This window comes from Camelus dromedarius, chromosome 35 (assembly GCF_036321535.1).
Source record: "Camelus dromedarius isolate mCamDro1 chromosome 35, mCamDro1.pat, whole genome shotgun sequence".
NCBI classification, from domain to species: Eukaryota; Metazoa; Chordata; class Mammalia; order Artiodactyla; family Camelidae; genus Camelus; species Camelus dromedarius.
Genome location: NC_087470.1, coordinates 9076605 through 9148693, shown reverse-complemented (window position 1 = coordinate 9148693; position 72089 = coordinate 9076605). Strand labels below are relative to the sequence as shown.

Sequence of the window (72089 nt, the reverse complement as noted above, 5' to 3'; positions counted from 1 at the left end):
TGTTTCCTCATCTTGGATAAGTAATATTCAATAAAATCATTGACATCTGATGAACATTTATAGAGGGAAATTAGTCATAGGATATCAATCAATGCATAATACATGAAATTATGGGTCTAATGAATGACTAATATAACACTGGTCATAGTATATTATGAAATTTTAGTTATAAAATTAGGATGGGTACTGAATATACAGGCTCATAATATTTATGCAAATCTAGAGGTATACAAATAAACATTCTATAAATGAAAAAAGTAATTGGGAAAAATTTATCAAAATGTTACAGCAGTTTTGAATGTTTTCTTACCATTCTTTGAATTTTGTTATAGTCTAATTTTGTTTTTATGAATATATTTACTCATTTAATAGCATCACACATTAAAATATAAAATTTCCTTATGAAAAATGTATCTTTCCATCCCTGATGGCTTCAGTCATAGGATAATTATTTCTCTAGAAATAGTTTCTCTACTGCCCCAGACATAAATTTAGAGCATCACAAAGGAAGCCCAAACCATTGGGCTCTTCATTGTGTGGCTTCTAAGGGAAAAGAATACTAGCTTCTCAAAACCCAGCAGAACTGCAGGTAATCCTCAAACTTTTGTCCTTGGAATCCTGCCAAGCAGTCTTCCTTGAAAATTGGTCCACAGGGAAGACCAAATGTTGCATTATCATCAGTCCCCAATATATGAGGTACCCTGGCATCATCAGGGTGAGAGGCCAGCCATACTCTGCTCTGCTCACATGCACAGTGGATCGTTGATATTCTTTTGAGACATAACTTCCTGGCAAATTTTACATTTGATCAGGACCTGAACAAAATTTCTAGGTGGATTTCTTTTTTACCCCAGAATAAAACAAAATGAATGCACTAAAATTTAAAAAGAACTTATCCAAACAAATACTATATTACAGAAATTTTCAACTTAAATGGTTTTCACATTTTATTTGTGAGAAAAATTTGAGGTTGACATGTTTCTAGACAGATAATATTGGAAGACGATACTTTTTCACAAACATTGGCTCACAGTGAGTATTGTTCTCGAAATTAGAAGGTTTTAGTCAGGATAAAATAAAATGGGGACATAACCAGAAGAGCATGTGTACGTACAGAATATAGATCTTAGCCTGCAGTAACCCCAGGATTCATGGAATCAGAGATATAGAATTGATGGAATCATGGTTTACAAGTAATGTGCATATTTTCAGAAAAAAAATTGTTTTGAAGGGTCAAGCTTTGAAAATATTATATGTTTTGAAAATTAATACTAATATGGGATCCAAAATTTTAATGCACCTTACTAGAGTCTTCTAGGGTTGAAATTTGTCATCTTGTGTTAAATAAAATTGGAAACAAAAGGACAATACATGATGCATTAAAACTATTTTTCTATCTTTGTTTATTATGTACCTAGAATTTATCCATCAGGTTTTCTGAAATTAATTGTAAATAGGAACATAGTATTATGAGCATGCTCTCTGGAGTTAATCGATCTTGTTAGAATTCCAGAGTCAATATTGAATAACTGACTCGGAATAAGTTACCTATATTCTCTTTGCCTTTTTCTCACCTAAAAAATGTGGCTACATGTACTACCTATGATATAATAATTTTATGGAGATTAAATGCATTAATAACAGGAAGCATATAGAATAGTATCAGGGTTATTGTAATTAACCACTATATTAACTTTTATTATATTTTATCCAAATTTCAGTTTATACCTATTCCTATATTTCTCAATCAAATTAAGGATTTTCTCTCCATACTCTGTACACTATATTATTATCACTTTATATTAACACTGAACTAATACAAATGTCATGGCATTCATATAAACCCAAATCTTTTTGAAGTACTTACTGTTAAGTATTAGCTTTGATTTCTCAACAGTTTATAGCATTTGAACACTATGGGTCAAAGGAATAACACGCAAGTGTCCAGCTTCATCCTTCGGGGGCTGACAGATTCTGCAGGGATCCGGCTGGCCCTCTTCACGCTGTTTCTCCTGATATACCTGATCACCATGGTGGGGAATGCGGGGATGATACTGATAATCCGCCTGGATCTCCAGATTCACACCCCCATGTATTTTTTCCTCAGTCACCTCTCATTCCTTGACCTCAGTTACTCAACTGTCATCACCCCTAAAACCTTAGAGAACTTACTGACCTCCGCCAAGTCTATTTCACGGATGAACTGCTTCACCCAGTTGTACTTCTTTGTCTTCCTGGGTGCTGCTGAATGTTTCCTTCTCTCCTCAATGGCCTATGATCGCTATGTAGCCATCTGCAACCCTCTGCATTACCCCATAGTTATGTCCCTGAGACGCTGCTGCTTCCTAATCCTTGGGTCCTATTTGATTGGCTTTCTGGACTCCTTTGTCAATGTCCTTTGCATAAGCAGATTGCATTTCTGTGAATCCAATATAATCCAGCACTTCTTCTGTGACACATTCCCAATCTTAGCCCTGTCCTGCACTGACACACATGACATCAAAATCATGATATTCATTGTCGCTGGCACCACCCTAATGGTGTCTCTTATCACAATATCTGTGTCCTATGTGTTCATCCTGTCTACTGTCCTGAAAACTAATTCCACCTCCGGAAAGCAAAAAGCCTTTTCTACCTGTGGCTCACATCTCCTGGGAGTCACCATCTTTTATGGCACTATGATTTTCACTTATTTGAAACCAAGTAAATCTTACTCCTTGGGAAAGGATCAGGTGGCTTCTGTTTTTTATACCATTGTGATCCCCATGCTGAATCCATTCATTTATAGTCTTAGGAACAAAGAAGTAAAACATGCTTTATGTAGAGTCACTCAGAAGAGAGAGGGATCCAGGCAATTAAAATAACAGTGATGCTAAACTTTTAAATTCATCTATTTTTTCTTGCTTACAGTGTATTTCCTTGCTCTCTTTCCAGAGACAGTAGAATCCTTTTTTTTTTTTTTCTTTTTCCTTCTGTTGTGCTATCTTTCATTTGACCATTTATGATCTGGGAATTACCAGGAATATGCCTTTAGAAATTCACATAGTAATTGGAAACTATGAAATGTTAAATCTCTGGTTTAAATACTTGTTTTTAAGGGCAACTGACTTGCAAAATGAAACAAAATACAGTTGTCATCTTTTAACCTGTATCATACAAATTCCCATGCATACTCCAACTTCAGAGAATTTCACTTTGGAAATAAGCTCCATTGGAGGAACAATGATAACAGTTTTATAGATTATTTCATATTTTATGGAGAAGCAATATAGCAGAGTGATTATGAGCATTTGCTTTGGAAGCAAACACTCCAGAATTCAGACTCTATATCTGCTGTCCTTTTAGCTGCATAACTCTTTAATAAATCACTGAATCTTTTCAGTCTCAAGTGTCTTCAAACACATGACATAAGTAACAATTCCACATCCATATAGTTAATATAAATATTATATCAGATAATGGATATAACACATTTAAGGCGGTACTAATAAATGCTGGCCATCATAATCGGAACACTCACTTTCCTGAGTATTTTTAATGTACATGAGCTTTTTTGTAAAGAACACTTCTTTCTGTTTTATAAATTAGTTTCGATTGATTTGAAGAACAAAAATACAAAAGGCAAAGGAAAAACTGAGCGCTTCACAATTTTGAACTTAGAATGGTATATGTTACCATTGGAGAAAATTTGAAAAATATTGAAAAATTTAAAATACTGGAAATGTCCTAACAGTTATTAACAGCTTTGTATATGTTCTTCTAGATGGATAGTTACATATGTACATGTATATATTAAATACTTAAGCAATATTTCTGTTATTTCCTATGTAGTTTTTTGAAGCTTTCTGTGTACAGTTACGAGTTTAACCATTGATTATTCCTTTGTCATTGAGACCTAAGATGAATGTGTTCTTTGCACATGAGAAAAATTCAGACTGTTACTTTGCAATGCTTTGGACATGACATGTTTGAAATTCATCACGTTAAAAATCTGCATGCAGTGGTGGCTACCTGAAAGCATTTAAAAAGCTAACCTTTGTGTGATTCATCTGCAAGCTTCAGTAAACTGCTTCTTTGTTGAAAATCTGTGTATGATTTTTAAAAAAATCATTACCTTTCTCCTGATTTCTGTAGGTTTGTTATAATCATTAAAGTAAATATTGAATTAAATGTTTGACTCATTTCTTTTAAATCTTTTAACAAAGATAAATTGTAAAGCTATGAATTTACTATGAATTCAAGTTTTGTGGCAACTCAAAAACTTTAGTCAGATAATCTTCTAAAATTTCCATTATTTTTAAATTTTTCTTCTACATAATCTAGAATTGGAAATTTCATGTTTTTTGCTATTTAAAGGCTATTTAAGAACATATTTTTCTGTTTTCCAAGTATTAGATTTTTTGAGTGTGAATTTTGGTAACTATATAGATTGCTTTTACTAAAAAATGATTGTAACAATTTTATTTTTTGAAATTTATATTGTTTATAAAATTATAGTTGATAATTTTTCTTAAATATTTGTTAAATATTAAAAATAAGATGTAAAAGTGCAAATTTTTAGGAGTTAATTTTTAAAAAATTTTTACAAATTCAAAACTGTCAACTAATTTATTCAAGTCTTTTAAATATAAATTATTTTCCTTTACTTAATTTATTTTAAATATTTCTTCATCTAATATGAATGCCATTTAAAACTATTATGACTTATTTTTGCTCTGATATCCATGCTGTCTAGCCTCTATATTTACAGCTAACACTATTTGCTTTGTCTTGTAATTGTCTAAATTATGCTTCTTTGGCTCCTCTCTCAACTTCTGTAAGCATTATGTTGTTTCATACGTTTACAGACCCTTTTCATTTTCCTAGTCTTTTTTATAAACTATGCTTTTACTTTGCTTTCAATTATTTCTATGATTAGGAAATGTATCCCGTTGTTTTGTGTTGGCAAATATGGTCTACAGATTCTATGATTTTGTGGACTACACTTAAGTAGAGAAAATTACAATTAAATTCAACTAAATTCTAATTAAATTAAGACTACCCTATCCTCTTTACAATTCAGTTTAGAAACCATGGTTACTATACCATTACAAAGGTGTAATACAATCTATGGGCAATAAGAAAGATTTGGACTATTTGCATTTGCCCTGAACATTCCTTGTTACATTAGTGCATATCATAGTTTATGTAAAATGTAGCCTGAAGCAACGTACAACATAATACTCTTTTTCATGGTGCCATGCCAAAATGCTATTTAATAAAAATATGATCAAGAAAATAAGACAAGAATAGAGCATGTCAGAAACATAAATATCTGTATTTGCCTCAAAAAAAAAATGGATAGATATAATGGTGATAACATACTTTGCTAGGCTCTTCCTATGTGCCAGACAACGTTCAAAGGGCTTTAGAGATAAAATTAACATGGTTTATCTTCACAAGATAGCTTGCAGGTAGGTACCAGCAATATCTAAATGTTAGTCATATGTAAAGGGAAGCCACCTTTGTACTCATTTAGGCAAAGACACACAAATAATCCTGAAATTGTCTCACATATCTCACATCCAATCTATCAGTGTATAATGTTGATTCAAAATACAGAATATATTTGCACATAACATATCTCTAAAATAAGACTTTCCAGATAGTTTTTTTAAAGGTAAATATATTAAAAATTGTTTCAGAAAGTTAAAAATAAATGTATGGGCAAATGTGCATTTAGGTAATACAAATGAAAACAAAACATTGGTTGTCATTTTAATGTCAAAAATGCAGATTGCAGGAAAGATTAAAATAAATAGAAAAGGATACTTTGTATTGAAGGACTTCAATTCATAATGAAAACTTAGAGGTAAGTGTCATCTTTGCAAATAGTCATGTAGCAACAAATATTCTAAAACAGGAAACTTCTCACAGAGGAAATGAAAAGACAAAAATACATGGAATCATACCAATATTAGGAAAGCCTAATACACAGCAGTTAAAATTTTTTAATCAAGAAAACATTGAAGAGGACTTAAAAACTTAAAGCACTCATTAAATGTGATTATTTTATTGAAATTAATAGATAGATATTAAGCATTGACCATAAATAAGAGGGATTTCAGTTTCTTTTCCAGTGTACTTGCAGTATGTATAAAAACTGCCATAATTAGTGAAAACAATATTCTGAATTCAGAATATTTAAAAATTTTATTCTGTCTAGAAATGAATGACAAATAAAAACATTTTCAGTTACAAATAAGTATTTCAGTTAGGCATTAAAAGATAAGTTACTAAACCACTCCCAAATGAAAGACAAATAAGAAAAATACCAGATAGATTTATAGCAAAAATATGACATATTTAAAAAATGAGGGACGTCACTGACATAGTGTTCCTTGGAAACTCCATATCCAATACAGAAGACTAGAAAAGAAGAGCAAAATAGACTAATGAAAAGAAGAGGAAAATATTTTAAGGAAATAATAAACCAGAAAATCTAAACAATAACTAACATTGACACAAAAAATGCTGTCTCTATTTTACAAGTTTCCCTGAGTTGAATTAAGAAAAAAATGGTTTCACATTTTTTAACCTGTAATATTCATTCATTAAGGGAATATTTATGAGGAACAGTATGTATTAGACATTGTTCTAGACTCTGGAAAATAGATTAGACAACAAATCAAATAGAAATTAAACTGCATATTATGCAAAATAATTAAAAATGCAATGATGCATTTAATAAACAAGGAATGTGAGGAGATATAAAGCAGATAAACTGTCATATAAGATCTTCACTAAGAAGAGAGATTTAAAGGAAAGGATCATGTGAATAGCAGTGGGGAGAGCTTTCCAAATAGGAAAAAGAAATGCAGAAAAATTGGGGAGGATTTGTTTCATTAAGAAATGCTCTGTTTATACTGTCAAGTTGTTCTTAAACTTAGTAATCCCAGTTTAGGGAAATATATGTAAGTTGTATTCTATGTTCTAAGACTGGAATCAAAAGGATTTTCACAAAACACAAATAATAATAATGGAGAAATGAAAAAGAAAGAAACAAAAAAGAAAGAAAGGAAGGGAAGGAGGAAGAAATTAAGGAAAAAATGATCATTGAAGGGCACATATCCTTGCAATAAAAATGAGGCCTGCTGGCAGCAGAAGTAAAAGTGAGCGTAGTAGGGATGCTTTCTGTATGTTGGTCCTTAAGCCTGGGCGATGAGGAGTGGTGGCATCTGCAAAGACATCACAGAGGGGTAAGGGTGAAAGGGAAAGAGAGCAAAACTGAGTCTGGACCACACCTGTAGGGAAACCCAGAAAGATGTAGAGGAGCTTAGTTCAGAAAGAGCCAAATCCAAGGGCCAGATGTACCTTACCCTGTAAATTGTGCTTGGTTTGTCATTCTTGAGTTTAAGTATAATCTTGATAAATCCTAATGCCTAGCCTCTGTATTCTGTGAAAAATTATACAATGAGTTTAATGTACATGCTCTGGATGAACATATAAAAACAAGAGAAAGTTACCCTCACAAACATCGGGTAGTGAAACTAGGAACTGGAACACATATCCGTGATCCCTGACTCCCTGGCTGGGATTAGACTGATGTCCATGCGTGGATCTAAGGATGGAGAAAAGTGCTTTAAACTGGAGTCCAAATCAGTGATTCCACGGAAAGTGGTACAGGGGTATGCCAGCTGTAGGTTTGCTATCAATTGGGTGGTATTTGCTCAAGCTTGTCAGATATAATCATAAAGTTACTTGCAATTGCAACTTGGAATCCTATCCAACTTAACTTGCATTGAGATGAAAGTTAATACTATACATTTTAAAGAAAAGAGAACATTCTTATGTGACTGTGTGTGTGTAGATAAACAGAGGATATATGCCAGCATTCATGTGTTCAAATTCTAATCCTCGTACCACAGAATGTGACTGTGTTTGGAGATAAGTTCTTTGTGATGGTAATTAAGTGAAAATGAAACCTTTAGGGTGGACTCTAATGCAATAGACTCACAGAGAGAAAAGAATACGTGAAGACACAGGGCGAGGGAGACTGCAATTGATGATACAAAGGCCAAGACTGCAGAAGGCAAATCTGGCTTCACCCTGAACTCAGACTTGTGGACTCTAGACTAGTGAGAAATAAATTTCAGTTGTTTAAGCCACTAGCCTGCCATGCTTTGCTGTGTCAGCACTCATACTATTGTGCTGATGCAGTCAGTATCTACCTATCTGTACCCGTCTGTCTATGTGTCTGTGTATCTGAGTGAATCAAGTAAGAAGCAAATGGAAGACTCACTTTTCCTGCCTGTGTGGAAAGTGCACAGGTGGAGGTTTGACTATGATCTTTATTTAAAGATGTCTAAAAAGAATGGGGAGATTACTACACTAAAATAATTTTATCATAACTTCTTGATATGGAGACAAAGACCATCATTCTTCATTTGTTTCAATTTACTGGTTAATTTGAAAAATATGCTTTATTAATTATCCAATGTTTCCCAAACACTCTCTTCATGGCCTCTTTGACATCTTTGTTCCTTGAACTATAAATGATTGGATTCAGCATGGGAATCACGATGCTATAAAATACAGACACTATCAAGTCATGGTCCAAGGCATAGCTAGAACTCGGTCTCACGTACATGAAGAGGATGGTTCCATGGTAAATAGACACTGCAGTTAGGTGACAGCCGCACATAGAGAAGGCTTTCCTTCTCCCTTCGACAGAATGCATCCTCAGAATGGCCAGCAGAATGAAGCCATAGGAGATCAGGACAATCAGGATAGTGACTATCTCAATAGAGCCCACGAAGTAGAAGAGTAGAAGCTGGTTTGTGTGTGTCAGAGCAAGAAAGAGCGAGGAGGGATGTCACAAAAGACGTGTTTAATTTCATTGGACACACAGAAGGACAGGCTAACTGTGTCCGCTGTGTGCACAGAAGCATTCACAATGCCACCAACATAGGAAGCAGTGATGAGTGGCACATAGACTCTGGGCACCATGCTCATTGAATAAAGGAGGGGCTTGTAGATTGCTACGTAGTGATCATATGCCATTGCGGCCAAGAGGAAGCATTCTGTGGTCCCTAAAGTAACAATGAGAAACAACTGGGCTGCACATTCAAAGAATGTAATGGCTTTATTTTTTGACATAAAATCTACTAACATATTTGGGGTAATTACTGAGGAAAGGCTGGCATCCACATATGATAACAGACTCAGAAAATAGTACATGGGGTTGTGCAGCCAGGAAGCCTTGGTGATCAACACAACTAGTCCTAATTTTCCCATCAGATTAAACAGGTAGATCACTAAAACCGGGAAAATAGGAAGATCTGCAGGTCAGGCTTGTCTGTGAAGCCCTTCAGTACAGAGTCACTTCAGTGACATTCTGCATGGTGACCCCTCATGAAACAAACTTGAAGGTATTCATAAAATTATAATTCATAGTGCTATGACAAGAGTGAGCAATATTGTGACTTAAGAAATGTGAACCGTATTCTCATATTTATTTCTTGGAAATGCATAACTTCCCAGCAGCAGTTCTAGAGACAGTGATAAGACGGTGGGCCGAAGGTTGACACCATTCACTGTGGAATCAGATGGAAGACTTGGGATTTAACTAACTGGTTCAATTCCTGTCATTTCTAAAAACTATCAAGTCAAATGATTAATTTTCTACTGAATTCTATTAGCTTTTTTCCTATGAAGTCACACTGAAACACAAAGTTTACAGCTAAAGAAAGATTTCTTATATAATTATTACATTAATATTTATCTCAAAAGCAGAATACATATAAATGTGCAAAGTGTATTAATAAATTTAAATATTTAAAATGAGTTTACATGTAGAACGGGCTGAATAAGATTTGTTTGGTAGACTAATTGCCAACTGAATTGTAGTATTTTATGAGTTAATCTCTGTAAAAACATTTACAGCTCGATTAGATTTTTCTGAAAAGAACTAATTAATTTTTTTCTGAGAATTGAATTGATTGCTATGATTGAATAATTTGGTCTTTTGTTTTGGGGAATCTAAATTCTCAATAATAGATACTTTTTCTTCTCTCAAATTCTGTGGTGAAATAGGAGAATTATAATAAAAATAAGAAACATTTTTTTCTCTCATAGCATAACATTTGATTATATATCACTGATTTTTTTTATACAGGGAAATGACAGGTAGGTAACTATTATTTAAAAGTAACAGTTAAATAAACTTATAGATATTAGTCATTTAAAAATATAACTACAACAAAAACAATCTTTGCACCTAGACATAAAACTTAATATTTAAGAGTTTAAAAAAAACTTAGCAGGAAATGAAAGTTAGAAAAAGTCTTCCCTGTGTTGTCCCATGGTTGATCAAATGAGGACTCTCAGTGTTACCTGAACACGAATTCAGAGTTCTGTTATTCACCTGTAATTATAACACTAGTTGGAGGATAGATTTTATTTAAGTCATTTATTTCTTATAAATCTACCCTTCAAAAAATCTGAGTCAGCCTTCAGGGTACCTAGTGTACTGCAAATAATCTGCACATTATTTAAATTCATCCAGTTGCAATTCATTCAGATGCATCCCATTTTGAGAGAAAGAGCCATCTTGATTAGAAAAAGTGGTAGAAGGAGACGAATGTGCATACCAATAACCTTCTGGAAGACAAAGCCAAGATCACCCAGAAAGAATGTCAACATATGACTTTAATGCAAGGTGGAATAGTCCAAATGCCTTGGGCTCAGTATTGAAACACTAAGTTCAAAAAGGAGGAGAGAAATTATAACTGCTAGTTATTGAACTGTAGGAAAGGGGCTTTGCACACGTTGCTCTAGTTCACCTTTGCAGAAACACTGCCAGCTGAGAAGTGCCGGCCAAGGTTGAGTCCCGATCTCCCCCAGGGTATATGTGCTTTTCACCACTTCTTCCCACCTCTTACTACATCCTGGCTTCATTCTGGATCTGATCTTCCCCCTCTCATCCCCTCACCCCCACTGAAATAAAATAAAACATGATCTTTGATGCATTCGGATATTTTCAAACCCTTAAGACAAGAGAAGCACTATGACACAAGTAGTAGTGGCTTCCGCATTACGTAACTAACAAAACAAGCATAAAAAAATTACTGATTATTTTTCTCACGTCAAAACATAAGCCCCCAGATAGGTGAGTAGGTCAAATGTTTTCTTGGCTTCTGTTGATAAGTTTCCCATTTTACTTTGACTTGGACTGTCTTCTTCCAGAAGGAAAATAAAAACTTAAACTCACTACTTCTACAAACATGAAACAGTATTGTCCATTTTGCTTTTGTTTTGTTCCAAGAAGTATTGTTTTTCAATTTTTAGACCGACACTGCGTGAATTACATTGTGATGAATGCGTTCTATTCACCAGTAGAAACGGCAACAACAGAAAGCCTTGGTACTAGGGATTTTATAACGTAATTAATTTTGATAATTTAGATCCCAACTCCTGAAATATTCTGCAGATGATCTGAAAATTTCTCTTACCTGTGGAACAGAAAATGCAATCATCAGTACATTGTGAATATGGTTCCTTCAGATTCTTATATTCAGTTACTTAACTGTTGGTAAACCCACAGGAGATGCCCCAAGGGGAATATCCTTCAATTATCTTCTGGTTCAAAACAGCAACACGATGATTTACTCAATTATAAAAAAAGTAAGTGGTTCTAAAATAATGTACTACATGTTGATATGAATAAAATGAATAACGTTTTCAATGTCTGGTTTAAAATGATGCCTTCAAAAAATATATACATTGTCTAACCCTATATAGGAAACCTTAAGATGTGAGACATATTCTTATACCATAGCCCTGACACTGGGTTAGCACTAATTTCTCTGAGAACCAATGCTTTCATCCTGGCAATGTAAGCCATTTTACATTGCAACAAGTAAGTAAATATGGTAAACTATAGTAATGTAAAACCACAATACTTATTTTGCAGAATCTAGCAGATGGATTTATAGTCAATAAAATTCATTACACATTTACTCTGTTCAAATTACAAAGTGCTTGGTTAAAAACAGTAAAGTATAAATTTTGAGCTTATTATAAGTTTATTATTCAAGGTAATAAGAAAAGTAAAAAGAAAAAAAAGCCATGGAAATGTGGAGGAGACGTCAAAAGTTTAAAGCTCTGTAGGATTTTGTAAGCCACGTAATCCATGAATCTTAAATATTAACCTATTTGGAAACTATTACATAGATTATCTATAGATTGTTCAGATTAAATAAATCTATGCAGAATAAATTTTAAAGTATCTAATATACACATACAATAAAACACACACAATCATACATACCCACACAAACACGCACCTAGGACCAAAATAGAGAAAATTAACATTGGTTAACAAGGGAGATCCAGTAGAACTTATATTTTTCTTCAGTTTGCCACATGATCTCAACCATTCACAGTCACAAAGGGACTGTGAGAGACTGATACAGTTATTATTGTATTATTTAATTATATTTTTTGGTGGTAGTGGGGAGACAATTAGATTTATTTACTTTTAGAGGAGATACTGGGGATAGAACCCAGGACCTCATAAATGCTAGGCATGTGCTCCACCACTTGAGCTATACCCTCCCCCTGTTCCTGTTCATTGCTGAATAGTATTCCACTGTAAAGATGTACCATGTTTCACTTATCCATTCAATAGTTGATGGGCATTTGGGTTATTTCAAGGTTTAGAATATAGTGAATAGGGATGCTAGAAATATTGGCATACAGGTCTTGGTGTAGACACGTTTTCTTTTATCCTGGGTAAATCAGACTGAGTGAGATTGCTGGGTGAGCTGCACCATTTTGCTTTCCTCCTAGCAGTGGATGGATGAGAGCTCCAGATGTGCTCCATCACTGTGAGAACTTTGTATGCTTACCTACTATTATATTTTAAAAATTCTAGTCATTCTGATAGATACTAAGGGATCACATTGTGGTTTTAAAATCGTATTTCTCTAATCACAAATGTTGTTGAACATTATTTTTTATAGACTTAGTTGCTACCAGTGTCTAGTGAAGTGTATATTCAAATGTATGCCCATATTTTAATTGTTTATCTTTCCTTTTGTTTTCATATTATTGAATTTTTAAAGTACTTTGTATATTATGTACAATAAATTCATATTCTTATTCAATATTCATATTCTTTATTGAATAGCTATTCAGTCTGTGGTTTGTTAATTTTCTCAACAAGGTCTTTCACAAAACAAACTTTAAATGTAATAAAGTATAATTTATCACTTTTCTCCTAGGGTTCATGAATTTTGTGTTTTATACAAAAGTTTGTGACTAACCCACAATCACAAAAATGTTGTCCTAATTTTTTTCTTAAAAATGATATTGTATTAGGGTTTTACATTAAGGTCTAAGATTTATTTTGAGACAACTTTTATATATGATGCAAAGAATGAGTCATGTCTGTTTTTTTGTGACATAAGGCTATTCTATACATTCATATCATTAGAAAAATACTGTTCTTCCTCTGTATATTTTCCTTAGCAATTGCATCAAGAATCAATTGACTGCACAGTGTGAATCTATTGCTGAAGATTATTCCATTGATCTACATACTCCTTGATGTATTAGTTTTGTGGCAAATCTTGAAATTAGATTATATAAATCTTACTTTACTCTTCTTTTTAAAAATTCCCTTTGCTTTTTAAAATAAATTGTAGAATTACCTTGTCAATTTGTTTAAAAAAATAGCTTGTTTAATTTTAATTAGAGTTGCATTGAACATATGGATCATTTGGGAATGCATCTAATAAACAGATCTTTTTTTGATAATTGTATGTATATCAGTATCATCTTTCATATTTCCTTTATTTCCTTCTTTTCTTCTTTCCTTCTTTCTTTCTTTTAAAAATCAGATTCCATTCCCTATCTATTAATTTAGTATCTCTGAGTGTAAGGCTTAAGCATTTATGTATTTTTCACAATTTTTTGAAGAATTTCTTTAAGTACATAGCCTAGCACTAGTTTATAAATTAGTATAAAGGGTTCCCAAGATGACACAAGATGCTACACAACTCAAATTTGACCTTCATCTTTGTTAGATCTCTAAGATTCTAATGTTCTATTATGTAGAATTTTACAGTTATTCACACACTGTCCTATTTTTGTTGTCAATGTTTCATATTGCTTTATTTATATCTTACCCTCTCTATTAATTACCCAATGAGTTTTAGAATATCTTTCATACTACTTACAAGTGTACCATTCTCCTTTTCACCATTTGAAAAACCAAAATCCTTCTGCTCCTTTTTGGTCCCAGAAGGGAATTAGTGTGTTTTCACCTTGGGGCATCCCTGTAGACTTCAAGAAGAGCTTGAGAACCTGATATAAGAGTTCAGATGTTCAGAAGGCATAGTGTGGCTTCATGAAATGAGTAGCTCCATTTCTACAGGTAAGAAGAAAGCTTTTCCATAATTTACAAAATACACCAGAAATTATAATCTTGTATCTCAAACTACATGATATGCTTTAGTATTTAAATTTGAGATAGAAATGTTTAGTTAACTCAGAGTGGAATAAAAGTTGAGTGAAAGAAGGCCAGGGGACATAACTAGGAAAGACTCCTTACGTATTTAGGTCAATAGATTTGTAAGTTAGAAATTTTATTTAATTTCTTTGATGGAAGATAACTTAAGGTAAATAGAGGGAGTGAGAATAAGAGGCTTTATTTCAAAAGTAGGAAAATTAGTGAATGGAGAGAAAATTTTCTGTCAGTCAACCACTGGGTATATGACATTTGGGAATCATTTTTGTCTCTCATGGAGGGATATACAAATTTTTAATTTATTTTATTTATTTCACTGAGAGTAGCAAGAAGGAAGTCAGTTACAGAGAGAAACCATGGCATCACAGGAGGCAGGGAAGGATGGTGAAAAGTACATGCATTGTGAGGAAGACCTTGGGCTGAAACTTGATTCTGGGATGTTTTAGCTGTGACAATTGCTATAAAAGGGAAATGAAGGAATGTATGCAAAAGTCCATTCCTGTGGCCTGTGCTCAGCACATGGTTGTTATTACTTTTCCTCTTTTGCAAACTTAGTGTTTCAATGTTGATTCTAAGATATTTGGATTTTTCTGTCTTCCATTAAATTATATTTTTGAAGAAGCCTTATATTAATTTTAAAAGTTGATCATAGATTATTGAATTCTTCAAGAGTTATTGTCACTTCCTTTTCATAATTCTAAATCCTTTCAATATATTCTAATATTGACTTAGTTGTACCTAGTATAACTTTCATTTTTGCCTGTAGCAGAAATGCCTCTTTAAAGAGGAATTTAGCTGAAGTATTTAACTTGGTAGTCTTTCACTCTCTTTTTGAGCCAAGTCAATTTAAGCTCACTGTAATGTAGAAAATACAATTGTGGTGAGCTGTGTGTGTATTTTTTAGTATCAACAGAATACACAATCATAACACTTCTTTATTCTCTAAGGAATAATCCAGAGACATAAAGAGTGAATAGAGTAAAAAAAATATGATCAAAATGTGATTCATTGGATTTATCCTGAGAGAATAATGTTTTGGTGTGTATTAATAATCACAAATCACATATGTTACATGAAGGTAAAGAATGAAATATCTGATTTGAAAATGAATATATGTATGTTCCTATATGACTGAAGTATTATGGTATACACCAGAAACTGACACAACATTATAAATTGACTGTACTTCAATAAAAATATATTTTAAAAAAGAATGAAATATCTGGATTAAGGTTCTTGCCACTTCTATTCAATGATTAGTTATAACACTAATTTTGTGATCCAATATTTTCTAATGCTTTAAAAATGCATGCATTTAGTGACAAAGTTCAATTATAGGGCAGTCTTAAATTTATAACACAAAACTGACATATTCAAAGGAAATTGCTTTGTATCTTCATTGCTTTACACATTTAATTAGTCTGCCTGGATGCATCTGTTTTTTTCCCCTTGGTCATTTAAATATATTGGTACTTTAAAGTGGGTAAACTTTGGAGAGCAAGTCTAACACCACACGTGGCTTTTAATCATGAACCTGGCTTATGAACACGTCCTTTCAGATTCTAAATTCTGTTATTTACCTTGAACAAGGAATATCATTGAACTAATGTCAAGAATTGTATCAGGGCTAGCCTTCTTATGATTCCTCCTCACATTTAAAAAAGTAGTTATTTCAACATTGTGGCCTAAATATTAATGTTCTCATTCTATAGGTGACCAGATTATAGCAAATCATTTTTTACAATTACTGAAAGGTCTGGAATGCTGATATTCTGTTCTAATTATCTATACACTGATATACTATCTCATGAGTTTCAATGTCAGAAGGAAATTATTTTTTAGCAAATCACTTGGAGTTTTAATGGGCTTTAATATGAAGACAGCTAACAGAATGCAGTGGTCAATTAACCAGCTGACCTGATGGTTTAGAAATGGCATGAATTCAATCAGCAAGTGAACACTCATGTATTTCCATTTGATTCTGCAGTCAGGGGCACAAACACTTGACCCACCACCTTGTCACTTTCTCCTGACTTGCACCTGGGAAATTATACATCCCTGAAATTAATATGAGGACATGTCTCGTATTCCCCTGAGTCACCATACTGAGTCACAGTGTTGTTTATTCCTTTGTAGCAAAAGAATTGTGGGAAACACTGAATGTTGAAGTAATTATGGGTGATGAATGCATATATCCAACAATTAATAAACTTAAATCCAGATATTTGAGTGAGGGCAGTAAAAATAATTTAAAAATAAAGCAGGTGAATTGTACATAAAGAATGTTTCTTTTATAAGGAAATCAAAAATACCTTGAATACTTAACAAAGACCAGTGGCATCATTTCCTGTTCTCAGATGCTTTGGGAATAACCAAGGAATTGCATCAAGTTCCCAGAGGAGTATCTCAAAGGGGACAGACACATAAATTCTTCTGGCTGCAGTCAGACTAGTAATCACATTGGGGAACAAAGAGGCATTCCTTGTTTTAGGTGAGTAGATGGCACTGATTATCCTAATTACTAGATTAGCTCCAATGACAATTCTTGACCCCTGTCTTCAATTTTAAATTACAGGTATGGGTTTTAGTCACCAATGCCAGTCTCAGTACTCTGTACCATGAATATTAATACACTTTTTTCATAACTGTGTTTTCTAGATAAATGATATATTTTGACAATTATTGGTGTTCTTTGAAGGTAATAAGGGACCTCATTTCTATGTTATTATTTCTGTATTTATACTAGGATTCTAGATCATAGGCCTTCTGAAGAGGGAATTAGCATTTCCTGAAAGCTCTTGAACGTTGTCTAAGCAAAGATGCTGACTGAGGTTTTGATTCTAAGTGTCAATGCCTCGATATTATAGTTTCTGATCAGGCTTTCAGTTATTCAGTAACACAATGTTATCATTATCTCTTATTGTCATGTATCCATAGAGTTTCATTTGTGTTCTACATATTTATGGCCTTTTTTTTTTTTCTTTTAGCTAATACCCTATAATTGTCAGATTGCAAATTTCCCCAAAAGAAGATTCTGAGGCCAGGAGTTGGGTATATAAAGTTAACTTGGTAGATGATTCTAGGAAGCAAAAATGAGAGAAACAGGAAGTGTGAGACCGAGAAGGGAGAAAGCTAATAAAGTGTGCATTAAAGAATAGATTACTGCTATAAGCAACTAAGTTTCAATCACTTAAGATTTATTGCAGTGCCCTTCAGATTTCTTTTAGGAATTACTCAAAAGAAGGCTAGAAAGGCTTGGACAATTATCCACTGATTCCTGTCCCTTATTGGTTGGTTATTACTCCTGAACACATTAAATCTCAGGCACTTCCAAAGTGCCTAGCCTGTGGTCTGAGCAAGATGTCAAGATATTATGCCTTCAGGAAAAGAGGTCATGGGACATGGACTTCTACCAGCACACCAGAAAATATTCTAGCATGGCTGCAAGCCAAGTCATGGGTGACCCAAAATGACAAGGGATGAGAGACAGGTATGTCTGCTACAGTGATATTTGCAACTGTAAGTTGATGGCAAAGCCAAAATAATACAAAATAGATTTTTGACTTGGGCTAATATCTCCACCACACCACCATGAAAGGATGTCTTTGCCCTACTAGCTTTACATAAATTTATTTTTGTATGAATGGTGAGGCTAAAGGCTTGGGAGTATAGCCTATATATTGACAGTGGGGGCAAAACTGAGTCTAAAATCAATGGCATTAAGTGGTCAAGGAAGATCGGGCTTTGGAAGAATCATCAATCTAGTGCATGCATTGCACTCTTAGTACTGGTGAACTCGCCACTCCTTAGCCACTTCATAATCTAGCGCACGATACTGCCTTGCCTTGCTCATAACGTACTTACATGAATTAAGGCACATTTTCTTCCTGATCTCTTTTTTGTATTAAAAATTGTGCATATCACAAGTGAGTAGGAAAAAATATGTTTTGAAGGATGGAAAGAGGAGAGCAGGAGACCTTCCCATATCTCTCCAAAGGTCCGTTACTTGGCACAGATAAAACACCAACTGTTACTTAGCTCTTAGAATTTGACCCACGCATTTTAGAATTTAGCATTATTCTACATGATTATAATGAAGAAATATAGTTTTTAAAAAATCTTCAAGGATAATGATAAGCCACATAATAGCAGTTTAGGGGATGACACTGAGTATAATACTGAACATCTTAAGTTACAAAAATTTGGTGTTTTCTAACTAGGACTTGCTAAGCAGCACAGTTGGTCAAATTCCAAAGTTGTAATTAGAAAAGGTTTACATTGATTTTATATCCTTCACTAACACCGCCTAATTGTAGTTAGTGGTCCTTTATTGAGAAAATGCAAACTCTTTTACACAATAGGGAGTGAAAACATATATAAGGAAGGACTTGTAGCCTTATTAGCTGGGTTGGATGAGAGAAGTATGGTGTCTTTAAATACTATATGTACATATTTTTAAAGATGCTAATTCAGTCAAAGATTGGTGAGCCTGACATACTTTTAGAGCTGTTCAAGATTCTTCTTTCTTTTATCCTTTCTGGTTCTTTCTCTCCTTCCTTTGTGTGGGAATACAGTATTCTCAGTTTGACCAAACATGTATCTCAGTTGAGGCTATTTGCAAAGTTTTCTAGAAAGCTTAGTTGAGATTGGGTGTTTGCATTTGCATAAGAGGATGTCCGTGGGCTTCAGTTCCATCCCCCAAGTCCTGGTGCAACTCTGAAGTGTGTGCTTCCATCTGAAAAGAGTCAGTCTTGTTGCTCAGCCTCCTTGTTTCTTTCCAGTTAGTGCTTGGGTGGGGATGTTGAGGGAAGGATCAGATAAAAACATCAGCTCAGCTCAGTTTCAGAAGAACTCCAAGGATTTGTAAAAATGGCAAATGTTTGGATGAAGAGGTTTGCCATTATGAACAAGCCGTGGTGGAAACTTCCTTTCTTTGGGTATAGTTTTTTGTAGCTAAAGGCATTAGACTTTGTCATTTTCCTTGTTTGTTTGCTGCTAATGAATGCTTATTTTTCCTTTTTGTGTCTGTGAAAGTAACTTGTATGAGGCAGATTTAATCTTCCAAATTAATATTGAATTCACTTCTTCTGTCTTGTTTCTCAATAAAGTTTTGTCTCCTTTTACAAGTAGTTGTTTATTTTTTATAAATATTTTATCAAAGTTATGAAATTCCCCTCTTATTCTTAATTTTATTGTTTTTATTTATTCTAAACAGTGTTATTTGTTTTTTTAACATTTTTTATTGAGTTATATTCATTTTACAATGTTGTGTCAAATTCCAGTGTAGAGCAAAATTTTTCAGTTTTATGTGAACATACATATATTCATTGTCACATGTTTTTCACTGTGAGCTGCCACAAAATCTTGTATGTATTTCCCTGTGCTATACAGTATAGTCTTGTCCTGTCTATGTAAATTTAAATAAAATTCAAATACTTCAAATGAATCATGCAATATCTAGTTCCTCTTGTTCCCTATGACATCTTTATTTTTCATCCTTATCCTTCATGCAGTGATATCCTTTGCCATTTGATGAGGCATTTGAGAGAGAATTCTCTGCTTCACAGAGATGTTTCTTTCTGTTGGATAAGTATATCCTAGTAGTTTACTAGATGGTTTTAATTTTTACTTGTCTTAAAATGTTCTAGAAAAATATAACAACTACAATATTAAATCCATCATTTCAGAGATATTGGGCTAAGGTCAAAGCAAATGTGGGCATATTTATCCGTTGTTCTTTCCCAGATTGAATCAATTACAGATGCAGGGTTTACTTGGTATGCAATATAGGAAAAGCTCAGAAACTTCAAAAATCGGCACACATTTGCTGAAGTTTCAGATCCACATTTCTTGAAGAAATAAGTCATTTATGTGCAGTACAGTGGGCATATTGGGGACTACTGAAAATTTGCTAAATTATTTTCTATCATTATAAACATCACTAAACAATATTTAAAACTCATAAAAGCATGGTTGAATGAGAGTAAAATTTAAAAAATCAAATGGATAGTGGAATGAAAATACCATTTGTCTATGTGGAGTTATAATGAAGAGAAGTGAATCAAAGTCTATTAAATTAGTTTAATAGCATTTTTTTGGAGACTGGGGCTAAATTGCAAGGTCAGGAAGCAAAGGGTTATTACTTTTTATTATAATTCTTTCTAAAATTGATACATTGTAACCAATTATGTGCCGTTTAAATGAAAAAAAATTTTTGAAAAAATGTAACAATTCCCACTCTGATCGAACTTCTCTGATGACATTGTTGACAGAGCTGTAAAGGAAATGTATGTACCTTGAAGTGATAACCAGTACATGACACACAAAAATAAGATGGCTGCTTTAGATCTTAGGTTGTAACGGTCTCTAAATTTGGTTCCAGGTTCAATGAGGGAGGTGAGTCTTGTTTTAAATCACTCTGTCTAAAATAATGGGATCTGTCTTACACAGAATGACTGTGAATACTAAACTTTTCACAGATGATGTCTTCTGAAACCCAGTGTCCCTTCTAATGGTTCTTCCCACAGTTAATTTCCTCCATGGCCTGGATGGACAGACACAATCAAATGGAGCTGAAAGAATTCATTCTCTTGGGAATCACAGACCACCCTGAGCTCCAGGCTCCATTACTTGGGCTCTTTCTCATCATCTACATGATCTCAGTGGTGGGCAACTTGGGCATGGTCATCCCCACCAAGGTGGACTCCAGGCTCCAGACACCCATGTACTTCTTCTTTCTCAGACACCTGGCTTTCATTGAGTTTGGTTATTCAACAACTGTGGGGCCCAAAATGTTTGTAAGTTTTATAAGTGACCAAAACACAATCCCCTGTAATTAGTGTGCCACACAGCTGGATTTCTTCATCTTGTTCATCATCAGTGAGCTTTTCATCCTGTCAGCAATGGCCTATGACCATTCTGTGGCCATCTGTAACCCTCTGCTCTACAGTGTAGTTATGTCCCAAAGCATGTGCTGGGTGCTGGTTAGAGTCCCCTAACTTTACAGTGCCTCTGTGTCTCTGATAACCACCATAAAGATATTTACTTTATCATTCTGTGGCTATGTCATTAGTCACTTCTACTGTGACAGTCTTCTCTTGTTAAGTTTGCTGTGCTCAAGCACCCGAGAAATTGAGTTGTTCATACTGATCTGTTCAGTGTTTCATTTGGTTTCATCTCTTCTGATTGTCCTTGTGTCCTACATACTGATCCTTAAGGCCATCCTCAGGATAAACTCTGCAGAAGGCAGGTGCAAAGCCTTCTCCACCTGTGGGTCTCACCTGACAGTGGTAGTTGTGTTATATGTGACTCTCTCCTTCATGTACATGCAGCCCAAGTCCAGTCATTCCTTCAATTCTGATAAAATAGCCTCTGTGTTTTTCACTTTGGTAATTCCCATGCTGAATCCTATGATCTACAGTTTGAGGAACAGAGAGGTCAAAGGTGCCCTGTGTAGGATGTGGAAAAATCTGTGCAAATTCCCTATATAAAGTTTAATAGGCAATGCATATAAAACAAATTAGACTATAGACAACTGTTTATTACATGTGATTAACTGTTAGAAAGCAGTAATGGGTGAAAGGAATGCAAACTAGAAACATGTCTCTCATTTTCAACTTATAGATATTCAAGTATTGATCAACTTTGATTTGTCCTCAACTTTTAGGGCAAGACTGAAGTCCACATCCCTGTTCTCACGTTGCCAAATATTTATGTTGAAATTGAAGGGAAGTCTTTTTCACTGCATCTACCATTAAATAATCTTGTTTTCAAAGGTATGCTTGTGTCTTTTAATAAAATATTTCATGTGTGTGTGTATCACACAATATTTAAATACTAGTGCCTGTCATACTGGCATACTGACACATGGAAGATGACAGTGACTGTTCTGTGTGCTGGACATGTATACAGCAATAAAAAAATGCATTAAAAATATTGGCCTTCATGATGCTCTAACTCTGTCTCCTTTGTGGTTGCTGACACCTCAGATTTCTGTTAAATTATATGTAAACATGTATATGCTCAGGGAAGCAAAAATAAAAGTGTAACTGTTTTCAAGTAGCATAATTGTGTTAATTAAAAATCCAAAAGAATTTTCAAGCTAAAAAATTAGAAATAAAAGGTGAATTTTGCAAAATTGGTGGATACAAGTTCTGCATACCAAAAGTTCATTATGTTTCTATATACTAGAATGAAACAGGTAAAAATAAAATTTTAAACAATCCATCACACTTGAAAAAAAATCTGAAAAATACTCAAAGAAAAATCTAATGAGTGATTTGTGTGACATTATGGCTACAAATTATGGAAACATTATTGAGTTATTAAAGAAGACACAAATGCAGCAATATACTGTGCCAATTGGCTAGAGGAAATAAATGTGATGAAGTCAGTTCTCCCTAAATTTTCTTATAGATTTAATGCAATAACAAAATTCTTTTTTTAAATTTTAAAATAAAAGAATCTCTGTTTACTCTTGGTTCCTGAAATGGTCCATCTGATTCCATTTTTATAATAATATAATTATAGGATGTATAATTTTTTTAAGCATCTCTACATGTCAGAAGTTTCTATGCTTTATGTCATTTGAAGCTCACAACCAACTACCAAGGCACATATTTGCAGAGGGCATGTAAGAGATTAAACAGTGATTATACCTTGTATCATGAGGCTATGTAGTGAAATTTGAATCCAGATTTAAGTCCAAAAAATGGTCCTCCTTTAACACACATGACCTAGCAACAATTCAATCCTAGTGTCTACTCTATGCTAAGTGGAGAGAAACAATTGAATCCTTCCCAGAAGCTAAGCTTGAGGGACAATCAGAATTTCCTCATAGATATGTTCCCACCCTGTTCTGTGACCAAAGCAGTTACTTAAGCAGTAAAACCTTCCACTGGTCAATGTCAGTTTCACATCCTAGGACTTGGCCCTGGCCAGTGGGAAAGGAAGGCCCCTGCTTCTAATTATTCAAATTTGATCTCTGAGGAAACATGTCCAGAGACCCCCCCAGGAAACCCATAATCTTCTCTGGGTGACCTAAGGTTGGGGGACCAATTCCTGCAGGGGACATTTGTTCATCCACACCCAGGGGCAACCCTGTCTTCCAACAAGACATCTTTTACTCTGAAGGTTTAAAACACTAATGAAGCCATTGGGCCTTTTTCCCTCTCCCTGCCAAGAATAGGATCAGGTATGGACAACAAATTCCAATCCCTCACCCTCTGCCCTTCTCAGAGTAACCAGTAAACATGCAGACATGTGTCCTAAGGTGCATGCACTCAATTCCCTGAGGGATGGGACCCCTCCAATCTCCAGGCTCTCCTGGACCTAAGTCATTGAAAAATTCCATTTAAAAAAAAATTACTGAAGCTGGTATTAAAATTAATATGGAAATGCAAAGATCCAGGATAACCAGAGCAATATGTTAGAAGAAGAAAGAATCCAGAGGACTTCCATTCACAGATATCAATTCTTTTAATAAAGCTAGATTATTTTAAAAATTATGTCATCGTGCATGTATAGACAGACAGACCAATAAAATAAGTGAAAATCAAGTCTAAAGTAGAGGGGGGAGGGGAAGGGATGGGGAGAAAAATGAATGAATATGATATTAAGTGAAAGACCCTAGGTTCTCCAAAAGTTACACTGGTATATACAAATGGAAAAAATATTGACCTTTACTCAAAAGTACAGACATTTTATATGTTACATTTTTTTTCTTGGAATATGTGATACAGTTAAAGGATACAGCATATAAGCAAAAATGTGAGGTTGATTTCACACTTGGAAATCAATCTATGTAATTAATTTTGCTATAAGTTAAAAGAGAAGCTATAAAATAGGTTTACAATAAAATTAAACACCCATTTGTAATAAACTGTCTAGCAAAGTAAAATAGAAGAAAACAATTTTATGAACAGTATCTACAAAATTTCTACACATAGGGAGAGAATGAATAGTTAGAGCACAGAGAATTTTTAGGGCAGTGAAAATGCTCTGTATGATATAATTATGGATGCATGTCATTACATTAAAAAAAAAAAACTATATAAAACTTCTAACGTAATACTGTAACATTGAAAATTGTGTCCTGAAATTGGTCCCAGGATCAGGATACCCAGTCTCACCATTAATATTTAGTATGTATTGAACATAGTAGTTGGTTCTTGATAATAAAGGGAAAAAAATGAGATATTAAAACAGAAAATCACATACTGCCAATTTTTTCTAAATTTGGTATATGTTATGATTAACTATATAGTGAAAAACCCATGCATAATTTATTAAAAATGGTAAGTGAATTTAACAAAATTACTGGATACAAAAAGAACTTAGAAAAATCAACTTTATATATGGTACCAACTACAAATTAGAAAATAAAATTTGAGGAAATTTTTAAAAATGACAAAACCATAAAAAATGAAACCTAATTTAGGAATGAATATAACAAAAAATATTTAAGCCCTCAGCAATTGTAGGTATAAAAAATTTAACAATGCATTTAATAGAGATAAATCAATGTAAACTGATAACACATTTGTCCATGGAATGGAGGACTTATTATTGTAACAAAGTTTACAATCTTTAGATTGATTTATAGGTTCAGTATAATCCCAACATAAATCCTTTCTCCCTCCCTTGCCCCAGCTTCCTTTCTTTTCCCGCTTTTCCTTCCTTCCTTCCTTTCTTCCCTTCTTTTTTCTTCCTTTTAGAACCTCGGAAGCTTATTGTAAAATTTATTCAGGAAGGCAAAACACCACAAATAGCAAAGATAATCTTGAGGAAAGAGAATAAAGTTGCAGAAGCTACATGACCAGATACTATGACCTGTTATAAAGCTTTAATAATTAAAGAAACACTTTCCTGAGGACAGACAGACTGAGCTATGGAATGACTCCAGAAACAGATCCACACATTTATTGTTACCTGACTTAAAACAGAGGTATCACTATTTTCCAAAAGAGAAAGGTCTTTTCAATAAATGCTATTAGGTAATTTGTATATTTATTTTGAGAAAAATATAAAAGAACCTGAGCACCTACCCATACCCTATACAGAATCAGTCCTACCTAGATAAATGTGAAAGGTAAACAATAAACATTTTAGAGGAAAACAGTGAGAAATCTTTGTGATATTGGAATATGTACAAATTTTAAAACAGAACACACAAAGCAATAACTATATAAAATTTTTAAAAATTAATTGAACTGTTTTAAGAAATTCTATTCATCAAAAGTAATAATGTGGAAAGGGAAACTCTCATTGGGAGAGGATATTTTTATTAGATGTACAGAATCAAACACGTATATCTCAGAGTGGGCCCATATGTAAAAGATAAAAATAACTCTTACAAATCAATAAATATTTGGCATGAAATACTACAAAAAGATGACACAATACATGAACAAGCACGTCTCAAAAGAAAATATCTAAATGACCATTAAACTTGTGAACACGTTTTTAATTTCATTCAGGATAGGATAATGCAAACTGAAACCACAGTGACACACGTACACTTCACCCCAAAGGGCTAGAAACAAAATAATGGAAAACATCAAACCCTGACAAGGATGCTGAGCGATCATAACTATTTTCACTGCTGGTATGAATGCACCTTGATATAATTACTCTGGAAATACATTTGGCAGTATTTGCTGCTCTGAATAAGAGTATCCCATGACTCAGCAATTTCAGTGTAAGTAATGCAGCCAAATAGAAATAACATTTACGACTAAGTCAATCTAGATTGAATATTGATGTTGATAAAAGTAATGTAGGAGTAGCTGTCTTTGGGGGGGGTTGTTTTGTATTTTATCTGTGAGTGCTTCATTTCTGTTTTATTCACTAGTTTGTTTTATTTTTTTAGATTCTACATATAAATGATACCATACAATATTTGTCTTTCTCTGTCTGACTTATTTCACTTAGCATAATACCCCCCAAGTCCATCCATGGACTTGTTGCAAATGGAAAAATTTTATTTTTAATGGCTAAGTATTATTCCATTGTGTATATATATATCCATTTTTATCCATTCATCTGTGGATGGAAATGCAAGTTGCTTCCATATCTTGGCTATTCCATAATATTGTTATGAAGATCAGAGTGCATGTATCTTTGCAAATTAGTGTTTTAATTTTTTTCAGATATATACCTAGAAGTGGAATTCCTGGATCATATGGTAGTTCTATTTTAAAAAGTTATTTATGAAGTATGCTTTTGTTAATATGTACATTACACTTCAGGAATAAGTTTAAAACACCACAAATAAGGGGAAAGGAGCTACACATATATATTGTTTCCCCTTGTGAATTTTTAAAACAATACAAGAACTGTTCAAATATTTCTCCATTATGTCAGCAGCCATAAAGTCATCAAAGCCATTGCATTAATAGGAGAAAATGAAAGGCTGCAAGAGAAACTAAAATGCCTGTCTTACAGACACAGTGGTGTGATTCCAGATCTCTGAGCTGCAGCAGAAAAGACTTAACCTAAGAGAAGCTGCGGAAAGGTATCTACCAAAACTTTATTTGTATAGGAATATAAAGATACTCTGTATAATTTCCAGATATCCCATTGACTTTGTTTAAAACTTAAAATGCTTCAGGTGTAATTAACAAATTATATCTTTTCTCCTCTGTGAGAGTCTCAAAGGAGCAAAGAAACCCATATATTCTTCTCTGGGCCAGTACCATGTTGTAAACATCTTTATTATGATTTTTGATGGAAGTTAGGCATTTACTTTGATATGGTAAGTTTGTAATCTTTGGTAAAGAAATATCTCTAAAAATGGACCTAGCATTATTAAGAAACTAACAAGACCTTGAGATTTTTATAATTATTTTCTTTCACTTGGATCCTTAATCAAGAGGTCAAATATGATATTGTCATTTTTAGTTAGTGGGTTTGTTTCAGCATTTCAGATATGCCATGTGTTTCCCAAATTTACCAATATCATTGAAAGGATCAATGTCATTTGAAAGTTACTATTTTTGTTGTTGAAGGGAAGGCCAAAGTAAAATATTAAAGCATCCATCACACCATAATGTCTGATTAGTATTTGAAATGCCATCATATTGTCCCTTGAATGACTAAATGCACATCTAAAGGAGATTGGAACTAAGATTAAAATCTATACAAATACAGATTTAAGCAAAAAACAGTCCTTTCAAAATTATAAAAGAGGAATGTGTATTTTGCCTAAAATTATGGTGTCTTTACCATTCTTTTTTTAGTAGTTCTTAGTAAAACTCCCTTTATTCCTTCTCAAAAATTACTTTGGTGTTTAAATATATCGATTTAGATATATATTTTTGATCTCTCATTGTAGAATACATTTACTGTCACTTATTTTAGTGTTGAATGTGTATTTGGTGCACAGGGCAGGGATGGAAATTATTTAACCTCTCTAATCTCTCTCCTCAGCATAGCTTTACAGTGATGGTCCAATGCTAAGCCTTGCCTGTTGTATTTTGTACATGTTTCAAGAATCTTGAGAGAAAAAAAGATTTAAAGGTTCAGAACCAGACCATCTTCACTAATCATGTAAAATAATATAAGTAGAATTTTTTTTTTCATTTAGTGCTTTACACAGAACTCTAAGGATGGTGAGAAAAATATTTCACAATTTTCTCACATACAAGGAGACTGGTACTTATTAGCATGGATTTAGAAAAGAACACACTTCCTAACCTCATTTATCCAACCAGTTGAGATTTGTACATAAAAATTTATATAATTTTATATCCACTGAAATTTGTCCCCAAACGGATTGTCTCTTGTTAATTAATTCAGTGTTCCTGAACAAGCCACAATAACCTGCTTTCTGTCTCTGTGGATTTGTCTGTTCTGGGTATTTCACAGGATGCATATGTGCAATATGTAGCTTTTTATACTTGGCTTCTTTCACTTAGCACAGTGCTTCAAAGGCTCATGGATGGTGCAGCATGTATCAGTATCTCTTCCCTTTTATGGCTCATTCATATTACATTGTATGGATATATCATATTTACTCATTACTAGATGGACACCTATGTGGTTTCTACCTTTTGACTATTATGAAAAATGTTGCAATGAACATTTATGTACATGATTTTGTAGGAGCACGTGTGGTTTTCAGAACTTTGAGGCACATATCCAGGAGTGGAATTGCTGGGTCACAGTGGCAAATCTATGGTTAATTTATAGAGTGCCAAATTATTTTCATAGTGGCTACACCATTTTACATTCCTCAAAACAATGGGTAAAGGTTCTAATCTCTCCACACCCTTGTCAGCATTTGCAATTTTTTTTTTAAATAGCCATGGTGGGAGGGGTGGTATGAAGTGATATTTCATTGTGGCTTTGATTTGCACTTCCCTAATGACTAATAGTGTTGGATATCTTTTCATGTGCTTATTGTCCATTTGTGTATCTTCTGTGACAAATTTCTATTTAAGGTCTTTGCCTGTTTTCAAATTTGGGTCATTAAGTCTTTTGGTTGTTGAGTTATAGAAATCCTTTCTATACTCTGTATACTAGATTCTCATCAAATATATGATTTGCAATTTTTTTCAATTGTGTGTGTCACATTTTTAATTCTTTGAGAATGTCCTATGCTGCACAAAGTTTTGTTTTGTTTTGTTTTGTTTTAATTTTGATTAAGTCCAATGTATCTATGTTTACTTCTGCTGTTTGTGTTTTTGGTGTCATGTCTAAGAAACCTGTCAACAGCTTAGCTGAGCAGGGGGAGAGAGAGAATTAAGGTGCCATGTGTTGGGCTAGCCAATTAAACCAGCAAGCCATAAATAAAAGATGTAAGACTTAAATCACTTATTACAATGATAATCTCAGATATATCTCATGAAAGTTAACAATTATTTTGATATTCATTTCCAGTATGTTTCCCAAATGGCTTGGATGCACAAATGCACTTTGACAGTGTTGAATGAATTCATCCTAATAGGATCACGGACCTCCCTGATCTGCAGGCTCCATTGTTTGGACTCTTCCTCATTGTATACATGGTCTCAGTGGTGGGTAATCTGGGCTTGATCATCCTCACCAAGATAGACTTCAAGGCTACAAACACCCATGTATTTTTTCCTCAGACACCTGGCTTTCACTGATCTTGGCTATTCAACAGCTGTGGGGCCCAAAATGCTAGTCGACTTGGCTGTAGATGAGCATGCAATCTCTCATAACTGGTGTGCCCAGCTGACTGTCTTTGGTGTGTTTATCATCAGTGAACGTTTCATTCTGTCTGCAATGGCCTATGACCACTATGTGGCCATCTGTAACCCCCTGCTCTACACAGTCATCATGTCCCAAAGATTATGTCAGGCACTTGTAGCAATCTTCTATCTCTACGGTGTCTTTTTGTCTTTGCTGACCATCATAAAAATTTTTACTTCATTGTTTTGTGGCTATAATGTCATTAGGCAGTTCTACTGCGACTCTCAGCCACTGATATCTTTGCTCTGCACAGAGACATGAAGATTAAGTCGATAATTCTGATCCTTTCAGCTTTTAATTTGATTTCATCCCTCCTGGTAGTCCTTGTGCCCTATAGTTTGATCCTGGTCACCATCCTCAAGATGAACTCTGCAGAAGGCAGGCACAAATCTTTCTTCACCTGTGGGTCTCACCTGACAGTGATAGTCATATTCTACAGTACTCTATTCTTTATGTATGTGAAGTCCAAATCCAGTGATTCATTTGATGCTGATAAAATGGCCTCTTTATTTTATACTTTAGTAATACCCATGCTAAATCCTATGATCTACAGTTTGAGGAACAAAGAGGTGAAAACTGCCTGACTTAGAACCTGGAGAATGTGTGCAATTATTCTACTTAAAATTCACTGTAGGATATGCTAACAGTAAATTATATATTCATCTATGTATACTATAACCGGCATTGTTTTAGCTCCGTAATGTTACCTCTATGGGATAAACAAAAATCAATGTATGATAAGCATATAAATAAAGAAAATGATTTATTATTTTCAAACCAAAGTATATCACAGGTGACTAATTCCTGCTCATACTTCAGATATCTACCCATATCTAGTTTCCAGTCCAAATGACGTGTCATTCCTACATGTTCTCACACGTAGCCTGTTTACTATATAAAGAATAGATGTATGAAATTATCATATATTATTGACTACAATGAAGAAAGTAACAAAAAAAAAGTCACAACATGGATTTGTGACAAATAAAGTGACCTAAAATGCAACAAAACAATTTACAGCAAAATAACACAGTAAAATATGCACAGAAAATATTACATTTTTGCAGACCACATTGATCATGCTGGGTATATATCAAGCATAGTAGAATATGTGTCAAGTTAGACAAGAAGAGTTGGAGTGAATATTGGACATAATGGAAGAATAAGAAATACTGAAATATAACACAGGCAAATGTAATGAAAGAGAAGACCTAAAGAGATCATGACAATACAATATAAAATGAGAATGGGAAGTGTAAGTAACTAATTTATCTCTCTATCTTCAAAAAGAAAAAAAAAGAAATTAATGAAAAAATAATTGAAGGAAATCACACTTCATACACATAATGCATTATTACTTTGAGTTCATTCAATCATTTAAATAATGTGATAGGACATTGTTTAAAATGTCTCAATTATCACCCATTTGTGGAGACCATTGTAGATGGGAGGAATATTGACAAGGTTGTTGTATAGATAAAATAAAGAAATCCATTTGCCTGTGGGATTGTATTTGTAAAGATACTCAGAGAAACAGATTCAAAAGAAGATTCATACATATATATATGTATACATAGAGAGAGATCAGGGGACCTCAGCATTTACTCTTTAGGACATTCAGCTAATTAGATGAAGCACACCTCTATTCAGGAGGATAACTGGCTATACTAAAATTCTATTGATTTAAATGTTAACAAAATCTTTAAAAAAAAAATCTTCACAATGACGTCTAGACTGATGTTTGACCAAATGACTGGGCACCACAGCCTGGCCAAAGGGATGCAGAAATTAACTATCAAAGCAGAAAAAACAGAAAGTTAATAAAGAGTAAAAAGTAGGAATGCAATCTAAATCACCTACTGGTAAAAACAAATTGTTCTGTACTATTAATAAATCCACCCTTTCCTTTGTAATCTATTATGATTTCAGTGCTTCAGGGACAATCAAGAAAGTGCTTGGCATTCCCTGAGGGAGGGTCTCATGGGGTGAAAAAGAACCCATAAATTGATCTCACTACGTGTGTCATGAAACACGTGGGGAAGCCAAGGCAGAGGTCTCGTCACAGGTAAACAGGTAGTACATTCCATATTGGTGCCATATTTTACCAATATCCAGACAGCTTGGTGACTTGCAGTAGAGTGCTTATTCTATGACAAAGCACAGTAAAACATAAGGATGTCTGATTCACTTCCGTGTGCACCCTGCCTTTGATAATGCATGGAGCAGAACAGGACGGCTTCCCTTTTCCTTCAGATTGATGTACAAATATTTTCACAAAGGCTAATGAGCATCTTTGAAATGTCAGTGCCGTATTGTTTATGTAATATTTAAGTTTTATATACATACTTAGTCATATGAAGAAGAAAGTTCAAAACTGAGGGACAAGAAAGCCTAACTAAAGAGTCAGGAATAAAAAAATTAAAATCATGGCAGAATTAAGAAGCCACAGGTGGTCAGTTTCTAGTTTGATGTCCTGTCAAATCCTTAGTCAATTAGTGACTCTAGGCACTTCTTATTCCTTTCTCAAAAATATTGTATATTTAATGAATATTGAAATCAATGTATAAGTGTGAATTTTTCTGATCTCTTGTTTAGCACAAAGGGAGTTTCCACCTTGCACTGAGATGTGAAAAGCAACTTTCGGAAGCTAGGAGATTTTGAGTGCCCAGGGTTACAGTGATGGTATAATGTTCAGTTTCCAGTGCAATCAGACAGAAAGCACATAAAATTTTCTCAAAGAATATAGCTTTAAAAATAATAATCAGGTAATCAACACAGATAGTAAACTATGAAAAGTTAATTTGATACCTTCCATACAACTCTGTTGCTGGTAAGGAAAAGTTCTTCAACCCTCCCTTATCTTACAGAAAACTCAGCACTTATCAATGTGCTTTGTTTCTGTAGCCTTTCATCATAACATGGATATACCACAAATAGTGAATTATATTCAACAATGCAAATGTACAGCTCAGTAACATACACACATAGTAAAACATATGCATGCAAAACATTCCATCGTTGCAGAATGTATGGCTTATATGAAGCACGTTGGAGTATATGTCAAGGTAGACAAGAGAAATTTGATAGGGTATTGGGCATGATGGGAAAACAAGGAATATTGGAATGTAATGAATACAGACATAATGAAAAAGTCCTAAACAGACAGATGATGATGATTCAGTATGGACTTAAAATGAGAAACAGAAGTAACTAATTCCTCTCCCTAGAGTTAAAAAAGAAACATCTTACATCTACACAACTTATTATTATTTTTAGCTCATTTACATTTTTTAACTCATGCAGTAGGACAGTGATTAAGCACATTTCACATCACCTAATTCAGAGGACCATTGCAGTCACAGGGGAATGCTGACAGGCCTCTGATGGATAGAATCTAATATTCCAGATGCCTGTATGGCTGTATTAAAGTACACCAGAGAAGTGGAATATATATGGGGGCAGAGAGAGAGAGATTTTAAGATTATACGATGTGGTTGTGGGGCCTGGCAGATAGCAAGAGTGGATGCTGAGCAAAAGTGTGGGAAACTGAGGCAGAATGTCTTTCTGGCAATCTGGAAGCAGAATTCCTTTTTCTTTAGGGGTTCTAAGTCTTTACTCTTGATAGAAAAGGACCCATCCACATTCTGGAGGGAAGTTGGCTGTACTCAAAATCTACTGCTTTTAAAGTTAATCACATCTGAAAAATATCCCCATAGCTACATCTAGACTGATGTTTGGCCAAACAACTGGGCAGCATAGTCTAACTACATGGACAGAAAATAAATAAACATCAGAGTCAGGAAGAAAAGAAAATCAATCAGGAGTAAAAGGTAGAAATGTAACACACATACAATAATATACCTAACTCACTGGTGTGTAAAACTGTTCTGGACTACTGATAAACACACTCTCCCTTGCCCTCTGTTGTGATTTCAGTGCTTCAGGGACAATCAAAAATTGCTTGGGGTCTCCTCAGGGAGAGTCTCAGAGGGTGAAAAGAATGAATAAATTGATCTCACTATGCACCTTATGAAGCACATTGGGAAGCCACGTCAGAGGTTCCATTACAGGTAAACAGTATATTTCATGTGGCATCATATTGTACCTGTATTTTAATAGTTTGGGTGACATTTGCAAGATAACATTTTTATTCACTGACAGAGCACAGCAAAATATGAGGACTTCTATTTCCATGTACATCCTACTATTAATAATGCCTGAGCAGAACAGGACTTCCCCCCTTTCCTTCAGATTAATGTTCAAATATTTTCACAAATGCTAATGAGCATCTTTGAAATGTCAGTGTCATGTTGTTAATTTAATATTTATAGTCTATATAAATAATCATCTGAATAAGAAAGGACAAAACTGTGGGTCAAGAAAGGCTAACTAAAGAGCCAGGAATAAATAACAAAAATTATGGCAGAAATATGAAGCTGCAGGTGTTCAGTTTCCTGTTTGATGTCTTTCTAAATCTTTAGTTAGTTGGTAACTGTGGCTCTTCTTATTTTTGTCTCAAAATATTTTAATAATTAATATGAAATTAAAACAATCTATAAATGTGATATTTTTCCTGAAATTTTGACGAACAAAATGAGTACTTCCATCTTACATTGATATGAAAAATAACTTTTGGTGTTCAGAAAACTTTTAAGTATCCAGTTTTAAGGTGATGGTCCAATATACAGCATGTTCGGTTTCCAGTGGAATTTGAAGGAAACACATTCAATTTTCTCAAAAGATACATAGCCTTAAAAAGAATAATCAGATAATCAACACAGGTCATAAAGTATGAAAATGCAATTTGATGCTGTCCATAGATGTCTAAAAATGGTGCAAGTAATGGTAACGTTCCTTATTTTACTGGAAAATCAGCATTTAATATAATTTTTCTTTAGTTTTCCATCATTGTACTCAAACAAGATTTATATTGCTTCTTATTTCTTTGATTTAAATATTTTTAAGAGAAGTTCAGTATTTCTGACATGAAGAGGTAAGCACATGGGGATAGGATATCAGACACTCACAACCTTATAAGCCATGTTTTATTTGAGAAAAATGTGGGTTTTCTGTAAACGTATAGGTATAGATATATAACTGAATGCTGTTAATGCTGTGTTTTTCTATTGTCTTTCTTATAGCTCACTAAAAGACACCGGACACATATTTTCCTTGTAACCAGAATCAATTCCCTTTTTCTTTTTCCTTCTTCCTTTTTTTCCTTCTTTCTTTTTCTTTTTCTTTCCTTTCTCTTTCTTTTGAAACGCTGATAGTCAATTTTTTAAACCACTAATCACTTTACTCTACCCTGCCATCCTCCTTCTATTCTTGTATTTTTTTAATTAGCAGCTTATTAGGGATATTCATATACTTTTTTACCATTTTTTTAAAAAATTAGTCTATATCTGTATTTATATCTATCTGTACCTGTCTATGTAAGTGTTTGTAAATCTTGGCCTTACTGACATTTTGGTTTTGATAAAACTTTGTTGTCATGTGTGGGGGTCTAGTCCTAATGTAGCAAGACAAATGGCAGCATCACTAGATTCCAACCATCAGATGCCAGTAGCTCCCCCTTTCACTCACTCTACTTGTGGCAACCAAAATGCCTCAAGAGATTACCAGATGTTCTTTGGGCTACAAATCATCCCCAATTGTAAAAACACTGATCTATTTCTGTCTCCAACCCTATCTCTATTATCAATGGCAATCTATCTATCTATCTATCTATCTATCTATCTATCTATACATCATCATTGTTATATATGTTTATTGTGGCAGGCCAGTTTATTTTAAAATTCCAGAATTGGAAATTTGGATTTATCATATTTGTTCTAGCTCTGCATCCTAAAACACTACCAGCTGATACCACATGACAGCTATTGACTGTGCTGATGTCTTTATCCAGAGTAGGCTTTCTGATAAAACTGGATGGAAAAACACAATGGAACAGTGCTGAGTGAATTCATTCTCATGGGCATCACAGACTGCCCTGAGCTGCAGGCTCCGTTATTTGGGCTCTTCCTCGTCATCTACATGATCTCAGTGGTGGGCAACTTGGGCATGGTCATCCTCACCAAGGTGGACTCCAGGCTACAGACACCCATGTACTTCTTCCTCAAACATCTGTCTCTCACTGATCTGGGCTATTCAACAACTGTGGGACCCAAAATGTTAGTAAGTTTTGCTGTGGATGAAAATACAATCTCCTATTATTTTTGTGCCACACAAGGAGCTTTCTACATTATGTTCATCATTAGTGAATTTTTCATTCTGTCAGCAATGTCCTATGACCGTTATGTGGCCATCTGTAACCCTCTGCTCTACACAGTCATCATATCACAAAGGGTGTGTCAGGTGCTGGTGGCAGTCCCCTATCTCTATAGCACATTTGTGTCTCTTCTAGTCACCGTAAAGGTATTTACCTTCTGTGGCTACAATGTTGTCAGTCATTTCTACTGTGACTGTCTTGCCTTGTTATCTTTGCTCTGCTCAGATACGCAGGATATTGAATTGATTATTATGATTTTCTCAGTGTTTAATTTGATTTCATTGCTTCTGGTGGTTCTTGTGTCTTACCTGTGTATCCTTGTAGCCATTCTCAGGATGAACTCCACTGGGGGTCGGCACAAGGCTTGGTCTACCTGTGGATCCCACCTGACAGTGGCGACAGTCTTCTGTGGGACTTTACTCTTTATGTATTTGCAGCCCAAGTCCAGACATTCCTTTGACACTGACAAAGTGACTTCTATATTCTATACTCTCAGTATCCCCATGTTGAATCCCTTGTTCTATAGCTTGAGGAACAAAGATGTAAAATATACTGTCCATAAGATATGGAAAAAAATATGCAATATCTTTTCTTAAATTCATTTTAATGTTCCTCTGAATTAGGCTATGAACATTATGAAGCATTGTTTTGTGCCCTCTCAGAGGGGAAAGCAAGGATAAATGAGATCAACATATATTTAGAGATTGTCTTCTATGCAACAGCCGTACTTCTAAGTGCTCTAAATACATTAGTTAATGAGCAATAAATATCTTTTCCTTCTTTGATGGAAGAAATGTATCATAAACATAATAATTAGGTAACTTATTGCTACAGTATAATGGGTTAGGGAGTCCCATTATATGGGTTAGACTATAGCCACAGGCAAAGAGTGTGGGTATGATTCACAGGAGGGAAAAACATTAGCTGGTACACACAGGGAGTTAAAGTGACTTGTGTTATTCTCAAGTATTAGAATAAAAGTTCCAGTGCCTGCATATTAGTGTGTATGTATGTTTGCTTTCCTGTAAGCACACACTTTCTGCTTAGCCTTCATTCGTTTCTATAGGATGGGTTAAAACACACTTGATGTTAGTTTCAAGGAGGCTCAGTGTATTGTGTTAATTTGAAGTCATCTGAATTTGCTCAAATGTCTCCTTCCCACAAGGGGATCTTTGTGTTCTGCTCTTGTCTCATCAGTACCATTACTTTCACATATGAGCCTTAAATAGTCGATTTACTCAACATACTTGGCATTTTGGCAACCCAGATCAACACAGCAGCTAAGTTTGTCTAAATCAGTCCATTTGTCTATAAAAAATGGATATACCAATTGAGTTCTGTTTCTTGTGGTTTGCCATAGAAGCTTCCTGGGTTTTTACTTTTTGTTTTTCTTATCAACTGATCTTGATTCCTAACCACTTGCTTTTGTTTAATGGATTGTTACCTTTTTTTTTTAAAGCTTTCTGAAAAATAAGAATAATTCTTGTTATGTTCCAGTTGTTTTTCTCTTCTTGTGTATGAGGTCTCCTCTGGGATAAATTGGGGTGTTGCCTCTCTTTAATTTGGCTGCCTTTCCACAAATTTGGTTTGAATGAGGGTCACTATGTTTTGATTAAGATTCTTTATTTGACTACATCAGTTTGATGACCCTACTTGGAAGAAGCAAAATGAGATGATTTCATGATTTGGATGATACTATATTTCTAGTGAATGTGTAGTGTAATATGCAGTCATTTATAAAGTTGTCATGTCTTTTGGACATGCTTCCTACATGACCCTTATTACATTCTCTTATTTTTTGTTCATTTTATTACTTTTTAACATTCAGTAGACTTATTTACATCATAGAGATAATGAACTGTTTTCTGAGTTCATCATCATGGAATAAAATTATCAGTGAAGCCAATCAAATTTGAATAAAAACAATTCACAAGGTTATATAGTGAGTGAGGTAAATATTATTGGCATCTTTACAGTTTATTTCTAATTATAAAGAAATATATATATATATATACCTAAGTATGAGCTATGCATACATAAACAGTTAAAAAATATCTTTCCTAGATTATTTATCTTGTACACAAATACAGTACAATGTTAAAATATATGGATATGAAAATACAAACTTGAATAAACACAGCCCAATATCTCACTTCTAAAATTAATAATGAGGTATCTTTGATTATCCCTCAGATTATAAAACAAAAAGAAAAAAAGTATTAAGATTTACATATTTTGAAACTATATTTCATTCATTCAAAAATGAGTCTTTATTTCATTACCAAGTAGATACACAACTTATATCAGAAAATATTATATTTTCTATAGAATATTAAATGTAAAAATCAGGAACTGGTGCATAACATAAAAAGTCACTCAGCCTCATTATTCAGTAAATAATTTTCATTTAAATTTCAATGAGATAACACTATATTCAACTAGAATATCTAGTTGTCTGTGTGTGGAGAAACTACAAATTTCATACATTATTGATAGAAAGCAAAATGGTATATAAATATTTTAAACCATTTGATTTAAGATTCACTACCTTAAAAATTAAACATGACTCTAACATAATATTTAGCTATTCGACTGGCCCGTATTTACCCACAAGATATGAAAGCACATTTTATTACAAACACATGTATGCAAATGTCTGTATAAGCTTTCTTTATAGCAGTCAGACACTGGAAACAATCTAAAAATTGATCCACTTGAGAGTGGGATATCCAAGCAAGTGAATACCACATAGCTATAAAAAGTAGTAAATTATTGATACACTGAAAATATGGATGGCTCTCAAAATTATTATGCAAAGGAAAGGATGCTGACTTAAAATAGTAAATAATCTAAAATTAAATTACAAAAAAATCTAAAAAGCACGCATCTGTAGTTGTACAAAGCAGATCAAATAAGAAATCTCAGAATGTACAAAAAAAAAAAAGGCATAAAAGGCATACATCTTGGAAAAGAAGAAGTAAGATGATCTGTAACTGCAAACAACATGCTGTTGAATAGAAAATCTCAAGGAATTCTCCCCACAAAGTGAGTTCAGCAAGATGTTAATTCACATATGTATACAAATAACATGCAGAAATCAAAATAAATATATATATACTTGCATATACATGTACCACTTACAATCACACAAGTATAATGAAATAGTAAGAAACTCAGAAAATGTGCAGGATATGTATGCAGAAAAGTATGCTGATTAAATAAATCAAAGATCTGAATGTACTGTAAGATATACTGAGTTTGTATATTAGTAGAATATTTCCAGGAGGGGAAGAAAAATTGGAGTAGGAATTGCACAGAATGGAATAAATGAAATGCTGCAACATGCAATTAAGGAAAAAACATATCAAAAGAGAATTTGTAACTAGTCAAAGATGGCAACACACTATGAATTGAAGAAAAATAAGTAACGAATGCCTGCTTCAGAGGGAAGGAAAACAACAAAAACAACTAAAATCAAGGAGATAACAGGTCACATTTCCCTAATGCATCATTTTTACTCTATTTAAATTTTTCAAAGAATGTAATAGGACGGAGTTTGACACTTCTCCACCGTGTTACCCACTTGAGGAGACCTCTGTGGGTTCGGGCGCTCTTGATAATCTGGTCCTAAACATCTAACCATTTACTCAAGAGTCCTGTGTGGCACAAATGGAAAGTTAACTAAGAGTGAAAAATAGGAATTAAACAAATAATAAACTTACTCACTGGTGAATACAAGTTGTTCTTGACAATTTTTGAACCACTGCCAGGCATTTTGCTGTGCTGTCCTATGCTTTAGGGATAATCAACAAATTGCTTGGCATTTCCTCAGGGAGAGTCTCAAAAGGTGAACAAAATATATAAATTGTTCTCAATATGTCATGTTAAGAAACACATATGGGAGTCAAGACAGAGGCTTTATTAAAGGTAAAAATGATAGCATATTTCATATGGGACCGTATGTTACCGATATCCGCACTGTCTCAGTGATGTTTTGCAAAGTTCCACTCTAATTCCACGGCAAAGCCAAAGAGAAATGTGACCATTTCTGATTCAGTCCTGTTTTCTTTCTAACAACAATAATGCTCTCAAACAAGAATAGGAACTCTTTCTTTTTTTCTTCTTAATTGTTGAATACTGTCACATGGGTAGAGAGGCTTAATGCTCATATGCCTCTTTGAATCACTATCCTATTGTTTGTAAAATATTTCTTTTAAGTGATAGGGAAAGGGTACAGCTCAGTGGTAGAGTGCATGCACAAGGTCCCGGGTTCAATCCCCAGCACCTCCATCAAAAAAGAGAGGCATGAAATTTTTATAATTGCCAAAATTAAGAAACCGCAGGTATTCAGTCTCTCATTCTGATGTCCTTCCAAATACTTTTTTAGTGATGCTGGACTGTTTTTGTGATCCTTGCAAAGGTAACTTCACTTTTAATGGTCATTTAAATAACCATAGAAAGATAATTCTCACTTGATAACTTGATGAGGAAAAAAGAGGTTGCCCCCTCACACTGAGGTGGGAAAAGCTTTTTTGGGACACTAGGAGCCTTTTAAGTACCCAGTTTTATGATAATGGTGCAATGTTCAGCATATGATCCATTTTCTAGTGAGACCTGACAGAAACCAGATATAATTCTCTCAAAGAGTATAGCTTCAAAAAAATAAAAACTGAAAATTCAACAGATATACTAAACTGTGAAAGAACAATTTGGTTTTTTCCATCAAACTCCAAAGCCAGTGTGGGAAAATGATCTTATCTTCCCTTACCTTATGGGAAAATTGGTACTTACCACGTGCTGTTTGCTTTTTTAGCCTTCCATGATAGTAAAGAGAAACAATATGAAGGAAGCCAAAAAGAAAAAAAAAGCAAAAACCAAGATTTATCCTCCTCTTTATTGAGTTTAATATTTCTCTAATAATACAGTCTACTGATGCACATTTCCAGGTTTCTAATATAAAAAAGGTATGTGCTTCAAGGCAGTGTAGAATAGCAGGAGGTCACAAATTTAGAAGCAACATTTTCAGTAATTTAGCATAAATTGCATGTAATTACCTTTATATTTAATGTGGTGAAATTCTATGTTTTTGTCTGCATAGAGTGCACTCAGAGACTCTTTTTATTTTATTTAAAAAGAATAATTTCTATTCCTTAAAAAAAGAGAGAAAATAAAAAACAAACAATAACAACAAAAACCCAGGAGCCCTGATGGCTGAAAGTTTTAAACCAAAAATCTTACTTTATCTTACTTTAACATGTGATTCACCTCCTACTCTGCTATATAATTTTTTATCTGTGGGTTTTTAGGGTATTTTAGATACATTTCATGCCATTATATACATGGTTACCTGCCTTCTGTGCTTTATCATAGTTTGAAAGAGTCCCTGTGGGCTTAATGTGCAGAAGGATTTCAAATCACATATAGGAATCCATGTATGTCTCATCTTTGGTGCATTTTATCTTGTCTCTATGGTATCATGCATCATCATGATTTTAAACATTTTTTTTCTTTAAAGTATTGTATCCCATAATCCAAAGGGAATTTTTACAGAAGTTCACTATGTAAAACCACTGCTAGTGAACTCTTTTCCTCCCAGTTGGCCCAATTTCTTCAGAGTTCCCTAGTTTCTTGCATGACATAGTGCTTCTGATTTGTTACATACAAGGTAGTATATTTCAATCTTAATGAAAATGCTGCAAGGGGAAAAATATTTTAAGCAAATTTATATCAAAATAACTTGCATTAAAATGCTGGTAAAATGGATTAAAATTAGAAGATAAGCGATCCCAACTCAATTGTTCAAGTTTAGTCGTGAAATAGGGGTAGGGTAGGGACTGGGGTAAGTTGCATTTGTTACAGCCTACCAATTCCACACTACCCATCACTATAGCCCTGCCAAAGACCTTGCAGTCCAGAGAATGAATTTAGATATAAAACCTTTTCCAGGAGAGTTACTATCACTACTAAAAAAGAAAAAAAAGAAACTATGTACTTGATATTTGAGAAATATTTTCAGGTAACAGAGACTCATTGAACCATGGAATCTTTATCCTTCCCAACAACCCTGCAAAATACTTTGCTTTATATAGGAGAATAAACAGTTTTAGATAATTTACATTATTTGCCCCAATTAACCCTTTGTCTATACCACACATAAAGGTACTGCAGAAATTGTATTTACACACACACATTTCCCAGTATGTTTCACCATATAAACAAAAATAATCCCCACTGTGACCCATTACACTTTCCTTATTCATACACTTATCTGTAACTGCCAAGGGCGCTAACTCTTCAGCCAGTACCACCTGAAGGTATCAGATCTTTCATAGGACTATGTTTTGAGTAGTGGGTTAAATGAACTTTTGGAATTTGTGGTTTGAAATTTTTATTATATAATTGGCATATGTATTATGTTCTATTATTGATACATTTTATAAATGTCATTATGTGATTGTACCATATAAGTAGTAAAAGGAAAATTTTAAAGAATAGTTAAATAACTGCCCGTATATTTAATACCTGAAGCTTTAACATTGTTTTATTGTGTTTTCCTTTTTGCTTTGTTATCCATATTTATGTAACTCTCTCTGTCTAGATATCTATATGCATACCATCAGGGTTTCTCAACCTTGATACTATTGTGACCACTGGCTGAATATTGTTACAGTTTGGATAGTGGCTACTGTAAAATACTGAACAGCTTAACTGGACTCAAACCATTAGATATTATCTGAGGAGTAAAATCACTCCAGTAGAGAACCACTGATGTATTTCCATATTTTTTTCGATCTCTAGATTTTGATGTCCAGTAGATGAATTTATTTTCAAATATTCTAACCTGGAACATTTAAATGTATCATATTCACACTAGCTTTGCATACTAACACATCTCCAAGAAGATAATTCACCAAATCTATTGACTATGCTGATGTCTCTATTCGGAATATGTTCTCTACTAAGTCTGGATGGAAAAGTACAATCAAACAGTGCTGAGCGAATTCATTCTCACGGGAATCACAGACTGCTCTGAGCTGCAGGCTCCGTTATTTGGGCTCTTCCTCGTCATCTATGTGATCTCAGTGGTGGGCAGCTTGGGCGTGGTCATCCTCACCAAAGTGGACTCCGGGCTACAGACACCCATGTACTTCCTTCTCAGACACCTGGCTTTTACTGATTTGGGTTATTCAACTACCATAGGACCCAAAATGTTGGTAAATTTTGTTGCAGATCAAAATAAAATCTATTATTTTTGTGCTACACAACTAGCTTTCTTTCTTGAGTTCATCATTAGTGAACTTTTCATTCTGTCAGCAATGTCCTATGACCGCTATGTGGCCATCTGTAACCTTCTGCTCTACACATTCATCATGTCACAAAGGGCGTGTCAGGTGCTGGTGGCAGTCCCCTATCTCTATTGCACATTTGTTTCTCTTCTAGTCACCACAAAGATATTTAATTTATCCTTCTCTGGCTACAATGTCATTAAGCATTTCTACTGTGACAGTCTTCCTTTGATATCTTTGCTCTGTTCAAACACTCGTGAAATTGAACTGATTATTCTGATCTTAGCAGGTTTTAACTTGATTTTCTCCCTTCTGATAGTTCTCATGTCTTACCTGCGCATTCTTGAATCCGTTCTCAAGAAGAACTCTGCTGAAGGTAGGCGGAAACCTTTCTCTACCTGTGGGTCCCACCTGACAGTGGTCACAGTGTTCTACAGGACTTTGACATTTATGTATGTGCAACCAGAGTCCAGTCATTCCTTTGACACTGACAAAGTGGCTTCCATATTTTACACCCTCGTCATCCCCATGTTAAATCCCTTGATCTATAGCCTGAAGAACAAAGATGTGAAATGTGCCCTACAAAGGATGTGGAAAAAACTATGCAATGTTTTCTCTTAAAGTTTACATACAATATGAGTCCTACAAACCGGTTATGGACCTTAAATTTTGCTCTGTTTGCCTCCAAAAGAAATAGTGAGCATAAATGAGTTCAACACATATTTATAGATTGTCTTACATATGCCAGGTATTTCTAATTATTGTAAATAAATTAATGAACAAAAGAGTAAAAATATTTGACTATCTTGAGTGGGAACTATCAATTACATACATAAGTAAAGTAAATGTTATAACACAGTAGGATGTGTTAGGTGGATATAGACCAGAAAAAAGCTGTCAATGATTCTGGTATTTTTCTCATCTATTAGAATAAAATTGTAGAGTGTGTGTCTGTACTTCTAAGTCCTTTCTTTTCCTTCTGTTTTAGCCTTCACACTCTTCCTTGTTATGTTTTATCTGTGTATTTGATGACTTGAAGTACTCTGTCATATTAGTTTAATCAAATATCCTTATTTTAAACATTGGGATTCCACTTTTTTACTCATCAATTCCTTCACTTCTGTATATGAGTCTAATAGGTTCACCAAACATCTGTAGGTTCTGTTTGGTGTATAATTTTTGTCTCAACCAGTCCATTTGGTTGATATCAGAAGATATTCCAATTAAGATAAATTTTTTGGTCCCTCATAAGCTCCCAGATTTGTAAATTTTATTCCCCCAAGTCGTTGTTCTTTTTTTATAACTGGCAGTTTGGTTTAGGAGACTGTAATATATTCCTGTCTTTTTGACAAAAAAAAAGTAATTATCCATGTTTAAAATTTATATTCCAGTTGTTTCTGTATCCTTGTTAAAATAGAAATCCACAGCAAAGTGAAGACAAGACAAAATCTGAGTAGATCTATAATAAATTGAAGGAGGGCAAAAATTACTATTAAGTTCTCAGGACATGCATGCTGATAAGGAAACAAGGGAGTTTCCATTTTAAGAAATACCCCTAAAGATTTGTAGGAGGAATTCGGTAAGGCACAATACAAGAGATAAATGTTCTTTCCCAAAAAAGAGAAGTCTGTGAGGGAAATAATCATTCTCCAACACCTTCTGCTTCTCAGACTTTGAAGAAGCTTTTTATGTAAGCTTCAGCCACTTGAGAAATTAATTTAAGGACAAAAGAATATATTGACTCTAATACTATTCACTACTTAAAGAATGAAAGCCATAAAGCATGACATGTGATCACTTTTTTTAAAAAATTAAGCTCTGTTGAGCTAGAATTTGTTAAATGATCCATTACATGCATGGTGACAGTACTCCTAAATGATACAGTGGGGAAAGGCTGAGTGTCATGTGCAGGTGCAAAGTTTGGGTACTACGGTATTTTAGGGTGTAGCATTCATATAGACCAAGAAAAACACCTTCCCAAAGAGGTACCACATATTGAGTGTTGCCCTGACTCATGGAAACACCCAAAGGTTGCCCAGCACAGTGACTGGACAGATGAAAGGAACATACAACTCAGAAATATTTACCAACATCATGGAAAGAAGCTTCACTGATAAACCTACACTATGTGTCATTGAAAGAGTGCCTGAAAATGGGAGAGAGAAACAATACTAATTGAGAAGCTTGAATATGAAAATTAGATGGTATTATCTTTAGAATAAGAAATTCATTAGGTATTTAATGACTCACAACAGCCATCATATTCTCAAGTGTCAAACTGCATCTGCGTATGGTTTCTTCATTGGAGAAAGGTGCCACTGGGAAAGAAGGAGAGTGTGGGAAATAACAAATCAGTACCACAAATATCCCAGGGTCCCCTGGGAAAAGAGCAACCGCTGGAGAGCTGACCGTGATGCTATCAAGAAGCGAGCTCTCAAAGTCCTGGAACGGGAGGGGTTCTATTCTAATTTCTAGCATATGTGAGTGGAAATATGAGGGGCATGCCCTTCACAAGCACACGTGGTGCTTCTCCATTTCCTACTATTTCATATTTGAACAGAAGTTTACATTGTATTTACAGGCAATCTTACCTTCCTTAGCTTCTTGATGATAAGGATTAAAATATTTTGTATGAAATCCTGACAAACTTGTGTGTTTTGCATAGTAATGCATATCCAGTTATGGGAAGCCTTGACTTCTATCAGTTTGTGTTCACATAAAACAAAAAAAATAAATATTATCCACTATAGGAAGCCTTGAATCATACGCCATCGAACACGCACCACTAATAATCTCTGGTGTGACATAATGCCTTGGGGTGCATGATTAAAATTAAGTCACTCCTTTCTGCAAATACTCAGTGGCAACAACACTTTCAGTGGCTAGGCTGACTGGCCACAACAGTCTAAGAGAGGCTCGAGGCCCTTGAGGGCCAGACTTCTCATGCCAGCTCCATCCGAAGGGTTTTCCTTGAGGTTCACCATCATAGGAAGAGCATGTCTACCCAGAAAGAGGCAGAGACCAGAGAGAGATCTCTCATCCAGGAAACATGGCTGTGTTGCACAGTCTGCTTGTAAAGCTGATGAGGAAATGTGCAATTGTCCTGCGACTGTCACAAACCTGATGGAATAAAATGTGCACAGCAAGCCCTCAGGAGGGAGGGACTGGCTGACGTGTCATTTGCAGGGCAGTCTGACTTACAGGTCAGACTTAGGCTTTCACACTGGTGACTGGAAACCCAAGCTGGTGGGACCTGGCCTTCGCTGCTGGGTTGTAATGGTGTCCACAAACTAGACAGAGACTGAGGTCTATTGAAAGTTGTCTCCACTGACTCTCCTGGTCTAGAAATGTATGATCTTGGAAAAGAGGGTACTTTGGCTTGGAAAATCTGTTAAAGTGACATGGTAATATTAATTGACATGTGATTTGCTGAGTGTGCTGCAACCATATGGTACAGCAGAGGCTCCGTAACTTCCCTTGATAACCTGAATGAAAATAAAACTTATGAAAAAAGTGATCACAAGGAACACATTATGTGAGGTTGACCTAAAAGCCTCATAACATAAAAACAATTGGTGGTCGCATTGTTAGAGAAATTAGTACTTTAGCTTTGGATAAGTTACATATATAGTAGCTTTGTGTCCAGAAAAAAACTGTAGGAAGGTAAAAAAGAATTGAGAGATACAGGGCAGAGGGAAAGAAATGTTATAAAACATATGAGGGGCTGTAGTTATGGGTAATATGTTTTTGTTTACAAAATCCCAACTTGACATTGGATAATTTGGGCTCTATTAAATGGTCAGCATTCTAACTTGTACAGAAAACATTATAGAAATTGATGTAATAAACATTTCAAAAAATATCTAAGGAATATGTAGCAAATAACAAAAGTCAAAGTTAAAATACTGGAAGAAATTCCTTAACAGTTAGTTTGTGTAATTATTTCTAGTCCACGGGACACCTAATGCTCTATTTGATAGAGCTCACTTCCAGAATTAACTCAAGGAATTTGTGGGGACTATATGGAAAAATAGATAAGTAAAAATATGCTTCCAAAAATGATGCATGGAAGTCCAGTTGACATGATTGTATGCTGCATGGACCATATGAGGAGGCTATGTTACTAACAAGGATGAAAAACTTGAGAGGTCCTATAGCCGGTGGCTTCCTTGAGCTGAGATTTTCCTGCATACAGCTTAGTTTCTGGTGCCCAAGTTTGTTTCAAACAGAAAAGTCCTGGGGCAATGGAGGCTGAAATCAGGGGTCATTGGATCTCTGCTGTGGGGTTATCCATGCTGTTCTGTCTGTCCTGTAAAGCCTCTTAAAATTAAATAATTTTTTTTTATAGAGGTATAGTCAGTTTGCAATGTTCTGTCAATTTCTGGTGTGCAGCACAATTCTTCAGTCGTACATGAATATATGTATATTCATTTTCACATTATTTTTCATCATAAACTACCATAAGATTAAAATTAAATAAATTTGATACTGACATCCCTCCCCTGCAAATATCAAAAGTGTAACGGAAATATTATGAACAAACTTTTGTCCATGAATTTGAGACCATACAGGCAAATTCCTTGAAAGACTCAAAGTATAAAACACACTAAATTGTAATAGAGAAATTTTAGAGCTAGATATATTTTTAAAAATTGAATTAATAGAAAAACCTCCTAAGAAAACCAGAGGCTAAATGATGGTATCATTGACAAATTCTACTAATATTTAATGAAAAAAAAATCTCACACTTTCTTCTTCCAAGAAGTAGGAGAAAAGAGGTCACTTTCCAGCAAAATTTTTGACGTCAGTATAACTGAGACACCAAAACAAGACAAAGACAATACAAGAAAATAATAACACAGCTTGCTAATCTGTAAACTCAAGATCATAGTCATAAAAAATCTTCAATAAAATATTAGTAAGTTTAATCCAATATATAGAATTAATAATAAATGATGACCAAAATAAGGTTTATTTTAGGAATGTAAGCTTAGTTCAACATTTAAATATCAATAATGTAGTTAATCATATCAACAGAATAAAGAAAAAAATATGGTTTCTCTCAGTTGATGCAGAAAAAGTGTTTGATGAAATTCAGTGTGCATTTACAGTAAAAAATAAAATTAAATCTCAACAATCTGGAAATAGATAAGGACTCCCTGCAAAATGATACAGGACATCTACAGTAAAACTTACATGAACAGCACACTTAACTATGAAAACATAAATATTTTCCTACTAAAACTGGAGAAAGACAAGACTGTTTTATCTCACAACTATTAAAGACCGTAATGGAGATCCCAGCCTGTGGAATAAGGTGAGGAAAAGAATAAAAAGACATACTGATTTGAAACTGATCAGTGAAATTGCCTCTATTTGTAGTTGGCATGATTGTTTACATAGAAAATGAAACTGTAAAAGTTACTAGAACTAATCACTCAGTACAGTAAAGCCACAGTATGCAAAGCCAACATACAGAATTCTTCTGCATTTCTGAATATATGTAATAAACAATTGGAAATTTTAAAAATTATACAAATTAATACAATAAAACCAAAATACATGATTTTATTATAAATCTGACAGAATATGATCAAGCTCTACCTGTTGAACACAGCAAAACTGATGAAACAAACTGAAGATGTGTAAATGGAGAATTATATTTTGCTCATGGATTGGAAGCCACAGTATTTTTAAGATGTGAAACATCTATTCATTAAGTGGGAGAAATCTAGAAGCTGATTCCAAACTATAAATGGAAGGACAAAGAAATTAGAATAGGCCAAAGAATTTTAAAAATAAAAAAGGACAAAGTTAGAGGACTCACTTGTTCTATTTTTATTTGTTGTGTGTCTACTATACACTTAAAGAAAGGCAAAATGAGAGCTACTTATTCAAAACAGAACAAAAAATAGCAATGTTAAATAATCACAAAAATAGAAACACAATTCAAAACTTCTAAAGAGACTGGGCGAATTGATGTTTTGTTACCTGGGGGTTGAATTTCATATATAATTTTACTATACTTAACATCATGATTTCTGTAAAGCTATGTCTTCAAAACATAACAAGACACCTTTATTGTTTTCCTCACCTAGGAAATTCCAAGGATGTTAGGAACAATGTACAAAAATGGAGGATGAAGATCGATCAAATATGTATTTTTTATCATAATGTCACAATCACTCTTTAGACCATTTAAAACACAAATCAGTGAAGGCAGATTTCAGCTATAGACATTATATCTATACTGTTAGAAAATTGAAAACCAATTATTTTTCTTAGTAAGTACTTTATTTTTATGTCTTCAAAAAATTATTTTTCTTAGTAAGTACTTTATTTTTATGTCTTCAAATGCAAGTATTATTATACAATTATTTTCTCTAAACAACCAAAAATATAAATGTAATACTCTACTGTGTACTGACTCAGAAATTCACAACCCAGGATACCAGAAGAAGACTTATGTGATAGACTATGGTTTTCCTCATGCAGCTGTATGGTTACACAGCTTTCTCCTATTGGCTGTCTCCCCGTATGGCAAATAAGTGTATAGAATGAAATTATCTGTGCAGTCCTTAGAAGCTTTAACATTCATGGAAGTCTTTGAAGTGAGAACCAACTGGTACAGTATTATAGGGTTAACAGTGATTTCAAATTATCAGAGGGAATATTTCATTTCTATGGCTCTTCTCACAGCATCCTTTACCTCTTTGTTTCTCAGACTGTAAATCAGGGGGTTTAACATGGGAATCACTAGTGTGTAGAACACAGAAACCATCTTCTCCTGTTCTACAGAATACTGGGAGCTGGGCTGAATGTAACTAAAGCTTAAGGTACCATAGAATATGGTCACAGCAGTCAGGTGAGAGGCACAGGTGGAGAAGGCTTTCTGTGTGCCTGCTGCTGAGTGGATCCTCAGGATAGCAACAGCAATGAACATGTAGGAAATGATCACAGTCAAGAAGGTGGCCATGGCAATGACTCCAGAGAAGATTGAGAGCATCAGCTCATTCATGGAGGTATCAGAACAAGACAGCTTTAGGAGTGATGGAATATCACAGAAGAAGTGGTTGACAACATTCAGCCTACATAAGGACAGTTTCCCCAAACTTATTGTGTGTATTAACAAGTTAATTATTCCACAAATCCATGACCCAGCGACCAGCCCTGCACATTTCCTCTTAGGCATGGCTATAGTATAAAGCAAAGGATTCACAATGGCTACGTAACGGTCGTACGCCATCACCGACAGCAAGAAACCTTCTGTGGTAACAAAGATCCCAAAACATAAATGCTGTGCCATGCAAGCAGAGAAAGAGATGGTTCCCTTCACAACCATGAGGTTGGTCAGCATCTTGGGTGCTATGGCAGATGAGTAGCAGGCATCCACAAATGAAAGGCAGCTGAGGAAACAGTACATGGGAGTGTGGAGCTTGGGTGTGATGTAGATTAACAAGATCATGCCCAGATTCCCCACCAAAGTAACAGCATAAATCACCAGGAACAACACAAAAAGCACAACTTTCAGTTCAGCCCAGTCTGTCAGTCCTAAAAGAATAAATTTAGTGACAACTGTAAAATTCTCTTCAGCCATTGGTTAATTCTTTATCTTGACCTCTGAGGTGAAAAATACATGCAGGTTAGAATGGACACAGGAGAATCTGGTATTTATTATTAAAAGATAATAGAAACACTATAGGCTTCTGTCCTTGGAGCTTGATTAGATTGCTTTGATTTGTGTGTGTGTTACTTATAGTTCTATTCTGTAAGAAAATGATGAAAATGCATTTTGCCTCTCACAAATTTAATTCTGTCTCTAAAGTGCCTGCCTCTATAAGAAAATGACATCTGGCATGAGGGACATTGATGACAAGTGAAAAGAATTTTCAAAATTTAATTTAAGCCTTCTATAAATCTCCTCATTTTTAGGTATAAAAGAAGTGCATTACAAGAAGATCTCAAATCAGCTCTAGTATTACACATGTAACTAGTCCACAAAAGCACTATGATATAAGCAGAGATAGGCAAAGATTATGAGATGGGGTCCTGACCACCAAAGATGATGTCATGATCCTCTTAAAAGTGTCTAAATCTCTGGCCCCTTCTGATGCCTCCTTATCAGCACCATGGAAGGAGATCACCAGTGGACTCACTCAACCACGAGACTTGGAGCACAGAGAGCTACGTCTTGCCTGCTTGGAGCAGTTAGAGGACATCACAAATTACATGCTGATTTTTGGCTTATGCACATTATGCTTATATGCTTATGTATCTGTTGTTGTATAAGTTTCTATAAAATGTCATGCTTAACATTTTCTATATTTAATTATTTAATATTATCAATTATAGTTATGCATATATAAATGTATGTATGTATATACCCACATACACACATGCATAGATAAGATAAAATGTAGCATGTGGATAACCACAATTACCTATTGGTCTGGAATACTCTTTCTTATCCTTTATATAATTATATATAAACTGTCATGGTTTTCTAAATCCAGTTTCCATTCATTACTTTTTGTTACTTAGGCTTTTTATTCTAATATATCCTGCTTTTTAAAGAAAATACATATATCCAAAATAAAATAGAGCTCACCCATATTCTGTATTTAGTCAAGATTATTTATATTTTTAGGAATAAAGATATAAACACAATGATAAAATTTGGTTTATCTACATCAATTCTACTGATTTATTTTAATTAATATACTTAAATGTATTTTTAGGAATAAAGATATAAACACAATGATAAAATTTGGTTTATCTATGTCAATTCTATTGATTTACTTTAATTCATATACTTCAGTTGCCACAAAAGGAAAGTGGTTAGCATTAGCCCAAACTGCGATTAAAAGATGTTTCTGTCATTTATTGATTTATTGACTTTGGTAAAGTCATTTATCTTCTCTCGGACAGAATATAATTACACCTACATCACACAATTTCTCATACAGTTCTTAGACACTACAAAAATTTACTTACCAAAATGTATGAGTTCTTTCAGCAATAATATTAAATCTAGGTATTTCAAAACCAAATATAGCATTAGTCCATGACATCTGAATTATCCAAAACACTAGCTAGTAACTTTATGTGAATATTTAAATAGAATTTGATGAAATTTCTGCTCTTTGAATTAATCCCAATTCAAGTGTTCAATAGCCATTTGCAGCTAGTAGCCACTGTACTGAATGGCACTAATTATAGAACATTCCCATCACTGCAGGAATATGTATGTTGGTTAGAATGCTCCCCTAGTTCTCTGACTTATCTTTTTAGAGTACCAATTAAATAAAATTTTCTCAAAGAAGGATTATATATTGTGAATAGTGTTCATTGAAAGAATAATTAAGGATATGGGATTTCCAGACAGAATTTAGAAATTAAACTATATTACTTGTTCAGGGATGCCTATCTCCTGCAAAACTTAAGGTGGTATTGTGAACAGAACTGAATGACAGAGGTGGCATAGAGAGAATGGAATTGGATTCAATATTCTAAACATTCATGATTCTATCTGATTTAAAACAAACTTTCGGATAATAAGGACATTTTAAAAAGAAAAGAAAAAGATCAGTTTTTATAAAATAAGTTTAACTTACCAAAAGAAAATATTTTAAAATTTCAGCTCTAGAAAAGTCATGTCCTTTTCCATGTTTCCTTACTTTTAATAAAAACAATATATTCACAGTATGTAACTGAAGACACCTCCAGGTAAAAGGGTTGAAGGTAAATCTGTACTATTAATATACAACAAGCAGAACAATGAACCAACAAATGAAGTCTTAGCGTATTGTTTTTCCCTCTAAGAGGACAAATTTGGATAGAAGGGAGAACTGTATACACATATACATTTTACATCAGCCTCTAATAAGCTCTTACAGCTTAAATGTTACAAAGCAATGCATGAAACCTTGGGAGACCTTGCTCTTAAGGGACTTTACATTTTCCCATGACTCATAAATCTCTCTGAAGTGTGTAATTAACTAAAATGCTATAAAGAATTTAAGAAAACATCAAGCTAGGGGGAGGGGATTCTTGAATTCAGTAACATATAATAGGAACAATAATTGAGAAGAATTTGCCCCATAGAACAGAAAATGACCTAAGCGATAAATTGTTAGACATTGCTAGGTTTGTTACAAATTTTGTCTTTATGCAGATGTCCAAGATAAGACATGGTTACTTTTAAAGACTCTTTAAAAACAACACGCACACACAACATGCACAAACACAAGTTCTGATGGTTAGGTCGCCTATCTCTAATTTCAGTTTACTGTGTAGAATAAGTTGGAAAGAATACTTCTAGAAATGTGTAAATTCAAGGCTTTCATTCATCAAACCAATATTTACTGAAGGATGCCACACTCTAGGCATCATGTTACACACCAGAGACAAGGGGGTTACCAGAATGATCAAATCTTTGTTTTTAGAAAGATTGAATAATAAATATACTCCCAAAGACACTTAGATTATCTAGATATCTGTTATTAAAACAGGAAATTGGCTTTTATGACTCATAGGGAAAACATGGATCATCACTATAGGGAAAAATGGGAAGGATGCTCAAGTTAGACTGGTAGGGAAACTGAGGGGTTTTATCAGTCTTGGTACCTGGAATGTTGAATTTTAATAAATCTGCTGCTGAAAACAACTGGAAAATTAGAGGAAGGCATGTAACAGAAGTTTTCATATATTTGATGTCTGTCAGCACAAAACCAGGACCTGTGAGAGAAGGGACATGATTACTGGTCCCCGACATGGAGTGATGGTGGGTACATGGGGAACACAATAATCATGTCGAGATAAAGACACAAAATCAGATCAGGAAGGGATGAGGTGCCTGGAACACGTGGAACTGGGTCCTTGAGTGGAGACACCCAAGCTGACGAAGTGATCGCATATCAACGTGAGATGCTGGTTGATTTCTAAACTGCACCTACCTATTAAGGTGAGATTCTGTAACGCTAGATCAAGAACAGCTACTAGGGAAAAAGAAGCCACCAGGGATCTGCATGATGAAAACCACCAGTTCACACAGGGTTGGGACACATTCACTCCTGTCAGAGCTTAGTCAGGAATCTCACTGAATCTCTAGGGCTTTCAGAAGACAGCAGAAGAGAGAACTGACCCCAGAGGAAAGGATGCACTGTACTCCACTCTAACAAAGCTCCATATTAGCTCACAAAAGGATTAAGCAGACTTGCAAGTAAATAAATTTCCTGCCAAAACAAAGTTCAACACTGTTTGAAGAAAAATTTAAAATTCTGGACTCAACTGAAAAATGTCCACAATGTCCAACATCCAAAGAAACATTTACATGCATGTTGAAGAAGCAGGAGAACGTTATGCACAACCATGGACATTATGAAACATTAAGAAATGTTAACATTATGGAAAATAAGTCATCATATCTGGACCCAGGAAAACCAGAGATGATAGAATTGGCAGAAAGAACTTTAAAACAGTAATAAACATTTCTAAGAATTTGAAGGCAACATGAACATTAAAAAGAGAAGAATCATGATAGAAAACCAAATTGAGTTACTAGGGCAGAATATCATATCAGATATGAATATTTTATTGTGTATTTGTTAAAGGCAGAATATACATTACAGACATAAATTAGTGAATTTGAACATAAGAGAATAGAAATTATCCACACTTAAGTACCAAGAGATTAAATAGAAAGCATTAAAAGTGTAGACACTTGAAAGACCTAAAAATAATACATACAGGAAAAAAAAAGATAAGAATGAACACAGACTTTGTGACAAAAATAGTGGGAAGCAGAAGAAAATTGAGCAACCTCTTAAAACACTGGAAAAATATCAGACAATAATTCTATATCAGGCAAAAACATAATTTAGAATCTCAAAGAGATATACATTTTCCTTATTTGTTTCTGGTAATGACCAAGTAAGCTTTGCTAAGACATGCCACCTCACAGTTAAAAATCTAGTATCTTAGAAAATACAGAACAAAACAAACCTGAAAGCATTGGAGACAGAAAATCAGGCAGATTCTGAAAGGCATTAGATATGAATGGAACAAGAGATTTTCTCATTTTACAAATTCTATTTTGAGAAAGGCCTTGATCTGCTCCAAAAGGGAACCTTCTATATAACACACTGCCTTTCTGAGCTAAGGAATGGAAAGCCAGAATGGGGACAAACACAGTCAAAGGAAAATAAAGGATGCATTCCAGGAAGGGGAAAGCCAGGGAATGTTAGATTCATACTCTGTGTGCCAAGTTAACCGACCCTGAGCCATGAAAGTGTGGAGCAGGTTACAGAATGCCAGACAGAGCTAAAGATACGAAATAATATTTGTATTACCACCCAGGAGACAGGGTTTGTAGTTTGAGTCAAAGCATGTTAATTTTCTGATAAAATATGAAAGAAAATGAGCAAATAAAATCAACCCTCTTAAGAAGGATATAACAATCTTCAGACATTTTTGTAGCATGATACTACAATGTCCAAGATAGATTCCAAAATTCCTTGACATGCAAATGTACAAGGAAATGAAAGCAACCTTTAAAGTGATGACAGGGAGTGGTTCTTGGTTCTGCTACCTTCTCAGTCATCAGAGTCTGTGCACCGTGGGCTGGGGTTTCACTAACTTTATGGCCTCTCCTACCTACTCCATCCCCTTACCCACATCTGTTTGTATATGTGGAGCTCTCAGATGGGAGAGAGTTTTCTGTTTCCCCCCAGTGGTAGCACAGCTCTGCTTTGTATCACTGCAGGATCCTGGGCCAAACAACTGAAGCAATAAAACCTCTAGAAGAAAATCTGAAAAGGCAGTTTTGTCCAGCACACATATAAAATCCCCCCCCAAAAAAATGATTAACAAACAATCAAATTAAAATGGGCAAAAGTTTAGATACTTTAAAAGAAGCTACATGAATGGCCCACAGATACAAAGAAAAGTGTTCATCATATTTAGTTATCAAGTAAATGAAAATTAAAATCACAATGAAATAATTTCCTCAGATTTCCATTTCAAAGTAAAAATAATTTACATCAAATATTGGGATGGAGAAAATGGGAATCTTATATATATATATTTATTGTTAATGTAAAATGCTATAATAAGTTTGGAAAGCTTGAAGTTTTCTACAAACTTAAATATACATTTACCTTATGATCCAAAAATTTCACTTCAATCTAACAAAGAGAAATTAACCCACCTGTCCATAAATAAAGTTATATAGGAATGCTTATAGTAGACTTTTTCATAATAAACCAAAACTCAAATATCCATCAATAGCAGAATAAAGAATTGTGGCATATGCACAAAGTGGACTGTGTATCCATAAGAACACAACAGAGATGAAATTCAACATCATTATACTGAATGAAAGAAACCAGATTGAAGGTATGTATTGTGTGATTCTACTTACATGAAATTCAGAAATGGGAAAAATTAGTTTAGGGATAGAAACCAGAGCTGCAGTTGCTAGAGGTGGGACAGTATTATTTGGGGAGTCAAGAGATAAGGAAAATTTCCTCATGATGGGTGTGGTCTAGATGTAGGAAATATAAAGAATCAGGGAAATGTCTTTGTGTTGAAAATGCTCTATATCTTGATTTAGGTATTAGGAACAAATAAAATACTCTTCAAAATGTATCCATCTTCAGCTGTATGTGAATTTCCCTCAATTCTTGTACACATGGAAGTTATAGAGAAAGACGGCATGAGTGAAATGTTATGAGAAGGAAAGTAGCATCTTATATTAGATTTTATTCTTAATGAGATTGTACTGAACGTTACCCAAGAGTGGTGGGATTTCAGCTCAAGAAACACTACAGTTGAGGCAATCATTAGAGTAACACATGGCATTACAACAATCGTTTTGGGTTTACTATATGAAAGGATAAGGAAGGTATAGCATTCATTTAAAGTTGAGGTTTTAATTTCTTTATATATCTTTAACCCAGTGCCTACTACATAGTTTTAACTGAATAATAAATTCAAAGAAAAAATCTTACATGATGATGATAATGTCATGTAAAATGTATCATGAGTTTTGAATTGTTCCAGTTTTACTAGGATAAAGCTGATGTCAAAGTATTTTCCATTGTTACTTTAATCATCGACTCTGTATGGGAGTGAGTGCATTTATGTAGGTCTCCATGAATGTACAGATCATTTATCTTATTTTGTTCCTTTCCTTAAATTGCCCCTTACATTTTTTCTCTAGGGAATATGTAGGATGTCCTGGATAATTAGTAAGCACCACAGGCAATTAAAAAAAAGAAACACTGAGATAATTTGGGTTTAATCATCTGAATAAATTATATGCTATTTCCTCAGGCATCATCACAGAGATAGAGGAAAGGCATTTACTCTCCCTACCCAGAGAAAAAGTGAATGTAAATTTGGAGAAGAAAAGCCAATTCTTCATTAAAGGTGAGTAGAGAGGAATGTCGATTTTGATTATCACCTGGGCTTTGGTAATTTAGCATGGTTTCTGGCTGCTGACCATTGACACTCTTGTGGTCAGTGACAGCTGATATTTCACACCACAAAAGTTCGTTATCTCTCTTTTTGACTGGAGTAGTACAGTATTGTTAGGACTTTAAATCCTATGAATTTACTAGATACCATGCATCCATTTGATTTCTGAATGTTGAAAGTGCATTTGGATATTGCAAGTGAAGAAGTTGGAAATATCTGAAAAAATCATTACTGATCTCATGTATTAGAATCTATTAAGGTTAGGATTTCTAGATAAAATACAGGGTGCCCAGTCACATCTGAATTTCAGATTAAAACTTTATTTCTTAGTATATGTCCTATATAATATTTGACAAATATAGTTTTATATAAACACATCCAATGCATTGTTTGAAAAATAATATGTTGCAATATGCACTATATTATAATATTTTATAAAATTTTGCAATATTTTTAAATGAACATAATTTGAATATAAGGATATAAGTCCTTATATATAAGGTAACCTCCCATGCATGAACATATAGATTTTTTTAGTTGTCTGCTTGTTTTCCCTACTGGTTGCTAACCCTTTGGTTAATTTTATTTTCAGAACAGGCTTTAAAAACTGAGTTAGTAGGCTGGCAAATAAATAGAATTATTTAAGAGTTATGGAGAAAGCCCTGAGCCCCAAATAATTCCAAACTGCTATCACCAGGTCTGAGAATGGAAAAGCAGTCATCCTTCTGCATACTTTTTGCATCCTGCCTGCCCTAATGGTTAGGCCTAAATGGAAGTATATAAAATGCTGCATCAACATGTCCAAACATGACCAGAGATATCCTTTCCCAAATAAGAAGAATGGGCAAGGTATTAATATCACTTTAATGTCCTGATGGCAATGCTTTTCCATAAATGCCCAGAAATGAGATTGCTGGATCATACGGGGAATTGCTAATCAACAGATTTGAAATTTCAATTATGAAAGATGAACAGTATCAGAGATCTGTTGTACAACATTGTGTATAGTTAGCAATACTGTATTGTTCACTTAGTACACTCTCTTACTAGAATGGGCAGCTCAAAGAATCAAGACATCTTCAGAGGGAAGTAGTAACCGACACTGAAGATGGAGACAAACTCAACAAACACTAGAATCATTCTCAGCAACACTGAAAACTTCAGAGTAGTAAGATCAGGACTGGAATTTTGAATTCCTTTGCTTAACTCAGTGTGTCTCTCATTCTGTAGGAAAACCTTAACAGAAGGTCCTGAAACACTTGACTGTTATTTGTAAAATGGTAAAAAGCAACAAACAAACAAACAAAAAAACCTGTAAGTAGAATGGGATTCAATGGAGAAACAACAGACAGAATCACCTAGGAAAAAGAGACAGATCTGGCTCATCCCCAAGTAATTTAGATAAACAGCTTGTTCCCAGAATAGAACTATCGCCAGCGGTATCTACAGAGAAAGTCGCCTAGTGTGGTGGGGGAAACTCAGGCAGTGCGTGGAGATCAGTGTTCACGCTGCGTACCATTGTATCTGCATAGCCCAGCAAATATCTGTTTACCAAATATTTGCTTTACCATCTTCATGTGAATTGCCTCCCTCCCCTTTGAAATCCCAAACCACTGCCCCCAACACCCTCTTTTGCCTTTAGTTGAAGATGGTATTTAAGGTGAGGACTTAGGTCATTTGGGTGAGTTACTCAAGTTTCCTGGGTCTCTCTCATGTATACACGTTATATAAATTTTATTTGATTTTCTCCTGTTAATCTGACTCACAACAATTTAATTCTTAGACCAGCCAAAAGAACTTAGAAGGGTAGAGGAAAATTTCTTCCCCCCTGACAGCTCTGATGAAATAAAAATTTATATTCTAAGGTAAATCAAAGAACTTTAACCATAAAAATTTTCCTCTGCCCTTTAACCTCCTCTCCCCTCTGCTGTGCGTTGTGTGTCTGCATTATGCACCAAACCTCCCCCCCCATCAGCAGAAATACCCATCAGCTCAACCGCAAAGAGCAACATTCTGTCAGTAAGATAACTCCTTAGGAGAGAGCTTTCCTTTTTAATCTTGTAAGGGACCACAACGACCCATGCCCCCCTACTCACCTTCTATGGGTAGAGCTGGATTGTGTAAACTGTCAATAATACGTCACTTAATGCACAGCCCTCTGTTTCAAAAACTTATGTAACTATGTTTTGACCTTTAATAGGTGGACAGTTCTCAGAGCTTTCTGAGAGGCTGTTCTTGGATTAAAATCCTCAATTTCATTAGAATAAAATCCTCCATTTCTTTCTTAGTTTGACTGATTAATTTTTCTTCAACAACTCCCAGAAATTTCACCTGATAGGAAGGAGTTTCTGCCTTGGCCCATTTGGACTGGGCAGGCTAGAGCCAAGCATTCTATTACATTGTAGTAATTCTATCCTGCATTTTGCCTGATTGAGCATGTTGAACTCCAATGACTCCTCCAACTGAAAATCATGCTTACAGAGTTCCAGGTTTTCATGGAGAAGAAACTGAATGTGAAAGGAAGGGAATCCAGGTGGATTAAGATAAAGCAGGTTCATTATCTTCAACCAGAGTGGTTCCACTTAGTTTTACTGACTTCCTACATAAATTTTATAAAATGCAGAGGGTGACACTATCACTGAAATATTTTAAAATTCCAGTGTTATGCTCTTTATATACACTTTTGTACAATTTGAGAGCACTGCAAGAATTCTCAGACAAAAATGGAAGTGTATGAAAGAAAAATTGGGATATGATTGTGTAGATGAAATGAAGTCTAACATTTCTCTGTTAACACCAATATGGATTTTTCTAAATCAATAGACATGTTCCAAATATTTCTGACTCTTTAGAGTCTCATATGTCATAACAGAGCATGTGTTTCATTTGACTACCCTTTCTTGGGAAGTAAAAGTTTCTGTCATTTATTTTAGTTTCAAAATCAGATGTGGAAATTATTTTTCTATGTCCTATTACTAAGAAAACATCCATTATGTCTTTGTTCAGGTGACACTAAATGAAACTAATAACAACCCCTCTGCTTTTTCCCAGAAAAGCTAACTGGACTAAACAGGCCAGCAGAATCTATCATCGTTGACTGAATTCATTCTGATGGGAGTCACAAGGCAGCCTGAACTGCAGGTCCCCCTTTTTGGGGTCTTCCTCATCATCTACACAGTCACAGTGGTGGGCAATCTGGGCATGATTATCTTGACCCAAGTGGACTCTCATTTACACACACCTATGGGTTTTTTTTTAATCAAACATCTGGCTTTCATTGTTCTTGGTAATTCTACTGTCATTTGTCCCAAGATGCTGGTAAGTTTTATTGTGGATCAAAATACCATATCCTATTATGCATGTGTCACACAGTTGGCTTTCTTTCTTATGTTCTTTATCAGTGAAATTTTTATCCTGTCACCCATGGCCTATGACCGCTATTTGGCCTTCTGTCACCCTCTGTGCTACAATGTCATCATGTCCCGGAGAATTCGTCATGTGCTGGTGGGCATCCTACTATCCTACATACTGATTCTGATACCCATATTTCGAATGCATTCTGCAGAGGGCAGGAAAAAAGCTTTCCCTACATGTGGTTCACATCTGACGGTAGTGGTTGTGTTCTATGGGTCTCTGCTCTTTATGTACATGGAGCCTAACTCTGCTCACTCCTTCCATACTGATAAAATGGCTTCAGTGTTTTACACTTTAGTGATCCTGGTGCTTAACCCCTTCATCTACAGCTTAAGGAACAAAGAAGTAAAAAACACCTTTTATAGAATCTTTAAGAATTAATGCAAACTTTGTATCTAATATCCAATATGGAATATTGTTTTAATAAACTATGATAAAAGCAAATGTTACTTGATAATATTTCTAATAAATATAAATGCATTCTTTTTGGCTCCAGATCAAAGGCTAATTAAAATGCACAGACAAATGCATTGTTTTGCTTTTATTCAGCCAAATGAATCTTCATATTTTAGATCTCAATTAAATGTCACTCTTTCCCCAACATCCCAACATTCCTTGCTGTTGATTCAATGTTTCATTTAATGATTCCACAGAATCCCCCATCTCTGCCAACAGAAACAATTATTAAACTCTATGTCAGCAAACTGTTTGTTTCTGTCAGGTTTTTTTTTTTTTTCTTTATGGCAGGTATCTTTTCAATCATGTTTTCATTGTATTTTCTGCACAAAACATCAGTGTAAACAGTAATCCTCTTAAAGACAGCAGATAATTGGATCATGATTTTTTAAATTCATTCTACTAGTCTCTGCCTTTGGAGACTTTAATCCATTTACATTTAAAGTAACAATATTACAAGGTTTCTTTGAGTTTCTTACTGAACATTAATTTGGGCATGCCTACAGTGAAAGTCCACAAATCTATTAAAAAAGAATAATCACAGAATTATAAGCTGAATAATTCCAGAGATGACAAAGCCCAGGAAGACATTAGAGTTACAAAAAGCCAGAAAGCAGAATCTTTGTTCAGCACCTGGGCATCCAGTATAGAGGATCTCACAGGTAAAATCTACTGTAGGCTTCTACTCATACAATTTGAAAACAAGTCCTAAACAGAGCCACCAAATCCCTGTTTAAAATGTTTAACATTCTTTTAAGAAGACAGAAAAAAATACAACACTTATTAACATAAAAATTCACAATATTTAGCATTCAATCCCAAATACTAGACATATGTGAAAGCAGGAACATGTGATCTCATCCAGGAGATGATTAAAATAGATTCTTAAGTGACAGTGATGATAGAATTATTCGGCAAGGACTTAAAATTTATTATAAATATGTTCAACATACTGAATAACTTAATTAAAACACTAACCTTTTGAGGAGGCAAAAAAAAGTTTAAAAATAACCTAATGGGACTTCAGAAGATGAAAATAGAGTACTAGATGTAAACTAATATTTGCTGAATAAGAGTAATAGCAGATTATACAGTGAAAAATAAACAATAACTGCTCTTAAACACATCACAATAGAGGTTACCTAAAATAAAGCCAGGGAGAAATAAAAATACTGAATAAATACCATGAAAATAGTCTTAGTGATCTGTAGAAAAATAACAAGCTACATACTGTACATTTAAGTGTAGATCCAAGAGAGAAGAAGACATTACATGGTGCAGCAAAACCACTGGAAGAATGTTGGACAGAATTAAAAAAAAAAGAAACCCTATAACCCAAGGTATAATAAGCTAAAATAATTCTAAGCAGGATAAACAGAAAGGAAATTATACCAAATCACATCACATAAAATGTCTGAAAACCAATGATAAAGAGAAATCCTTAGAATTCAACCTGTAATTGTCAACCTATAGGTTGACATAAGGATTATATGTCCATCAAAAATATTCTTGGTTAATGGACACTGTATTATCAAATATTGCATAATCTTTTTCTACAAAGTCATTTGTTCATTTGCTCATGCATTTTGTGTGCATGTGTGTGTGATACACCTAATATGCATATTATATTGTGTAACTGAGATGCTGACAATGTTATACTTATGTTTTTCAGTGTTTAGTGATGTATAATTTACTTCATTAGACCCAGGCATGAAATATTTTTTATTTTTCCTAATAGAACATTTGGAGAATAATAAATGGGTATACAAGGCACCCACCCTCAGGTAATTATGTACTTTTTTTTTTTATCCTTGAACCAGATCAAAACTTTAACAAAATGAGTCTTAAGCGGATAGAAAAACACTTAAAAACATTCTGCAACAGACAATGAGGATTAAAACAGTAGAAAGTCAAAGCAGATTCTTCAGTAAGGTGAGTAGAAACACTGGTCTTCAATGACTTCTCAGGACATACAGCTTAAACTCAATCATCTCCGTAGACCTTGAAGGGTGTTAAGTTCTGCAAAACTGTTTCTCCCCTCGCAATGTACTTTCCGGTCATCAGTAGGACTCATGTGCAGGACAGATCTGTTATATCACCTCTGATACTCTGTTCTGTGCATTTAGATCATCTCAGTTTTTCAAAGAAACTTAATGCTTCAGTTATCTATCTTAACAAGAATCTTTTTCTATCCTAATTCAACTGGTGTCCCTCCTGTCCCATTTTCCTTTCCTCTGTGCTTAGGGTGACCTTAATAAAGCAGAAGAATGTCTCTGGGTTTATGAGGATATATTCTGAAGACAGAATAACTTTTATTAATACCACTTATTACCTGAGTAACATTAGCTATTTCACTTCCTGTGCCCCAGTTTCCTTGACACTCAGATGGATTATACTAATACAGTTGACCTTCAAACAACATGGGTTTGAACTGCACAATCCACTTACACGCAAATTTTTTTTTTCAGTACGTATGCTACTATGTTTATCAGTGATGGTTTGTTGAATTTGCAGATGCAGAATCCCCTGTGGATGTGGAAGGTGGCCTTTAAGGTTTAAGCATTTGCAGATGTTGGTATCTGCAGCAGGTCCTGGAATCAATCCCCTGTGAAAACAGACAGCTGACTGTACAGTTTATTTCCTAGAGTGATTGTGTGGATCATATGATTTAATATATGTGAAGTGCTTGGGTAAATGCCTGGCATTTAATGAGTTTTCTATCAGTGCTTGATATTCATTTGTATTCTTCTTTCCAGTGGATCTCTTTACATCAATTTCCATAATCCATCAGCATTAATAAATAATCAAAGTGGCAAGACCTCTTTATGCAGAAGAGGGATGTGTGATTGGAAAACCATTCGAGGTGACTCAATAGTCAGAAACAACTGACGTTGCAAATGAGGACAAAGATACTAATAACAAAACTCTGAAACTAAAATACTACAGCATTGGATCTTGTGTTGGGAAAACAAGCTGGGCTAGAGTCAGTGAGAAGTACTGAAATCTGTACTCAGTACTCAGAGGTTTTTCTGATCACCGTCTAACTTGTCACTCCAAACGTTTAGAAAGTCTTTTTGTGTCTTGCAACTTTAAACAGATAAGATGATTGTTAATAATATAAGGTTTATGGTTTGGGTGTAGATTTTTTTCTTTTAAAAATTACTTGGAAATTTTTAAAACCTGAAATATAATAAGTCACTTGATATAGTTCAAAAGACTTGGGTAAAAAGAAGGAGGCCATAGTAGCCATCTCAAAAAAATATCTTCAAAATGTCTTGCCCCCTTATAACATGCTTTACCAAAGTTTTAATGAATCTGTGTTTCATGTTGGTCTCAGCCTATTGGTAGTGATTCTATCAACTAGGAATGCCTGTGGGCACTCAAGTGCCCCTTACTATTTGTAGTGGGCCCCCACAGACATTTCCCCAACCAGAGCTAGTGTGTAGTGGCTGGACCATCCCTTGTGCATTTTATTACAATTGCAGGATGCACCTAAGCAACAATTTTCAGGGAACTTTTGAAAAACAAGATTTATTGCACACATTCTGGAGGGTACATGGCATACTCAGGGCCAGGCAGAGAGGCTGCGGAGAGAGAAAGAGAGAGAGAGAATACCATGAGTTCTAGCTTGATTGTGGTCAAGGGTGGGTCACCTAGATTCACTTTTTAATGGTGCATTTAAACATGAGTAGGAATTAAAATGCAGGAAGGGAAAAGCAGGTTCAATCAAGCAGTCAGTTACCTACATCATCTAGGGTTTTCTAAAAGAGAAGTTAACAGACAGGGCAGGCTGGCTACCTGATTGTGTAGCTGGACATATATTTATTTGAGGTGGATGTCTTTGAAATGGACTGACTCAGCAATCAAAATCTTAATGTCAGGAACTTACATTACAATCAAAAATGCTAATCATTAGGCCCTTTCACTGCAGTGTGAATGTAGATGTGTACAGTTTTGACCTGATGGGAAGAGGAATCTTTATTTACAATTTGAGACAAAGAAAAATGACTGTATCTCATGCACCATGTATGAAATTCTCTTAGAAGATAGCATCTCAAGTATAATCAATATTGATTTTACACACAGGTTACCAGGATGAACCATATGGAGAAACATAACCATACTGCAGTATCCAAAGTGACAGAATTTATTCTCCTGGGGCTCACTGACAGCCCAGGGCTGCAGGTGCCTCTTTTTGGAATCTTCCTAGTCATATACTTGGTCACAGTGATGGGCAATCTGGGCATGGTTATATTGACCCATTTGGACTCCAAGCTACATACTCCCACGTACTTTTTCCTTAGACATTTGTCGATTACTGATCTTGGTTACTCCACTGTCATTGGCCCCAAAATGATGGTCAACTTTGTGGTGCACAAAAATACAGTTTCCTACTATTCGTGTGCCACCCAGCTAGCCTTCTTTGAGGTTTTCATCATCACTGAACTGTTCATCCTATCAGCAATGGCCTATGATTGCTACATCGCCATCTGCAAGGCTCTTCTCTACAGGGTCATCATGGCAGAGAAAGTGTGTTGGGGGCTGGTACTTACTGCCTATCTCCATGGCACATTTGTGTCACTATTTCTCACCATTAAGTTATTTCAGTTGTCCTGTGATTCTAACATCATCAAGTACTTTTACTGTGACTGCTCTGCTCCGACACACATGAGTTACAATTGATCATTTTGATCTTTTCAGGGTGCAATTTGCTCTCTTCCCTCTTGATTGTTCTTGTGATTACATGTTTATTCTTGTGACCATTCTCAGAATGAGCTCAACGGGGGGAAGATACAAAGCCTTCTCCACTTGCAGTTCCCATCTGACAGTGGTGGTCGTGTTCTATGGGACATTATTGTTTATTAACCTGCAACCCAAATCCAGCCACGCTTTTGCTATTGATAAAACGGCCTCTGTGTTTTACACCCTAGTGATTCCTATGCTGAATCCATTGATCTATAGCCTGAGGAACAAAGAAATAAAAGATGCTCTGAAGAGAACCTTAACTGATCGATGCAAAAATCCCCATTAATATCTTAATATTCAGTTACAAAGGTAGGTCCAACAATTGTTTAATATCCTGTCACTCTGATTATAGCATCAAAAAGTGGGAATGTTTTACGAGATTGTTTTTCTCTTTTTCTGAATAAAACACTTTCTCTTAAAACTCCTTGTACTCTTTTCCACTTCAATTGAATAAATATTGCAGCCAGATAATTTTCAAGGTCATATTGGAACTTAAATTATTTAGACATAAGGCAGATTATGCCAAATTTTTGCTCAAATTTTGACTTGCAGAAGTGAAAGAAAAAGCCTTAAATAGTCAACATGGAGTACCATTAACCAGAAAATTAGTAATGTGTATGTTATAGCAGTCACTGTAAATTAAATATAAAGAAAATTAGACCATGAAAAGTGTGTGGGTCAGACAAGAGGCAAGAAAGTAATGAAATCTCTGATTATGACACAACATGAACGAGCTGCTTCAAGAATCTGAGCTGAAGAAGAAACAAAGCATGAACTTCAGAATGGAATTTTCAATCTGATTGCATTCATATGCTTTAATCTCAAGGATGGAATGAGCATTTGGGAAGTTGGTTTTTTTTGTTTTTTTTTTAATTAAGAACCATGAGAAAAATTTTGGCTAACTCTGGGTCTCCCATAGACCATCAAACTATAGCTAACTTTGGTTTATAGCCTCCCAACAAACAAGTTAAAATTGGCAAACACAAGAAAAGTAAGTTATCTGGTCATTTACTAAAATGACATCAATCTTTTGAAAATCTTTAGCAGCCATAACTAAGATTAGAGATGACTGACACACTCTAGGGTTAATTGCACTTTTATCACGTCCATTTTGTCTTCTTCATGGGTTTGTATATACACAGAGCCAATATTTTGAATGGACTCTGCTAACAACACTTTATTCCAATTGTTTACTTACGCAGCAAATAAACGGATTCCATACATCTTAGTGTTCTCTTTGTTGTTTGAGATGGACTTTTTAAAGTTTTTAAAATATATACACTACCCCAGTCATGCTTGCTTCAATCTGTGTCAGCATTTAAAGAGAAAATTGTGGGGAAGTAAATCAAAATATGAACTAGGGTCTCTTTATCCCAGATCTATGCATTTTGTTAATTTTGCCCCTTTTTTAATATACTGTGGTTTACTTTATTGAGAGTTCATCTTAAGTGTTCTCACCACAAAAGAAAATAAAATATCTATGTGAGGTAATGGATATGTTAATTAGCTAATTATAATAATCACATCACCTTTATATACATATATCAGAATATCACACTGTACACTGGAAATATATACAAATTTTATTTATCAATTATAATCTCTATAAAGCTGGAAAATATTTTTAAAATTTAAATAGAAAAGAAATAAAACATAAATTAAGCAAAATAAAAGAAATACAAAATTGCATTCTCCAAAAATATCAATTTTGTTTACCATGGTAGTTTTCAATCCTGTCCCTAAGCGTATTTACTGTTATAAATAAATTTTATTTTCTAGAGTAATATTTTATATTGTACTGCAAATACTTTTTTGGTCACATTTATTTCTTTACCAAATTACAGCATTTCCATTACTTTTTACAATCTACAAATACAGTTAATTAATATTAATAGCATTCTGCAGTATCATTCATACAGAAAGAACTTTTAGAAAATCCTAATACATTATATTCCCTACAACTTACTTTTCTAACTTGAGAATTCATTGTTGGCATTTTTCTTGGCCAATAAAGATTAATTTTTGTTTTTTTCATTTTTAACACCAGCATACAACAGTGGAACCCAGATTAATTACTTTGTATTTGACCTTTCTTTAACTGATGGACACTTGGTTGTTTGCAGGTTTTTATTTCTTTTGCCACTACTAAAAATGTTGTAATAAATAGCTTTGTGCTTATAACATGATATATGCTTGCTTTTATTTCTAAAATAAATTCATAAGGGTTCTTCCACATTCTATGTGTTGCTGGGTAAATGATTTACAAATTTGCATAATAATTTGAAATAAAAAAATAAAGCACTAAGAAAAAGTATTATGCACTGAGATTGTTCTTCCACGATTTAAAAAAAATTCAAGAAGGGATACTAATATTTACTAACATATCGTTTTCATTGTGTGATGATAAAATTGCAAAGTGGCAATAATAGGTGAGTAACAGCAGCTATTATATATTGTAGATACAGTGTGAATGGTTCTAAAATGTTCCCTTCTTTTTAAACTTCACTAAGGTCACAATCTTAATTACCACAAAGCACATATTTCATCATAATTATAATGATGAATAGTTTAGAAATAATGCTTCCAACCTATGTAAAAGTCCCTTAGCATCTGTCCACTCACACCTCTTCCTCAGGTAGAACCTCTCATGTTCTTATGTTTATATTCACCACATATGTAATTAATGGCTTGATGCAGCAAAAGCTTTTAGTTAGGAAATTGGAATATATTTATATTAATTTTGAAATGGCAATAATTGTAAGGCCCTATTGACTCAATTGCATTCACTCAACCCCTAGTTATTTCTAAAAGTCCTTGTGATTGGTTTCCTGACTCTGGAATGATTTCTTCAATTCCTATCTAATTATTCCTCTATTAAGACAGCAAAGTATACTCTTTCTTGAAGGAACTTTCTCAAACACTTCAAGTTTCCCACATGTAACAGGAAACCATTCTGACTTCAAGGTGTTGGGAAGAGACGTCTCCAAAAGGAAAAATTATCTCTTTTTAATATTTTATCCTCACCCTCTGAGTGACTCATCCCTTAAGTTAACTCTACAGTATTTAGACCAAAGTATACCTTTCAATAAGACTTAATTTTAAGTTCAAAATCAATTTTAATATTAAAATAATTTAATAACTGCTACTAAATGTGACCACTCTCGAAGTGAGCGGGCAAGTCTGGACCTATGCTCAAGGCGTAAAGTCAAGGTCGGTCATGTCCGGCTTTATGTCTGTTTCCATTTAGCAGAGAGAAGACCCAGAACAGCTGAAACAATTTCAAGGAAGAACAAAGTGAAAAAACTTACATGCCAATTTCAAGACTATAAATTTATAATAATCAAAGTAGAGAAATATATGATAGAAATAGATACAAAGAGGAATGGAACAGAGTACAGAGTCCAAAAGATGTGCACATGTGTGTATTCAATTGATTATCAGCCAAGAAACAAAGTAAGTCAGTGGGCTCCAAGATACACACAAATGTCCTCTATAAGTTAATGACTAAAAGACAACCTAAAAAAATGGGGGAAGGGACCTGAAAAAAACACTTCACAGAAGAGATATGAATAGTAAGTAAACACATTCAAAAAGGTTTAACATCCTTAGTCATCAGAGAAATGAAGTTACAGTAACACTGAAATACTATTTGTCCACCAACTAGTGTGGGTAAAGTGAAAAATACTAGATTATCAAGTACAAAGCATCATATTGGTAACTAGGTTCAGCTCCTAGCTTAATAAATTTCCAAACCATATACATATGTTCAGCATTCCTCCATACTAAGAATACTCGTGAAGATTTTTATAGATTTTAATAATTTGTATTACTTCTGCAGAACAGATTTCAAGGAGCCATTTTCTGTCCACTGGAGATGTGCATGTTTTCAAGTGTTTTGAAACCTAGAGCAGGGTGTCCAGAATAAATACGCCCCTCAGTTCATGATGCCTTATCACTTTTAGGCCAGGCGAAGCCCCTCTTTTATTTACTTATTTTTCATTCCAATTTGTTCTGGGCTAAATTGTGTCCCACCAGAATTCATATGTTGAAGACTAAGTATCTCAGAATGTAAGTGTATTTGGGGGCAAGGCCTTTAAAGGAGTAATTAGTTCACATGGGTTGTCAAAGTGAGCCCTAATCCAATAATGATTGATCATTTATCTGAAAGCCAGGCAGACAGGCCTCGCAGAAGATCCCAAATGTGCTAGCCTCTTGATCCAGGACTTCTAGAATCCAGAACTGAGGAAATATATTTCTGTTGTTTAAGCCACCAAGTCTGTGGTGTTTGGTTATGGCAGTCCAAGAAAACGAATACATTTCTCATCTTTATTTATTTATTCAGTCCTGCTACCTCCATGAGGTAACCATTCCAGTGTATTCAAGGTGAATCTGTTTTCTTGTGTTCTTGCAAAGTATACACCACTGTTCCATGTGCATGCATGTATACCCTATATAAATGGCATTTCACTGTATACTTCAACTTCCAGCTTTAAATTTAAGGCCTACAGGGGAAAATCTTATCACAAAAAAATAAGTATTGTTGCAAAGAGGATTTAAGCACCAAAGAAGAGAATTCCTTCAGGCCAGTTTTCTTCCTACATAATTCTGTTAGTCTTTAAGCACACAAGAATGTGTATCTAAAACAGTTAGTCTTTTAAAAATATATTTGTGTGACTGGAAATTTATAGACATGACACAAAGGCTTTATTTTTAAATATTGTTTTGATTCCTCTCTAGGAGTTATCTTCTGCCTTTTCTTACCTGAAATATAATCATAAAGAAAATATTAAAATAATATTTTTATCACTGAGGATTATTTTTAGGAGGACACATCCTCCTTTTTTGGGGGGGTGGAGGGAGTGGTAATTAGGTTTATTTATTTAATTTCATGGAGGTGCTGGGGATTGAACCCAGGACCTCTTGCACACTAAGCATGCGCTCTACCACTGAGCTCTACCCTCTCCCGACATCGTCCTTTTAACATCCACTCTATCCCATTTCTTAAAATAATAACTGTATGGATTTTGTGTCTTTGAAGTAAAAGTGGGAAAAAACCCACTAGAGATAGTGGCGTAATACAAATATAATTTATAGATGGAGTTTGTTACAATTTCACCATTAGCCCAATGGTCTCTCGCTTTTCAATATTGCATTTTTGCAATAACAAATCTCTGATTGCAAATGAGTTACCTCTACAAATACACATTAATCTGATGTCATGGAGTTGAGCTTCCTTCAGTAATGTAGGTGACTGACACAAAATAAGACTGCAGGGGTGTCTGGTTGAACTACTACAGGGAGATCTTGTTAAGGAGCCAATCCCAAAAGACATCTTCCCAAAGGATGCAGAAGGCAATTTGTGGATGCTAGAGTGTCCAGTGCTTCAGAGTTGGGCTCTCAGTGGTTTATGAGGACCCATCAACCTTCACTGCCACAGAAATTTTAAGAAGTTAAGCAGATTTTCCATTAGAGGTGGGTAGAAAATATTTATTTTATTTCTGTATAAATAACATTTAAAAGATCCAAAACTATACCTTAAACTGAGCCACTTCACTTTCATTTTGGAAGACAATGGGCATTATGAATGATCAAGTAATATGCTACTTAAAGTAAAGCTTATTTCCAAGATTTATAACATTTTTGGAGACAACACATCATTAAATATCATCCAGCTATTTATGTTTCAAAATTAGAATTGGCGTCCTTAGGT

The 72089-nt window shown here is 34.4% G+C and overlaps 5 protein-coding genes and 3 pseudogenes across 5 annotated transcripts; 6 read left to right on the top strand and 2 right to left on the bottom strand.

The window, feature by feature from the left end:
• The first annotated feature begins 1916 nt into the window (after positions 1-1916).
• Positions 1917-2928, top strand: LOC105090080 (olfactory receptor 8H1-like). The gene has a single exon (XM_010981269.3). It carries the CDS (start codon positions 1917-1919, stop codon positions 2862-2864), a length of 948 nt encoding a protein of 315 aa, XP_010979571.3. The 3' UTR covers positions 2865-2928.
• Positions 2929-8434: 5506 nt separating this feature from the next.
• Positions 8435-9397, bottom strand: LOC105090049 (olfactory receptor 5T2-like; annotated as a pseudogene).
• An 11654-nt stretch (positions 9398-21051) lies between these two features.
• Positions 21052-22002, top strand: LOC116155207 (olfactory receptor 8K3-like; annotated as a pseudogene).
• Positions 22003-29404: 7402 nt separating this feature from the next.
• Positions 29405-30312, top strand: LOC135319982 (olfactory receptor 8K3-like; annotated as a pseudogene).
• Positions 30313-35659: 5347 nt separating this feature from the next.
• On the top strand, positions 35660-36595 carry LOC135320015 (olfactory receptor 8K3-like). Its single transcript, XM_064482409.1, has one exon. The coding sequence runs from the start codon at positions 35660-35662 to the stop codon at positions 36593-36595; it is 936 nt and encodes a 311-aa protein (XP_064338479.1).
• A 6290-nt stretch (positions 36596-42885) lies between these two features.
• Positions 42886-43906, top strand: LOC116151663 (olfactory receptor 8K3). Its single transcript, XM_031447031.2, has one exon. It carries the CDS (start codon positions 42968-42970, stop codon positions 43904-43906), a length of 939 nt encoding a protein of 312 aa, XP_031302891.2. The 5' UTR covers positions 42886-42967.
• A 6040-nt stretch (positions 43907-49946) lies between these two features.
• On the bottom strand, positions 49947-51032 carry LOC116155206 (olfactory receptor 5J2-like). Its single transcript, XM_064482398.1, has one exon. It carries the CDS (start codon positions 50880-50882, stop codon positions 49947-49949), a length of 936 nt encoding a protein of 311 aa, XP_064338468.1. The 5' UTR covers positions 50883-51032.
• Positions 51033-65728: 14696 nt separating this feature from the next.
• On the top strand, positions 65729-66665 carry LOC116155458 (olfactory receptor 8K1-like). Its single transcript, XM_064482397.1, is given in 3 exon segments — positions 65729-66281; positions 66284-66370; positions 66373-66665. Coding segments are annotated over 3 exon segments (933 nt in total).
• The last annotated feature ends 5424 nt before the right edge of the window (positions 66666-72089 follow it).

What these genes read in the sequence shown, in the direction of transcription:
- LOC105090080 (XM_010981269.3), top strand. Translation starts at nt 1,917, where the DNA reads ATGGGTCAAAGGAATAACACGCAAGTGTCCAGCTTCATCCTTCGGGGG.
- LOC135320015 (XM_064482409.1), top strand. Translation starts at nt 35,660, where the DNA reads ATGGAAAAACACAATGGAACAGTGCTGAGTGAATTCATTCTCATGGGC.
- LOC116151663 (XM_031447031.2), top strand. Translation starts at nt 42,968, where the DNA reads ATGGAAAAGTACAATCAAACAGTGCTGAGCGAATTCATTCTCACGGGA.
- LOC116155206 (XM_064482398.1), bottom strand. Translation starts at nt 50,882, where the DNA reads ATGGCTGAAGAGAATTTTACAGTTGTCACTAAATTTATTCTTTTAGGA.